The 72,089-nt window shown below is 33.9% G+C and overlaps 1 long non-coding RNA gene across 1 annotated transcript; it reads left to right on the top strand.

The window, feature by feature from the left end:
* Window positions 1-16,701: 16,701 nt before the first annotated feature.
* LOC143054700 (uncharacterized) lies at window positions 16,702-33,768 on the top strand. The gene is made up of 3 exons (XR_012971791.1): window positions 16,702-17,151; window positions 22,454-22,585; window positions 33,123-33,768. It is a non-coding gene; the product is annotated as an uncharacterized LOC143054700 (long non-coding RNA).
* Window positions 33,769-72,089: the final 38,321 nt, after the last annotated feature.

The following is a 72,089-nucleotide window of genomic DNA, read 5'->3' as shown; positions in this document are numbered from 1 at the left end:
TTGACTAATGTCCGTATTCAATACGTGTATTTTTACGAAACTGCATGCTAGCATGAGTCATTTTTGTACCCTTTGTTTTCCAATGAATCGAGATGAAATTGGGAGGAGTGAAAGTTACACTCTGTACATGATGTGGAAAATACAGTGCATATTACTGCGAAACACCCGTGACCTGCTTCCGTGAAAAGGAGGAAGTTCTTAAAGTGTGACGTTTGACACTATTAAAGTTCAAAATATTTTGGACATCCTGTAATTACCTTTATTAAATCGTGAACCTAATAAAGATTAGTAGGACACAAATTGGCATAATTGTACCTTGCAGTGATGCTCACTGTGAATTGCATTAATTTCAGTCCTTCTGTTTTTCCTTTAATGAGTTATTTGTTGTATTGAAAAATCTTTAAAAGTGTGTCTTTAAACACCTATACGAACCACGAGTAAACCGTATTATTGACCGTAGCCGAAGAGCGTACTATGATATCTTCATTACCGTGATACGATGTAAATGCCAGATCGTGCATTTTAACTGATAGTGAAGATTGAAAATATTGTTGTACTAAATACGAAAATAACTCATACAGTAACACATGTTTGACAAAATAAAAGTTGCAGATAGAATTTGAGTATTCTTACATTCCATTATTAGTTGTGCTATAGGTTCATATCTCTCTGCTTTACGTGAAGTTAAAAGAGAGGGGCGAAAGATACCAGAGGGGCGAAAGATACCAGAGGGACAGTCAAACTCAAAGATCGAAAATGAACTGACAACGTAATGGCTAAAAAATAATAAAAAGACAAACAGACAAATGATAGTACAAAATACACAAAATAAAAAAAGTCTAATGCAAGTATGGGACGAAAACAAATACGATTAGTGAACAGCTAGAGTGTAATCACCTGTGATTCGAAACAAAATTAGCCTGAAGTATTATAGCATGTTGTACGTCACTGAATCGATACCTCTGGTAGTAGACTGTTAGTTCCCGAGCGTATCATCACCACGGAGGTCAGTCCTTTTTTACTGACATTATTTATAACAAACCTTTCTAGAATTGTCTGTTTATGAATTAACTGTTTAGATTCTAATACATCCTTGGCTTTTAAATATTCGGCTTTGAGCGCTCCCGATTAAAAAAAATCAAGAAAAGTGCTTCAGACGCATAACATTTATAACCTGTTGTTTTCATTTTTTATACATCAAAGTGGTGTAGCAAATAAAAGTTTTTCAATAAGCGGAGGTATGGTATTAGTCCGGCTTATCGGTGAAAAAATTGCTCAAATAATGAGGAAAGCACCAATTTTCGCATGATGGTACATTTTTGTGTACTGTGCAATATAAGCTATAGACCCACCCTCAAAATTCAATATGGCGGCTTATTTCAAGATGCCCGCATGAAGTTCTAAAATATTTTCCAGTATTGCACAAACCACAGTGGATTTGATGCTGGAAGCACAAAAATCAACATATTTGAATGACTTGGTGTACAAGATTTTGTTTTGATCTATCTTTGAAATACAAAATGGCGGCTATTTTCCAAATAGCCGCCTTGAAAAATAAGCAAATATTCATTGTTGAGAATTGACCTGAATATAAGCATTTTATTGATGTAAAATGTCATTTAGTATCTGTCCTAGTTCTGTCCTTTATGATTTTGCCTTGCTTGTCATTTCATACACAAAGTAGTAGCTTTCATAAAAAGCTGTAGTAGTTGCTTTCATTAAAAACTGCACTATTTGTTGTCTTGGGTCACACATAAAAGCTGTGATTTGGGATTTATCTGCCTTAAGATATTATTCAGTGCATATCTTATTTCTTAGGTCGCAATACTTTGCAATTTGAGATATTAAACTGTGAATTGAGAATCATTTAAACACATATCAGTGAAATGGCAGGAATTGAGGACAACAAGGACAAGAACATTGAAATGCAGAAACTAAATCACTTAGGGATATGGAGAAAACCACAGATGAAGACGCTTTAACAGAGGAGAGCTCAGAAATCACTATAAAACAATTGTACCAAGAATTTTTAGCAAATAGAAAATCTAATGCTCAAAGAACAGCTGAGATTTACCGCAATATAAAATAGAGCGAAGCACGAATTGATAAAATATGTGTTGGTCTCATTACGTTTGAAGCTGAACAGAAAGAGGCAATGAATATCAATCACGAACAGATGAGAACAATTTATCAGCAACTTCAGAAGTGGGAATACAGGATAGACCACAAGACTAGTAAATCTTTGTGTTATAGAAATAACCAAACTATTTTTTTTATATTTTAAAATTAATTGATATTAAATTCAAAAACATGAAGTCCATTTCTAAAGAATCATCACTTTAATTTCCGAAATAATATAGAATACCTTTAGGACAATCTTGATATTTATACCTTTTTTCCGCCATCTTGAAAATGGTAGCCATATTGGATTTTTCAGAGTGGGTCCAAAGCTGAAATCAAAGGGTAGATAACCAAGAACTACTATGCAAAGTTTTATGCTTTCCTCATCAAGTGAGCAATTCTCCTCTATATCTGCACCAATCGGCCGGACTATATACGTTGGAAAAAATGTCCTTATTTCAAAAGAATGTAGTTACGCATTTTACAACCTTTTAAGCATAACAGAGACCCTTACCAACACATCGTAGGTGCTCGAATCAAAACAGTTGGTAATCTAAATCAAATACTTGGGATTTATCATTATTCGTAAATGAAACAAAAACAAATGAACGACAATTTAGCCAAGAGTGAAAGGTGTAATAGACTCAGTAACAATGGTTGTTTCTTTCGATTTAAAATACTTTAAGACCTTTTCTGAATAGTGACTATTTTACTCACATTGCATTTGACTTCGAAATCCTCATATGAATGTTGATTTTTTTTATTTTTGTTTTGTTAAGATAGTTGGTTTTATGTGTTTTTAAAGTCCTGATCAGTCAATTATATAAATGTTTTGAATATTAATTTTTGATTCAATTATTTGAAAATTTACTGCATAGTTATCAACCTTGAGAACAAATTACGATGCGTGTTTAATACCAATACCTTATGTCGAATTTGTACATATCAGATTCCTTTTAGCCGAATTTTGTACTGTTACAATGTGTTACACTTAAAAAGGAAATGAGCTTGATCAATCAAAAACTAATGTACAACAAATTGTATTATAGAGCTTTGAATTATTTTTTTTCAATCGAGATCTTCAATCTTTATTTTTTTTTGTCTAAATTAACAATTATGCCTGTTAAGATCATGACAACACCTACCTCATTATTAATTTCCGTTTGAAATACTTAACCCATATAACTAATAGTTTTTGGAATTTTGGATCCTCAATGCTCTTCAACTTTGTACTTGTTTGGCTTTATAAATATTTTGATATGAGTCACTGATGAGTCTTATGTAGACGAAACGCGCGCCTGGCGTACTAAATTATAATCCTTGTACCTTTGATAACTAATTATACAACGGTCAAAGTATATTCATGTATACTGCTGTATTTTTATTTTTGACATTTCTGCCTATTATATCTATTTGTTTTGTACACACCTTATTTTCAATAAAAGGGAATTTTTATGCGAGTGTAATGATATTTGAATATCATAACATAAGATAAAAATATATTAACAAATATACCGAACTATAAGGTAACTTTAAAAAAAAGCCTATAAAACATGCCAAAATCAAATGCTTGACCATATAAACCAACGGAACGCATGTAAAACAATTGTAATTGTGTAATACCACCAAATCATGGTACGTCACATCCGGTTGTAGGTCGAAAAAAAATATTCCCTTGAATTTGACAGTTGTAGGTAATTAAGCTTACATTTTATTTCAGTAAAAACAAATCTGTGGCATAAACATATGTCTAAGGTATTTCAAAACACACTTATTTTTATTTGGGATTTCTATAGACATTTTTGTAATTTTGAGGTTACATGGTGACTAAACCTTGTACACAGATAAAATACGGGGAGAATATTTTGATTGGTTAACTTCCAATGATGGTTATTTTCTTATATGCAATGAAATGTTATGTGAAATATTTTCTATAGTACAGGACAGGATAAAACTTTACTCATGCCAAGTATTTCTTTATTTGAAACAAAGATAAATTCTGCACATTTTTTTTTGAAAAGTGCCATTTAACAAAGATTAATAGTGAAAAATCAATGGTGGTATTACACCTAAAGTAATTTTTCAAAGAAAATTATCTTTTGAAACCTTTATTTCTGTTGTTCGTTATTGATCAAACAATAATATAGGTCTGAATTGCTAAACAATAGTTTTATTCGTAAAGGAAAGATTATAGTATCGTCAAATTATCAGAATTGTTAATAGTTAGATACAAGAATATGTGGTAGGAGGACAATGAGACAACTCTCCATCCAGGTCATAATTTGTAAAAGTAAACCATTATAAGTCAAATTACAGCCTTTAACACTGAGCGTTGGTGCACACCGAACATCAAGCTATAAAGGACTCCAAACAATTAATAGTGTAAAACCATTCGATCAGGATATACAACGGTCTTATTTATATAACACCTCAATTTAAATTAAATCAAAAGACATATTAACCAAAAACAATTGAACATACAATGAACAAATGAATTTAAATTTATGACAGAGTGGAAATGTAACATTAATAAAACTTTGGTATTAAATGTAAAACAAAAACCAGAAAGACAACCATTTACTTGGACAAACTTCCACCAGATAAAATAACGTAAATAAAAATAATTTGATAGTAGGATCTCTTGTTGAACAATTTCCATAGTTGTTAGATATGCGAGATATACTTATTCAAAATGACATACTATGAATAAAGCTTATAATTGAGCCAAGATCGAAAGGTGTGATAGACTCAGTAACAATGGTTGTTTCTTTCGATTTAAAATACTTTGAGGCTTTCCTGAATAGTGACTATTTTTATTACGTTTCAGTTGAGTTCTAAATCCTAACATAAATGTTGCTTTTGATTTATTTTAATTTTTGTTGTTTATTTTAAGGAAAATATCAAACCAACATCTCTAGCAAACGAATATATAGTTACAGATAGCTTAATTTACTTGTTAGTGGCCATTTTATTGGCGAATGTGAATTGCCTTTTTTTATTATTTGAATACTTTAACGACCAATGGTCTAAATAAGCAAATTGGGAGGATGCTCATACCTTGAAGATACTTTGTTCATTGTTTGTATGTCTCTTTGTTTTGTGTTGGTGATTGATGATGTTTGTTGTACTCTGTGTTTATGTGCTTCATGTTATAAATTTTTTATATGATATACTAATGTATGTATGCATTGTTTTAATTGATCCTTCTTGTATCGTTCCTAAAAAAAAGCTAGGCGAAAATGGTAAGTTTCAAGTTTTGAAAAAGAAGTCCTACTCAGTCTATTATTCTCAAATATCTACTTTTGTATCAATTATTTGAAAATTTACAACAAAGTTGTCAACTACTTACGATGTGTATGATATACTTGATCTCAAATTCATACAGATCAGCTTCCGCTTGTCCAAATTGTGCACTGCTACAATGATTTACACGGAAAAAGGAAATGAGCTTAATCAATCAAAAACTGATGTAGAATTTTTTTTTTCAATCGAGACCTTCAATCTATATTTCTATCTAAATGAATAAAAATAGCATTTATCAGTGTTTTCTGGTTCAGAATGCTTAACCCATATACCTAAGTGCTTTACTACGGTCGAAGTTTAACAAGACTTAAACATGTATTTTCGTTTATACTGCTGTACCCCTATTTTTGACATTTTTACCTATTGTGTCTGTTTGTATTGTCCAAACAAAGAGGCAACAGTTAACAACAGAGAATTCAGGCTAATAATTCCCTACGCTCGAAGAGCGTGTTTTTTTTTCAAAATAAGACACATCTTAGATGCCCAATCAAAAGAGTTGGAAATCCAAATCAAATACTAGGGATTTCCCATTTTAGAGTTTTTACCATATTTGTGACCAAGCCAGGAGTTTGGTATTTGAAGTTGTTTTTCACAAATCGTGCCGGTCTTTTCTGTACCTGTTCAATTGCCTTTATTTTTTTTTGGGGGGGGGGTGTTGAGTCTTATACTGTGCATGCATATTCCACTGCAGGGCTGACCATCGATACATATGCAGCTGTCTTTAAAGGTTTTGTACAGCCTTTTAGATTTCTACTTATAAATGCTGACGTTCTATTGCCTTGCCTACTGTATTGTCAATGTGTTTATCCCATGTTAGGTTGTTGCTGATGATTACTCCTAGGTATTTGCTTGCTTCTTCTATGTCAAGAGTATGACCGTGTAGTTGGTATTATGTTTCTATCACTGGTCGATTTTTTGGTGATATTGTAATGACAAGGCATTTTTTCGGATTGAAACTCATCTGCCATTTGTTTTCCCAGTCTTCCAATGCTGATAAGTCGTTCTGAAGAAGTTCGAATTCACTGTCTGCTTGATTTGTGCTGGTACAAAAGTGTAGTCTTTCATCCGCGAAATATTTAGTCTCTGATGTAGATGCGGTTTCTAGCATGTCCTTAATGTAGGCCAGGAACAGTTATGGTCCAAGGAATGAGCCTTTGGGTACGCTTGACTATTTCAACCAACTGAACGGATGACAAACAACTGTAATATATTACAGACGAACATTGGTCAAGTCCTTTTCCGAAGAAAATGGTCGGTTTAAACCTGGTTAATATAATTTATGTATTCTATATGTCTGTTGTAAATTTTCTTAGCTTTAAAACTATAAAGTAGGTATCACATTTTTGTTAAGGGACCGGCTGAATCACGTCCCCGGGTACGGATTGCCTCGCTGTTTTGAAGAACCATTGTTGCCCTATTGCTGTGTTATGCTCTATAGTCGGGTTGTTGCCTCTTTGACACATTCCCCATTTCCATTCTCAAGTTTAGTGAGTTGCTTAACAATCATTATATTTGTAAAGGCAACATTATTGTAATTTTGCAGAATTTCCAATAGTACTTATTATAAACCTATAATAAACGAACTGTTTCTTGATCGTAATGAAAATTCTGCGTGGAGAATAAACACCTAAAAAATGAAAATAAAAAATGCTAAAAAATTAATCGACATACTTAACAGTAATTATATATAATAAGATGCGGTATAAGTGCCAATGAGACAGCTTTTAATCCAAGTATTAACTTGTTAAATGTAAACCATTGTAGGTCAAAGTACTGCCTCGGTTCACAACAACAGCCAGTTATTAAGGGTTCCAAAACCATTCAAAAAGGAAAACCAACGGTCGAATGTATATGAAAAACGAGAAACGAGAATCACTTATGAACCATATCAACAAACGTAACCACTGACTATCAGATTCCCGACTTCAAAACATAGTGAGACACACTTGAAATACTAATTGAAATGGGTTAACTCAACCAAAAGACATATTAACAAAATCAAGCGAACATACACTGAACGAATGCAATTGGTCTATGACACAATGTAAATACAAAATCGATAAAAGAAGGATGTTAGATATCAATATCAGAAAGACAACCATAACTTTGGTTATGAATTTCGATTTATTATACTGTCCAACTTAATTACATTTTATTTGAATTCGAAATCTTAATATGCAGTTGCTTTTATCTTTTTTTTATGTATGTTCTAGGGGCAATGTCAAACCAGCATCTCTAGCGACCAAATTTATAGTTAGATTCATAAAGTAGGGAGCGAATGTTCAGCCTGCTTTCCTAATTATGTACATTTTTTTTTATTATTTACTTGTTATTGGTCATTCTGTTCTTGACTGTAAATTTAATGTTTTTATTGTGTGAATACTTTTACGACCACTGATCTAGATAAGCAACTTGGAAGGTATGTAAGTACGCAGAAATAGTTTGTTTATTATTATTTGTACGTTTGTTTTTTTCGGAGGAGTTGTGTGTTGGTGCTTGATGTTATCCGTTGTTCTTGCTGTGTCTCTGTGTGATTCCTGGATAACCCTTTTTATTTATTATAACTATAAGTCCTAAGTCAGGAATCTGATGTTCAGTAGTTGTCGGTTGTTGATTTTGGTCAAAACTGTTTCTTGTTTCTCGTTTTTGATATAGATTATGCCGATGGTTTTCCTCTTTGAATAGTATTACACTACTCATATTAGGAGTCCCATTATATCTTGCTGTTCGGTGTGAGCCAATGCTCCGTGTTGAAGGCCGTACCTTAACCTATAATGGTTTCCGTTCATAAATTGGGACTTGGACGGAGAGTTGTCTCATTGACACTCATATCACATCTTTCTATATCTATGATAGCCTTTTATTATTTACACCTTCCTCTGTCGTTCTTACGAAAAGCTAGGCTAAAATGGTTAGTTTCATAACATTAAAAAAAATTCTGATAAGTCAAAAATTTTCTTTTTTCAATTATTTAAACATTTAATCTATCTTGTTTCAATAACGATAAGCTCCCTTTTAGTTTAATGTAAAATTCATATAAATAAGTTTATCCTTGACCGAGGTTGTTACTATAAAAATGTGTTACACAGAAACAGGAAATGATACTTCATGAATAGAAATGTAATGTAGGACAAATTTTAAAGGTTTCATTGATAATTCAAATCTAGAACTGATATCTGAATGACAAAACCAAAATATTAGGGTGTTTCCTGTTACGATATATACACCAACTTATATAGTAGTTTCCGTCTGAAAAACTTAATCTATATACTTAACAGTTTATACTACGTTCAAGGTCCTATCACACAATGTTGACTGCTATACCTCAATTTTTGACATTTATCATAATGTGCCTGTTTTGTTGGGTTTACACATCGTTATCGATATTGTTTAATTGGATGCGACTGTCATATAAGTGAGAAATCCAGGTTTATCTACAATTTTCTTTTTAGGAAAATGTCTGTACCAAGTAATTTTGAGCAAACTCAAATGATCAAACACATCAAATGATCAAACATATCAAACGAATGGATACTTACTGACATATAACTGACTTGGTACAGACATTTTCATATGTAGAAAATGATGGATTGAACTTGGTTATATAGCTAGCTAAATCTCTCACTTGTATGTCAGTCGCATCAAATTTCATTATATTGACAACGATGCGTGAACAAAACAAATAACTTATCTTGATGCTTGATTTCTTGATTGACAACATATGTGTTACGTTCGGAGGACGTGTTTTCAACTGACTATCGGCATTCCAATGGGAAAGAATTGTGCCCCTCTTCTTGCCGACTTGTTTCTTTATTATTACGGGGCTGACTTTATACAGAAACTTCTTAGGAAGAAAGATAAGAAGTTAACAATATCCTTTAACTCTACTTTCCGCTATATAGATGATGTTATTTCAATAAATAATTCAAAATTTGGTGGCTATGTCGAACACATCTATCCCATTGAACTAGAGATAAAGGATACAACAGATGCAGTTAAGTCGGCCTCATATCTTGACTTACATCTAGACATTGACAATGAGGGTCGATTGAAAACAAAACTTTACGACAAAAAAGTTGATTTCAGCTTTCCAATTGTGAAATTTTCATTTCTAAGTAGCAACATTCCAGCAGCACCTGCATACGGTGTATATATCTCCCAATTGATACGATATTCCCGTGCTTGCGTTTCCTATCATGATTTTCTTGATAGAGGATTGTTGCTTACAAGAAAGCTTTTAAATCAAGAGTTCCAAATGGTGAAGTTGAAATCATCTCCTTGTAAATTTTACGGACGCCATCACGAGTTGGTTGACCGTTATTGAATTACCGTTTCACAAATGAGATCGGATATGTTCCTTACGTCGTAAGTACATATCCTTCCGTTTCATGAATGTGACCTACCGAATAGGACTATTTACCGGATGTGTTATAACAAAAGCAACACGACGGTTGCTACATGTGGAGCTGGGTCTGTTTACCCTTCCGGAGCACCTGAAATTACCCCTAGTTTTTGGTGGGGTTCGTGTTGTTTATTCTTTAGTTTTCTATGTTGTGTCATGTGTACTATTGGTTGTCTGTTTGTTTTTTTCATTTTTAGCCATCGCATTGTCAGTTAATTTTCGATTTATGAGTTTAACTGTCCCTCTGGTATCTTTTGTTCCTCTTTTAGCGCCTAACCACATATTGTAATTATTAGTAGTAAATAGCACACTCTAATTCTTGCTCGATTTATACTTTTCTAAACTGTTGATTAGTTCAGTGTGTCATTGATCGAAGTTCGATTATGACGTCAAGTTGTCTTGCTTTCCTCTGAAATCCTATTGTGACGTCATGAAAAAAGACGACCTTGCCTGATGGGGTCACAAAGAAAGAACACACCTTTTTGCAGATCTTTCAAAAAGGGAGATTAAGATTGTCTGTTAATCGTTCTAAAATCTTTAGAAAAACGGATTCCACCACCAAATATCGTGCAATAAGATATATATATACTCACTACAGTTCAATTTTAACTATTTGAAAGGCTTGGCGAGATTTGCGTTTAAATTCTGAAGTCTCGAGTTGATAAATATCGTATCACATTGGATGCATTGAAAAAAAATATATTTTCGCAATAAATCGTTACGAAGGACAAATGAATCAACTAATTTAAGGATAATAGACACTAAATACCGATATAAGAAGAGTACTTGCACTTCCTGGCAGCAAGATAAAATTCAACAAGTCAGGTTTTGATTGTTTCGTATTTTTAAATATTTTTCCATCAAACTAATGTAGTAGTCCAAATCTTGCCATATTGTTAGGCATAAAAATCTTATTCACATCAACATGATCAATGTTGACCAAAAAATATCAAATTTGTGGCAGTAAGTTTACAATGTTATAATCCAATAAATCAAAGGGGGGATACAAAATCCGAAGGAATCTGAAGGAGTGGCGAGACGGGATTTGTCAACAAGGCGTTTATTTTTGTTAATGTATCACTAGCCATTCAAATCAACGATTAGTCAAAAGTAAAATCACAAAAATACTGAAGGCCTAGAAAAATTCAAACAGAAAGTCCCTAATCAAATGGCAAAATGAAATGATAAAACACATCAAACGAATGAACAACAACTGTCATATTCCTGACTTCGTACAGGCATTTTCTTATGTGAAATTTTGATGTTCACAACCGGGAATAAACATAGTCTGTAACCAACAGATCAGATGGTTGGTGACTGTGAAAAAATTGTAGTGTCGATTTCGTAATTTTATCTTATAACTCTGTTTGGACAGTTTTCATATAACAAGAAAACACACCTTTTAATGAAGTTCATATAGTGTACACTTACTCGACCATAACTCTTTTGATTGAGATATGTATACGCCATAGAATGGGGCAAACGATATATTACTCCTGAGAAATGGGAAGTTGACAATGTCAAAGTAATCACATTATCACGTTTGTTTTTAAACAATGACAATTAGGGCCTTAATTGATAAATTGGAAGATTCGTACTTATTTATAATGTAACTATTGTTAAATTGTTTGATATACCAAAATATAAAACACCCTTGGTTCTGCGCATTTCTTCTCTTTTCCAACCTGAAGTTAGAGTAATGTGAATTATTTTCTTTAGAAACGAGATGGCGCTGAAAATGAAGCATATGAAAGCGCAGAAAATGAAGCATATAAAGGCTCAGAAAAGAATATTGTAACTGGAAACCAATACAAACCAAAGAAAAGCGAACAGGAAAATGATGAAGATGGATACAAAGCCTATGAAGAAAACTCCGGCTTTGTATCAGCCCCAGCTGACGACGATATCGATCTACATGCAAACCAGACATTTAAGACGGACTATCATTTACACGACGAAACTGCTAATCGAACAACATACAATAAAAAACAAACTTCTCATCGAACATCAACAGATCACATAGTAGAAAAAGATAACAGCACACATCAATTATCGCCAGAAAAATTTACAAGTGGTGAAAGTGTCAAATTAAAAGACAGTAATTATGCAAATTTAACAAACCGCAACAATGTAAAACTCAGTGTAAATACCACTGAAAAAGTATTGGCTATTCTTTCAAGTAGTTTAAATTCAAAAACCGTCAATGAACTAATAGCTGTTAACACGAATACAATAAACATAGATCATGCTGAAAACGTTAGTATACACAATACAACAAATGTACAGTTTACTCATATCAAACACGAAAAGCAAATGGTAGAAAGCGACAAAAGATCAAACACGTGGTAATTATATAAAACAACAATGTACATAGTATTCTAATGCAATCTTTTTGTATCAAGGGTTTTGATTGGATGATTCGAAGCGTAAAATTCTCTATCTACGTTTCTGTAAACTAAGGGTAGGCGATATAATTTTGCAACATGTTTTTGTATGTTATAGATATAGGAAGATGTGGTATGAGTGCCAACGAAACAACTCTCCGTCCAAATAACAATTTATAAAAGTAAACCATTATATGTCAATGTGCATGTTTATTGACCATAGACATATGTATAGATACTCAGCATTGGGTACCAAATGTGGGGTAGGAGCTGCTTACCACTCCTGAGCATATGAGATCACCTGGTTTTTGTCATGGTTTGTGTTGTTTAGTATTTTTTATGTTGTGTTTTGTATACTGTTTTTTTGTTGTCTTTTAATAGTTTGTTTTCAACTTGTCATTTCGTCTTTATTCGTGAATGGGAGCAAAGTACATATGAACGATACTGATTTTATCTGTGGTCGGAAATGTGGAATAGTTTTTTTTTAGTTGTAATAGTATTTTAAAGGAAACAAAATGTAAACAGAGTTCAAAACAAAAGTATATAGATATAGGTAGATGTGGTATGAGTGTTAAACAGACAACTCTCCATCTATAAAAAATGTATATGTGTGGATATCTTTTAGCTGTTTAGATACACGTCAAATAAACACAATCAAAGTTAAAACATGTACAGTTAATTTTGTATAATATTGTTTTGCCATTATATATGTTATAGTTGTTCACGTTTTAAAAACATATACCAACATCAAATGTTGTGCTATTAATATGAAAGCACGACAAGTAAGTGTTTTTAAATTACGTCAAACGCTATCATTTACTACATTGTAGTATTGGACATGATATATTTGTAATTACAATAATTCAAGTTTGTAAATATATATTGAGACGATGAACATATTAATATTGTGTATTATCCCATTTTTATCAGTTTGAGTAGTAAACAATGAGGTTTTATTCGAAGTAAGGGGCTTAACTCAAACTGTATATTTTACTATAGTTTTAACACTATATTTAACATAAATGAATGTGATTATATGGATGTCAAAACGATACGTAAAACCTAATTAATAATGATATATAGAAGAGAATAATTGAATACATGTAGTTATTAGTGCTTGAACGCAGGTTATAGCTATTTATCCACAATATTATACTATGTTATTTTTCAACTTAAATAAAAACAAATACAATAGCCTACATGTACCTATATGGCTTTCGTTTTTAATCCATACATTTGACCTGTAGTATCTAAATTATTTACCATTTGCTTTTCTGTAAGTATATTATATTTAATTAAAATATCTATTAATGCATCGTGATATAAATGATATAATTAGTGCTTGAATTTTGTTGTTGTACATGTAGTTGTTTCTGGTTTTAAAAGCTTGTCATAACTTCTTATAAACCTAACTTTAGAATTCCGTTTTTTATATTTGAAAAAAGTTATTGAAATGACCATGTCTGTAATACATTCATGACACTACTTGAATATCTCTTTTTTTTTTTAATTTCACTATGTTACAGTTGATGAGGACAAAGACTAAATTCATTTGGAACTAAATGGTATACTATTTTACCTGATTTTAGTATTAGCTTGAATACCGAATCTTGCCAATTCTTCTGTATTATATATACATCGTAGATTACTTATTTATAGGAAATGTTCGCTATTGATCTAGGCAAGGACAACATCATCAAAATATGTGGCACCAAACGTGCGTAAATTACTTTGATAAATATAAATGTATAAATATTTATATGAATAATCTGAACATGTGTACGTATGTACAAGACAAAAAAAGCGTACCCCATTACCAATACAAAATACAGAGATCGACAAAATCAAATCATATCATTATTTTTAGAATACAATACACAAAAATGAAAAGAGCAATACTTTATAAGGTTTAGAATTCCCTTATAAAGTACAGTTTAATATACATAAAAGAAAAGAAAAAAATGTTCATTGATGATCAGATGAAATAAATTGCGATTGTTCAAGTCCTGTCTGTGAGAGGGACAATTGTCCAACAAGCTATGACAGGTTCAAAAATGAGGCCTCAATTCTGGAGATTGTCACTGTAACTAAATAATGTATTGGTGTTCTATTCCATAACAAGGTTTGTCCCTACCCAATATACCCTCTTTCCATATCACAGTACAAATACCATACACCTTACATCCAAACAACTGTCTTTCAATAACCGTCAAATCGTCATTTTTGTCCAAACAGTTCTATTCTATTCTATTGAAAGTACGCACCGATAAATACAGGCTACAGTAGTATACCGCTGTTCGAGATTCATAAATCGATTGAGAAAAAAACAAATCCGGGTTACAAACTAATACTGAGGGAATTACATCAAATATAAGAGGAGAACTACGACACAACAGAAACACAACACTAAAAAAGGGACGAAAGAAACCAGAGGGACAGTCAAACTCATAAATCGAAAATAAACTGCTAACGCCATGGCTAAAATTGAAAAAGACAAACAGACTAAAATGTAACACACAAAAACAAACTATAATATAACAATGGTCATTTTCTGACTTGGTACAGGACATTTTAAGAAAAAAAATGGTGGGTTGAACCTGGTTTTGTGGCTAGCCAATGTTAAATATAACACTAAAACATATATTTGTCACTGAACGATAGGAAAACAACAATCAATTAATTAATAAAAAAAATTGTATAATTAAGCAATAAATGAGGTTGTTAAATTTGGTATATGCCTTTTTGAGCTTCCTCATTACACATTTGTTTGTTTTTTATAGGGATTAAGATGACTAACGTACCCCTATTTTTGACATTTTTACCTGTTATGTCTGTTTGTTTTGTTCACGCATCGTTGTCATTATAATGAAATTAGACTGTCAAACAAGTGAGAGGTTAAGCTAGCTATAAAACCATGTAATTGTGTTAATCCAATGGCCGTGTCTGTCGTATTTTTGGGGGGAGCGATCGGGTTGCTAATCTTTATTCTTTTGATTACAATTTATGCATATGCCATTTTTGTCTGTGTTCGGAAAAATTAATTGCTAAACATGTAGTATTGTATTATTACTTGTCTATTTTTTAGATAGCACATTTGTGTTGATATCAAGATTTCTTTTATTATTTTCATAGTCTTTCTTGTTTGTTTTGTAATGCATTTGTATCAAAGATGATTTTTTTTATGTTTGAATAGTTGTAGGCTTTTTCAAAATGTATTAAGATATCCATTAGCTGTAGATTTTGAAGCATATTGGAATAATGTATTCAGTTTCAATCACATTTACACTTAATGTAGATTTTTCAAGACATCCAAGGCATAACACGATACTAATTGTGTGTTTTTGTTTAAATACCGTATGAAGCATTGTTTACTTGAGAGGTTAATATTGAAAACGTGTGTATTCACTTATAATTTCTTTTGATTAAGATGCGAAGGGGAAACGATCTATTTATGAAAACTGCGACGAAGTTAAGATTTCAAATACACACTTATGTCATAACAAACTACTGAAATACTTTTCTGAATAGAAGTAGCTAAGTGTTCATAAGTAGTTATCCTTAGCCGCTATCTATAGAAGTCTAGACATGATCTTTATTAAAATTAAAATTAGAAAAGAAACAGGCAATAAAGTAAAATGATGTGCCAAATTTAAACGAGTAAAGAATAAAAGACAAAAACAAAACACCAAATCCCCTCAACCCCATTTATGATCCTCGTTCTCCATTACATAAGATCAGCCATAGCTACCTTATTATCTACTGTTTGTAGTAACTCTAAATGAATTATTCCATATAAATTGATTTAGTTTAGGTTATTGTATTATTGAAAAGGACTGGTATTTATTTTGCAAATTGTGTCCTTTTTTCAGTCACTGTTGTACTTATACAGATTGTTTACAACAATTTCAAATAATATTTATAAAAAAACAACTATATAAGTTGTTATGGTTTGTGATTGACCCTTTCGGTAGTATAAATAGCAAAACAAGTGTGGTAAACACATGGTAAATGAAATGAAAATGAGATCAAATAAAAAGATTTTTTTTGTTGTCAGGTTCTTGTGAACTTGTATATTTGAGCAACGCCTATCAATGGAAAAAATGAGCACAGGATCTAACTGGGAATTATCATCGAAGAAAATAATTATTTTTAGAGACATGTGGATGGGTTTTATTAAGTTCTATATTTAGATAGTCAAAAGCTTCCTCATTGTTACGATTGTCAACTTAAAGGTGATGTCGCTTTCGGCAATTTTAATTTCTTGCACAGCTTTGATGACAAATACGGTAAGTTTATAACACTTTTTAAGTGTTTTTTTTTTTTATTTTTCACTTAAGACATAAATGTGTTTTAAAAATGCGTGTTCGGTTTTTTTTTTTATAAGATTTTATTTTAAAAGTCATAGACACACCCACATTGATTAACAAATGTAATACATCAATTATCCACACATATCATTGACCATACTATACAATATTTTTTATATTCCAGATCATGACTCAACTTCTGTGTGAAAGCGAACTAAGGAATGATGACAATCTATGTTGTTTTCCAAAATTTAGTTATGGTGTTCCGTTATGCCCACCGACATATTTCTTCACACAAAACAACTCAAAAGTGATTTGCTCCAGAGAGGGTAAAACAGAGGCCATGATCAATACGTTTTTTTCTGAAAAATCATTTTGCACCAGAACTTGTCCTGTAGGCTTTCAAGCTTCAGTACTTGAATCCGTTTTAACATGCATCCCGTGTGATCTATCTTGCAATGACAACACAACTGAAACAAAAAAAGATCCAAAAGAACTCAACGCATCAACAATTCCAATTGTACTTTCATCTGTATCTCTAACCGTCTGTTGTCTAGTTTTAGCTGTTATATGTTTTCTGTATAATAAGCGACTCTGTACAGCGTGTGGACAGGGACAGACAAGACATATAAGCGTAAGTTGTAGATTTTGATGTCACGTGTTGTTTGTCATTTCCCCCGTTTTCTTATAAATGTATTACGTCTATTTATTTGACGAAAGTTATCCGATCATTCAAATAAAGTAATTAATTTTTAATTAAAAACACAAATTATGATATACAATTATTCTAATTTCCAGTCCAATTTGAATATTTAAAAAACTTTTGAAAGTTAAAGATAAAAAATAAATGGAACCTTCGTGGATGTTTGATCATTTTGGTATCTCTGAAATAAAATAAAAAAAGGCACTTCAAAACTTATTCCAAAGTAAATGTGAACTTATGTGTTATTTGGTTTAGTTTTGTTAATGACATCATTTGAGCAAACAAAAGTGAACAATTTTTTTTTAAAGTAAAATATGTAGACTGGTTTCTGCTTCAGGATACATGTGTAGACGTGGCACTGATGTGGCCTTTATCATCGTGTATTTTAAATTCCGTTAGACATGCACAACATGTCGATATTGATACAGACAATGACTCAATGACAGACCGATTAGTCAAATCTTTATCGTGTTTGGGTGGAGGGGGATTAAGACCTCAAATCAATTTTTAAAACATTAGTTCTATTTATTAATAATAATGTAATAATTCATCAAAAGAGCAAGTAAATTACCTTTCAAATTCACATATTATGAAATGTGTGATAAAAATCAATGTAATCAATTTCAAAATAAACTTTCATTTATAATTCCTTCGATTGTTATCAACGGATACATTTTGCAAATGGTCGAACTCTAGCTGATAAAGGCTGCAGATGAGAAACATTTTTTAGTCAAAAGATAGTAACACAAAAGGAGTTTTTAGGCAAGGCATCAATTAGACATCTTCTACATAACAAAAGTAATCAAAAAGACTTATATAGGTAAATCACGTACACAGTGCTCAACAACAAGCACATTTAATTTTCAAGTTTTTAATCAGCACGAGCTATTTAAATTTTACAGGTACATCTCTGTCATCGAAGGATTACTTGCATCTATTTCTTTGTTATTTATATAATATTGTGCATAGGTATTAAAATTTAAATGATAAGTATATTCGATAACCAATCTGGCATATGGCCAACTAATACATGCACCTTCATCCACGATGAAGTACAGATGTTTAAGTGAAATCCGATATTTGTCAAAATAGAAGGAAGTTTTTTAGGTTTTAATTTGCAATGATTAAAAGGGAAATAGACCACATTTCACAGCTGACCTTCACAATATATAAATATATGGATAATAATCGCGGTACATGTTTCATTTAGTGAACACATTAAACATTCGTGATGAATTCAAATAATGAGAAGTGAAACTACAAGTTCAAGTAGCTTTAAAAGACAATTGTATTACAAGCAATGAATAAAAGGAAATGTGGGGTTTACCTCAACGACAAAAATACATAAAAAGACAAAAGGTGAAATACAATCCCTCGTTATCTTTTAGATTGATTCATATCCACTTTATTTTGACGTAAGTTGTAACAATTGATGTGTTACGTTGACACAACCTACGCCAATATATGTTTAAAATCTTTAAATAGAATTGAAACTATTAATAACTAAAAAAAAATGACAGTTTGAAAGATAATAATTTGATTTTTTTGGTAAGATTTAAAACTTTCCTTTATTAAAAAAAAAAAATAAAAAATATCCGATGTTTTTTTTCTATCCACATGGTCCGAGATCACAATTGTCGTCCCTTGATTTTCGTTGTTCTTTTCGTTGTTCACAAATATAGTCCCTAGTGTTGACAGTGGGTTACTTGCCATTCATTTTTATACCCCTTCCAAATTTATTTCTCCATGTTTAATGCCTCAAATTGCAAGTAGGGGGGTAAAATTACACTGTAAAAAAATTTGGGTCCAGAATTTTAAAGAAAAGTAGTGATTTGGTCCAGCTGAAAAAGGTTGAAAATTAGCACTTCGGAAGCTGTCAAAAGATTTCAAGACGCCCTAAACATAAAATTGTCCATATTTTGAGTTAGAGCCGATGAAGTTTTCTATAATTTTGATATAATTTGTCCCAAAAGTAGTACAACACACTGTAAAAGTTTCTTTGAGAAAGCGCAGGTGGGATTTTTTTTATTTTCATTTCTGTTCTAAAAGAAATGCACTACGAAATAATTGTGTTCTCGGACCTAAGAGGTGAAATCTGTAAATATAGAATCTGTACTTTGGCAACTTCCCTAAATGTTTTGATGGTGTCAATTTGTCAAATAGCATGAAACTAAAGGATTTAAACTTTAATTTTATAGAATTTCTGCAAAAATAACCAATTTTGACATTTTATGGTCAAAATAGACATTTATAGCTTTTTCAATATTGATGCATAAATGGCATCCTGACTTTCTATCTGACAGGTTTTCATGTGTCAATATTTGTGTTTCTATGCCTTTATCTAGTTCTTTTACTTATTTATGAACTCTGAATCTACAGAAAAGAAGATTATCTCAGACAATATGTGCAAAATGTGTTGTATAAATGACCCTTGTCTAACGCCCTGTTTGGATGAAGTAAAAAGTGGGGAGCTTGGTACATAAAATTTGAAGTCCATAATAAAGACCTCACTAAATTTGTATCAAAAGCACTTTACAATGTCTATTGTACCTGTTCCATTTCACATAATATCTTTCTGTTCTTCTGTAGGATAGCAAGTGATTTAAATATAAGCCTGTTGAGAATAAATTGCATGCAAGTTTTTCCCTAAAAAGGCAAAAATCTTTGTATCAGACCATACTGTTTGTAAGAAAAGTTAATTGCAAGAGTCTTTTTGTGCTCAGATTTGTTGTATCATGTCACATGAGTATAGAAATGATAAAAAAGACACAAATTTTTATTTCTTATAGCCTCAGTATGCATTTTTTTATGTAAATATATGGCACCGCCTAAATTGAACCTAAATTTTTTCCAGTCTTACTTGGCCTAAGACCCTTTTAAACTAATATGATATGTTATTTGTAACTTTTCTTTCCATTTAAAGTACTTTCAATACATATGTAAGGATCATTTATAACCAAAAAGCTTCACAAATTTAAAATTGCTGGAAAATATTACATCTTCATGAAAGGCTCCCCTTCATTGAAAAACCTCAATTTTTAGGCGCAGGCTCATATAAATTTTACTTTTGAATAATTATGCCAAGTCTGATAAATCAAATGAGTACTCTATTGCTTTTAGTACAGGATAAGTTATATATTAAGGCATTTAAAAAGTTTTTTTTGCAATATTTTAATTTTTAAAGCCCCAAATGTTGATAATTGAAATTTTTCAATTTTAACGTCAAAATTTTACGCGCAAAGATGAGTATAGAACTTAACTTATTGTCTATAATATACATCCTATTGTCATGAAACTTTGTAAGCAGTTTTATAATTTATAAAGCTTTGGTCATACCAAGTTTTTTTACGATTTGTCAACTCTTTCTATCCTATTAGGTCCGAGACCACAATTGTCGTCCCTTGATTTTCGTTGTTCACAAATATAGTCCCTAGTGTTGACAGTGGGTTACTTGCCATTCATTTGTATACCCCTTCCAAATTTATTTCTCCATGTTTAATGCCTCAAATTGCAAGTAGGGGGGTGAAATTACACTGTAAAAAAATTTGGATCCAGAATTTTAAAGAAAAGTAGTCATTTGGTCCAGCTGAAAAAGGTTGAAAATTAGCACTTCGGAAGCTGTCAAAAGATTTCAAGACGCCCTAAACATAAAATTGTCCATATTTTGAGTTAGAGCCGACGAAGTTTTCTATAATTTTGATATAATTTGTCCCAAAAGTAGTACAACACACTGTAAAAGTTTCTTTGAGAAAGCGCAGGTGGTTTTTTTTTTATTTTCATTTCTGTTCTAAAAGAAATGCACTACGAAATAATTTTGTTCTCGGACCACATTGGTGGTGACTAATAGTCATCTTGAGAGCTGAGCACTTACAACTCTTCATGTATTTTAGTTTTAAATATACATTTATGCTCAAATATGTGTGTGTGTTTTTGTATCTATTTTTATATCAGACCTGCTGATGTAATAATTATTATAAAAGATAGTAACTTAGAAAAAGGTTGGTAGGGTAGTCTGTTAATCAAAATATATAAATAACCACATGTATTTCAAAGTACATTTCATATTCTATAAGATTTTGCAATCACGTGTGCTGTTCTATAATGGATGCTTGTATTTGTAATATTAATTTTAAAATCATTATTAAAATTGAGAAAGGAAATTGGGAATGTGTCAAAGCAACAACAACCCGACCATAGAGGTATAGTTTCAAAATATACTAATTTCTTTTCAAATAATAACGATTCGTTATTAATTGGTTGGAGCAAAAGACCGTATAGTGATATTGTTAAATACACATGGTGTGTACGAATACTTTCAAAAATGAGAGGTTTCTTTGAAACGGTCTCAGAGGTGTTGTGTTCCTTAGGCCTTGCGGTCATAATTCTTTCGAGCATGATTATCGTAGTCACAGTCAGTACATGTAGTCACCCAATCTAAGTACTGGATTTGTTGTTTCGAGCACAAATTTTGTACTCCGAGAACTACGTAAATTTTAAGACGGAATGTTACAATACCCAAAATAAAGGTCACAGTCAATTTAATAAAAACATATCGACTGAAAATAATGGTATGATACTACAAAGTCAAACTGCACATTTGTGCTAACACAGTGCCTAGTATAAAAGCTTTCGGGCAGATGGACTTTATAAATTGCATTCAAAAGGTGTGGTTGAGACTTCAAGTTTGTAATGGTGACTGTAAAAACTTATGTCATGTCGACTTTATGGGATATAATGAGCAATTCAAATATTTATTCCAATATGTTCCAAAACAAATTTTTTAAGCATGAAGGTGGATCATTGGTTTATATTTCCTAAGATAGGATTTATTTATATTTTCAGAAGAGAAAAACATGAATAGTTAGTTTTGTTGAAAATATTTTGAATTATGCAACGAATCACCTATTTTCTTCATGAAAATAAGCAGTATTGTACATGAAGTACCAACCTCGGTAAATTCACTGTTACCTCCTCTGCAAAATATGTAGAATGTAGAGACATCGTCCAGTCTATGGAAAAGTGCGTCCTCCTATCTGTATATACATGTATCTTCGATATTTAAGATGGTTTTTTTTTGTAAGTTCGTTTCCCCTGATCACGTATTCACGGCATCTATATTTTTTTTGCATAAGGTAAAGATAAGTAGTAATGCTTATATCTTAAAATTCTTTTGAAAAACGTCTATTAAAAATATTCCTACATATGATTAAAATCGAATTGTTTTTAATTGCAGATAGACGCATTGGAAATGGAATTGGGAAATAAAATTGGGGTAAAGCCGGAAGATTTAGACAACGTTGATGACGCAGATGGGCGTAGCAGAATGGTAAATGGTTATGTAGGAGATCCAACTAGCAATAGCAATGTGAGTTTAATGTTAGTTTAATACTATGATTCAGTTTCTGAAATCGTAAGCCAAATTCCTAGAACACTCATACTTTTATAATAAAGTTTAATTACGTTGGTAATACATGTAATAATCCCGACTAAAATTAATTTTAAATAACTGTTTAAAACAGGGTTTACTGAATATCTGTGTTATTTGATATATACATGCATACAAAAATTTTGATATCACAAACTAGTCAAAACGTTTTCTCAATTCTATCATCGGTACAAGGATATCATTTGTTAATATAAATCAAAATGCAGACATCTTATACGTTCACGTATTTCCCATCCAATCTTTTATGGTAATATTCTTGAAATTTTCACTCAACTAGTACAGTATTTTAATTTAGGAGCAAGCTAAGACCACCTCCGGGTTCGGGATTTTCTCGCTTCATTAAAGACCCAATGGTGGCCTTCTGCTGTAATCTGCTCTTTTTTTCGGGTTGTGGTCTCTTTCAGGTATTCACCATTTCCATTCTAAATTTTATGCAAATGCGTATTTCTTGATTTCAGTATTTACTGAAAGATTACATTTGAAGATTGTGACAAGGATATCTTAAAATTGTGAATATTTGTTCCATATCGATAAGTAAAATCATGATTTACAAAATATAAAGTTGTTGTAAAAAACATTATTTGCAATGTCTCACTACAGAGCTTGGAATTGATAAAACTACTGGTAATCCTACATATTCTTTAACATCATTTACCAAGGACGAAATTTTACAAAATCATAAATCTGTCCTTCTTTCTTTTGGTATCAACATCAAAGAAAACGAAGAAAACTTGCCTTCATTATACTGGATACCCAAATTACACAAAACGCCATATAAAGAACGATACATAACTGGGTCTTCAAAATGTTCAACCAAACATCTTTCTAAAGTACTGACTACTATTCTTTCGACAGTTAAAGATGGGCTTCAAAAATATTGTGAGGAGATATATTCTACCAGTGGTGTTAACCAGATGTGGATTCTCAAAAATTCGAAAGATCTACTGCTTAACCTTCAATCACAATCTTTGCAATTTTGCAGCAACATAAAAACTTTTGATTTTTCTACGCTATATACTACTATTCCCCATGCTCAGTTGAAAGATCGACTACACCATCTCATAAAACAGAGCTTTTTCTATAAAAATGGAAATCGTAGATACAAATTTCTTGTTTTGGGTTACAATAATTCATATTTTGTGAAAAATCACACTGAATCTCCCAGAAAATATACAGAAGATGATATTATCAAAATGCTACTTTTTGATCGACAATATATGTGTTGAGTTTGGAGGATTTATATTTCAACAGACAGTCGGTATTCCAATGGGTACTAATTGTGCACCCCTGCTGGCTGATTTGTTTTTGTACTCGTATGAAGCAGAATTCATTCAGAACCTTCTAAAAGACAAAAAGAAAAAGCACCTTGCGAAATTCTTTAATTTTACTTTCCGATATATTGATGATGTTCTATCATTGAATAACCCATATTTCAGCCAATACTTACATCTCATATATCCAAGTGAACTTGAAATTAAGGATACCACTGATACTAGAAGGACTGCTTCATACCTTGATCTTTTCCTCAATATTGACGTAGATGGACGACTTCACACGAAAATCTATGATAAACGGGACGATTTCAACTTCCCAATTATCAATTTCCCATTTCTCAGCAGTAACATACCCTCTGCCCCTTCGTATGGTGTTTACATATCACAATTGATACGTTATTCACGTGCTTGTTCACACTATACGGACTTCATATACAGGAGTGTGCTCCTTACGCAGAAACTGCTCCAACAAAGTTATGAGGAGGACAGATTAAAATTGACACTCCGTAAATTTTATGGACACCATCACGATTTGGTGGATCCATACGATGTTTCGTTGACCAAACTAGCTAAGGACATTTTTACCACATGGTAGATTGTGTTTTGTCATAATGTCGTCTAATCTTTTAATTACCAAACGTGACTTATTCCCGATTGTGACTGTTTTGCCGAGTGTGAACTCGCATTACTATAAGACGTGGTACGGTACTTATACATCCCAAATTCATGTATTTAGTTTAAATGTTTAATGTTATATTTGTAATTCTCATCGGATTTTGTCAAATGTGTTGACGTCTTTTCTATTATATTTATGTGTTATGGTAAAGAAAATTAATCACCGCCTTCATTTATCAGATTTGATTTCGTTCAAAGTAATCAGTATGATATTTTACGTTTGAAGTTAGATTCATAACATACCTGACATAGTTTTATAATATAGTTAATTGCTACCTCAGTTTTATATTAATAAGAATTAAAATGTGCTTTGTTATTAAATGCAATATCAGTATTTAGTTCAAATACATAATCTTAAATTAATCCTAATTCTATCTTATTCATTCTTATGTGACGTCATTTTTCATTTTTTGATGCTCTGTTTTACTAATTCAAATGACGTCATTTTTTCGTCATTTTTCAGTTTCAAATAGGACGTCACTTGGCGTAGAGGTTTAAACGTATTCGGATGTGTCTACTTTTGTGTTTCAAATGTCTGGTTATGTAAATGTATTTCAGTTGTTTCCTGTAATTAGTTAATACTTCAGCTTTATCATGTACATCTTTTGAATATTCATTTTATTAAATTTACTGTTTGCAAAAGTATAAATTACTCTAAATTATAGGGATTTTCTGGTAACTTAACAGAAAACCCTTGCCGTTTTTGGCACAACCTTTTTGATCTTTTGGTGCTCGATGCTGTTCAACTTTGTACTCGTTTCGGCTTTCAAACTTTTGTATCTGTGCGTCACACATAGGTCTTGTGTGGACAAAATACACTTCTGGCGTATTAAAATTTTGAACTTGTTGCCTTTTGTTGGCTGTTGTTCGTGTGATTCTTTGTCAATTGTGTTCTCCAATTTATTTATATTGTAGTCCTGTGTTGTCATTTTGATGTTATATTTCACATGGCCATAAAAGTGCGAGGTTTGGCATGCCACAAAACCAGGTTCAACCCACCATTTTTTCCTTTAAAAATGCCCTGTACCAAGTCAGGAATATGGTCATTGTTATATTATAGTTCGTTTCTGTGTGTATTACATTATAACGTTGTGTCGTTTGTTTTCTCTTATTTTTGAGTGTAAATTCACATTGCGATAAGACGTGTCACGGTACTTGTCTATCCCAAATTCATGTATTTGGTTTTGATGTTATATATATATGTTATATTTGTTATTCTCGTGGGATTTTGTCTATATGTGTTACATTTTAGTGTTATGTCGTTGTTCTCCTCTTATATTTAATGCGTTTCCCTCGGTTTTAGTTTGTTATCCCGATTTTGTTTTTTGTCCATGGATTTATGAGTTTTGAACAGCGGTATACTACTGTTGCCTTTATTTGTTTACATGCATCATTTTTCATTATGTTCCATATTCCCTTGAAATCTCCTTAAACCCAACAATCGATATTTAACAGCATGTCACAGTCTGCTGATCGTTCTATCACGTGAACTTTCAATTTTAATGATTTTATTTTCTGTTGAGAAAATAAAAGAAAAGACAAATAGTGAAGCAACAATAATGAAACCTTAAACAGAAAACAAGAGATAGAACAGGAACTCACCAAAATTAGGGGTTGCACTTTTGAGATTATCAAATTTTGCGAGCGTCACGAGACCAGTAGTTAATCTCATCTGTATTTATACATATTGTGCTAAATCCTTCATGGAGGGGATTGCAGAACAGCAGTTGTGACGCAAGAAATTTAAAAAGTATATTTTTATTTTCTAGCAAAACAAAAATTTTAGAAAAATGACACTTTCATAGCCGAAAAAATAAAGGCAACAGTAGTATACCGCTGTTCGAAACTTAGAATGGCAATTTGAAATTACAGTGTCTAAAATTAATCTATAAATGTTAACACATTGCGATATCATATAGTCGCAAGACAGTCAAACATTTGGATTGATTTGGGTAACAAAATGTCTGCAATGGAGTTATTTTTAATCAACTACATTGTCCTATTTTAGTTATAAATAAAGTTGAATTCTTTGATTCGCCGTTTTTTCAAACAAATTGGAAACTGTATCTATAGACCTTATTTTAAGTCTAGATTTGTATTATTCGTATTGTCGTCTTGTAAAGTCATGCTGATTGAAATACTACAATAGGACACAATGTGACAATGATTGAATTTAGTAGTGTCAACACTGTGATTATGACCCGTGTATATAGCAAATCCTATATACAATGCTTTGTGGTGCACCTGTCAGATGCAGAACGTACAGATAAGGTTATAGGTAACAGGTGAATTTACTATTGGTATAGGTATCGGATTCGACCCGGAACTTGTTAATTATTGGCAATCTTAATTATGTGGGAAAAAAGGGTCTGGAATGGTGTCCCGTTATTGTGCTATTGTGAAACTTGTTTATTGCTTGTCTTTAATTTTTGCTTTGTGCTTTGTCTATATGCCTTTTTATGTTTCTTTGTTACATATATATATATATATATATATATATATATATACAACTCGTCTAAACATCAACCCAACAATGTTAGATCTGTAAATTTGCTTTCGCAAATTTTTGGTTCTTCCCTCGCCGGGATTCGAACCCATGCTACTGTGATATCGTGACACCAAATCGCCTGCACTGCAGCCGTCCCGCTAGACCACACGACCACCTGGGCTCTCAAAAAAAGAGCTTTCGCTGGCCATGTGTTACCTTTCCACGTCAGTTTTAATCTAGCGGCGTACTACAGTACATGATATATAAGGCATGAAGATGTTATTGTTACAGATCAGCTAAATTATCTATAGTAAAGGATCCTACAAATTAATGTAATATACAGTCAATATATATATATATATATATATATATAAGTGCCTATAAATAGCAGCACATGACGTAATATTGGCCAATGGACGTTGCTAACTTCAACTACCAATTATGTATTTTTAAGGTAGCTAAATCCAATACAACATATACATTGAGCTGCAAAATTTTCTTATTTTCAAAGCAGCTAAATTCAATTGCTCATAGACATTGAGCTGCAAAAATTTTCTTATTTTAAAGGCAGTTAAGTGCAACACAGACGTTGAGCTGCAAAAGTTTCTTATCATCTACATTTCACCTGGATAGATGCACGCTTGATAAAGCTAGTTGGTCTAGCGAAATATTGCGTTTATTTTCATCGTTTTGTAAATATTTTAAACATTCTTATATTTACATACTAAATAGTGTGTTAAAATTACATTGTTAGGCAATCTATATATGTATATATATATATATATATAAACGCCTAAAAAGTGTACATAACAACACCAATGATATAAAAAGGAACTATAAATGTAATTATTTATAAATATTTCGGATAACAGATATCCTTCGTCAGTCAGATTCTGATGTTAAATGAATCATCTTTAAGTCTTCTTACATTAAACTTTTACTAAATCTTGAAATTTATTCGATAAAAAAGGCAAACCGAACATCAGTTAAGACGCTTGCACCATTTTAAAAATTTGTTGAATATGACATAGGTTATATGACTAATTACATCAAAGAGTTCAAATATATGCTTAAAATAATGCAAATTTTTGGTTTTTCCCTCGCCGGGATTCGAACTCATGCTACTGTGATATCGTGACACCAAATCGCCTGCACTGCAGCCGTCCCGCTAGACCACACGACCACCTGGGCTCTCAATAAAAGGGCTTTCGCTGGCCGTGTGTTACCTTTCCTCGTCAGTTTTAATCTAGCGGCGTACTACAGTACATGATATATTAGGCATGAAGATGTTATTGTTACAGATCAGCTAAATTATCTATAGTAAAGGATCTTACAAAATTAATGTAATATACAGTCACAGAAAATAATTATATTTATAAGTACGTCTGAGTCAGTGACAACTCTACAACAGATGTATCAATCGGATCGCCATCAATGATGGTGATACATGGCCGTGTACATAATGTATATACAACTCGTCTAAACATCAACCCAACAATGTTAGATCTGTAAATTTGCTTTCGCAAATTTTTGGTTCTTCCCTCGCCGGGATTCGAACCCATGCTACTGTGATATCGTGACACCAAATCGCCTGCACTGCAGCCGTCCCGCTAGACCACACGACCACCTGGGCTCTTAATAAAAGAGCTTTCGCTGGCCGTGTGTTACCTTTCCTCGTCAGTTTTAATCTAGCGGCGTACTACAGTACATGATATATAAGGCATGAAGATGTTATTGTTACAGATCAGCTAAATTATCTATAGTAAAGGATCCTACAAAATTAATGTAATATTGTCACAGAAAATAATTATATTTATAAGTACGTCTGAGTCAGTGACAACTCTACAACAGATGTATCCCTCGGATCGCCATCAATGATGGTGATACATGGCTGTGTACATAATGTATATACAACTCGTCTAAACATCAACCCAACAATGTTAGATCTGTAAATTTGCTTTTGCAAATTTTTGGTTCTTCCCTCGCCGGGATTCGAACCCATGCTACTGTGATATCGTGACACCAAATCGCCTGCACTGCAGCCGTCACGCTAGACCACACGACCACCTGGGCTCTCAATAAAAGAGCTTTCGCTGGCCGTGTGTTACCTTTCCTCGTCAGTTTTAATCTAGCGGCGTACTACAGTACATGATATATAAGGCATGAAGATGTTATTGTTACAGATCAGCTAAATTATCTATAGTAAAGGATCCTACAAAATTAATGTAATATACAGTCACAGAAAATAATTATATTTATAAGTACGTCTGAGTCAGTGACAACTCTACAACAGATGTATCCATCGGATCGCCATCAATGATGGTGATACATGGCTGTGTACATAATGTATATACAACTCGTCTAAACATCAACCCAACAATGTTAGATCTGTAAATTTGCTTTCGCAAATTTTTGGTTCTTCCCTCGCCGGGATTCGAACCCATGCTACTATGATATCGTGACACCAAATCGCCTGCACTGCAGCCGTCACGCTAGACCACACGACCACCTGGGCTCTCAATAAAAGAGCTTTCGCTGGCCGTGTGTTACCTTTCCTCGTCAGTTTTAATCTAGCGGCGTACTACAGTACATGATATATAAGGCATGAAGATGTTATTGTTACAGATCAGCTAAATTATCTATAGTAAAGGATCCTACAAAATTAATGTAATATACAGTCACAGAAAATAATTATATTTATAAGTACGTCTGAGTCAGTGACAACTCTACAACAGATGTATCCATCGGATCGCCATCAATGATGGTGATACATGGCTGTGTACATAATGTATATACAACTCGTCTAAACACACGCATGGATTCGAATCCCGGCGAGGGAAGAACCAAAAATTTGCGAAAGCAAATTTACAGATCTAACATTGTTGGGTTTATGTTTAGACGAGTATATATACAACTCGTCTAAACATAAACCCAACAATGTTAGATCTGTAAATTATATATATATACAACTCGTCTAAACATCAACCCAACAATGTTAGATCTGTAAATTTGCTTTCGCAAATTTTTGGTTCTTCCCTCGCCGGGATTCGAACCCATGCTACTGTGATATCGTGACACCAAATCGCCTGCACTGCAGCCGTCCTGCTAGACCACACGACCACCTGGGCTCTCAATAAAAGAGCTTTCGCTGGCCGTGTGTTACCTTTCCTCGTCAGTTTTAATCTAGCGGCGTACTACAGTACATGATATATAAGGCATGAAAATGTTATTGTTACAGATCAACTAAATTATCTATAGTAAAGGATCCTACAAAATTAATGTAATATACAGTCACAGAAAATAATTATATTTATAAGTACGTCTGAGTCAGTGACCACTCTACAACAGATGTATCCATTGGATCGCCATCAATGATGGTGATACATGACTGTGTACATAATATATATACAACTCGTCTAAACACACGCATGGATTCGAATCCCGGCGAGGGAAGAACCAAAAATTTGCGAAAGCAAATTTACAGATCTAACATTGTTGGGTTTATGTTTAGACGAGTTGTATATATATATATATATATATATATATATATATAACTCGTCTAAACATCAACCCAACAATGTTAGATCTGTAAATATATATATATATATACATATATATATATATATATATATATATATATATATATATATATATATATATATATATAACTCGTCTAAACATCAACCCAACAATGTTAGATCTGTAAATTTGCTTTCGCAAATTTTTGGTTCTTCCCTCCCCGGGATTCGAACCCATGCTACTGTGATATCGTGACACCAAATCGCCTGCACTGCAGCCGTCCCGCTAGACCACACCACCACCTGGGCTCTCAAAAAAAGAGCTTTCGCTGGCCATGTGTTACCTTTCCACGTCAGTTTTAATCTAGCGGCGTACTACAGTACATGATATATAAGGCATGAAGATGTTATTGTTACAGATATATATATATATATATATAACTCGTCTAAACATCAACCCAACAATGTTAGATCTGTAAATTATATAAATATACAACTCGTCTAAACATCAACCCAACAATGTTAGATCTGTAAATTTGCTTTCGCAAATTTTTGGTTCTTCCCTCGCCGGGATTCGAACCCATGCTACTGTGATATCGTGACACCAAATCGCCTGCACTGCAGCCGTCCCGCTAGACGGCAGTGCAGGCGATTTGGTGTCACGATATCACAGTAGCATGGGTTCGAATCCCGGCGAGGGAAGAACCAAAACTTTGCGAAAGCAAATTTACAGATCTAACATTGTTGGGTTGATGTTTAGACGAGTTGTATATACATTATGTACACAGCCATGTATCACCATCATTGATGGCGATCCGATGGATACATCTGTTGTAGAGATGTCACTGACTCAGACGTACTTATAAATATAATTATTTTCTGTGACTGTATATTACATTAATTTGTAGGATCCTTTACTGACGTGGAAAGGTAACACATGCCCACCGAAAGCTCTTTTTTGAGAGCCCAGGTGGTCGTGTGGTCTAGCGGGACGGCTGCAGTGCAGGCGATTTGGTGTCACGATATCACAGTAGCATGGGTTCGAATCCCGGCGAGGGAAGAACCAAAAATTTGCGAAAGCAAATTTACAGATCTAACATTGTTTGGTTGATGTTTAGACGAGTTGTATATACATTATGTACACAGCCATGTATCACCATCATTGATGGCGATCCGATGGATACATCTGTTGTAGAGTTGTCACTGACTCATACGTACTTATGAATATAATTATTTTCTGTGACTGTATATTACATTAATTTGTAGGATCCTTTACTATAGATAATTTAGCTGATCTGTAACAATAACATCTTCATGCCTTATATATCATGTACTGTAGTACGCCGCTAGATTAAAACTGACGTGGAAAGGTAACACATGCCCACCGAAAGCTCTTTTTTGAGAGCCCAGGTGGTCGTGTGGTCTAGCGGGACGGCTGCAGTGCAGGCGATTTGGTGTCACGATATCACAGTAGCATGGGTTCGAATCCCGGCGAGGGAAGAACCAAAAATTTGCGAAAGCAAATTTACAGATCTAACATTGTTGGGTTGATGTTTAGACGAGTTGCTGTTTTTTTTACATGTTTATCTATTATGTCTATTTGTTTTGTTCATGCATCGTTGTCAAAATACTACGTGATGGAATTCGATGCGACTGTCATACAAGTGAGAGGTTTAGCTTGCTATAAAACCAGGTTTCTACAACAGATCAGAGAATGCCTGTACAAAGTCAGGAATATGACAGTTGTTATCGATTCGTTTGATGTGTTTGAGCTTTTAATTTTGCCATTTGATTAGGGACTTTCTATTTTGAATTTTCCTCGGAGTTCATTTTTTTTTTTTTTGCGATTTTACTTTTTTCAATGAAAACAGGTCAATTTTCATTATTTAGTATGGCTTGAAATAGTTATCAAAGGTACCATTCTTATAATTTAATATGCCAGACGCGCGTTTCGTTTACATAAGACTCATCAGTGACGCTCAGATCAATAGTTATGAAACCAAACAAGTACAAATTTGAGGACCATTGGAACCCAAAATTCCAAAAAGATGTGCTAAATACGGGTAAGGTAATCTAAGCATGATATAAAAAAAATCCTTAGTAATTGATATTTTTGTAGACAGGAAATTTATAAATAAAAAAAATGACCATTTAATTGATATTCATGTCAACACCGAAGTGCTGACTCCTGGGCTGGTGATACCCTTGGGAACGAAACGGTCACAGGACTGGCATCGACCCAGTGGTGTAAATAGTTATCAAAGGCACAATGCTTATAATTTAATACGCCAGACATAGAGCGGATAACCATGCATAAAAAAACAAGGCTAGGATATTATGAGTTTGAATAAAAATGAACATGTCTTACTTCAATATTCAGTATTTTCAAAATTGAAAATTATATATTTTCTAGGCATGTCTTTTATTAAAATCGCGACATTGTGTCAATTTTGTTGATATTTGATGTTTTGTCACTGTTTGATGATACAATTTATTTTTAGAGAGGAGATGGCATATATAATGACTCGTACGACTACGCAGAAGAAAGAATTGTACCTAGAGAGGCGTATATACAAAAAGAGAGCAACGAAGTCGATGATGATAACGACGGTTATCAAGAATACACTGGTCCAGCTGCAGCATCAATTAAACAGGAGATAGAAGATATATATGTAAATCAGACAGTAACAACAGAGTACCAGACACACGATAAAACGTATCAACAAAAATCATCGGACAACCAAAAGACGGAAAATACACATCAAAATCAGACATTGTCAGAGTCATGTAATAACAATGACAATTCAGAAAATGAAGACAGTAACTATGTAAATCAGTCAATATGGAAGCAATGTACAGATTACGAAAATGTAAATATGAAAGAAACTAATATTGAACAAATGGTGACTGTTCGTTCAAACAATGTGAAGGTGAAAACCGTTACGGACATTACAGCTGTTAACACAAGTACAATTACTGTAGGTCATGCTGAAAACATAAACATTCACAATATAACATTTGTACAATTTATAAATGTAAAAGAAGAAAAGCCTCCGAAAGAAAGCGATAAAAAAACAAAAACCTGGCCATTGTAATGATTGCAAAATGTGTTTGTTTTATAATGTTCTTGTGCGTGTTTCTAGAAAATATCTGTTTTTTTCTTTCTTTCAAAAACGTAAAAAAAATAGCAAACATACCGAACTCAAGGGATAATTGAAATCCTAAAGTCCTTTATCAAAAACAAAATCAATAGCTCAAATATATCAAACGAATGGAAAACAACTGTCATGTTTCAGACTTGGTACAGGCAGTTTCTTATGTAGATAGTGGATACTCAGTTATTATTTTAATAGAAAGGAATAAGTCTTGATCTTCTATTTAGGTTTAAAGTTCAATCACAAAATTACTAAGCTTTGAGGAAAATCTACCATATAACAGAATATGCACGCACGAGAAAGAAAAAATATTTCCTAACTGAAAAACTCTGAAATACAAAATTGAAAACTCATTATACATGTTATACTCATTTTTTATTTATCAGACACACGCATAATGATTAAAGGTGTCAGACCACCAATTAAAAATCCCTATCTGTTCAACCAAATTTTGCAATTTTCACAGCTTTCTAAATATTTTACCTTAAGTTTAACTTCAAGGAAACCAGGTATATCCTGAATTGTACATGTATCACCTTCCTACATGCCAATTTTCAACCAATGTTTAAAGTCTTGTAACAAATTTTTGATTTTGAAAAGACAGGTACTACCAAAATAACTCCTGGTTTTCTGGAAATCTTAAATTAGTGTACTATGTAGCGCATTAATCCTGAATTTTTAATGCAAACTCAAAGACAAGTGAATTTTGGCTCAAAATGGTCTAAATATATTTCCCTTTCACCAAAAGTTTCATTTCTGCAAATTTGTTGGTTAGTTTAAGTAAACAATGACATCAAAAGCACTATTTTGTGTCAAAGTAGGACTACTTTTACATACGTTCTAAATTGGAGGGAGTAATTGGTGGTCTGACACCTAAAGCATAAAAATATTCATTTGATATCTTTATTTTATCAGAATGAAAAAGTGTCCATAGAAGGTTTGTTAGATAGGGTACAATTTACTATTACTAGTCAAAACATACCTTAAGTTTTCCTAGCAGCTGATCAAAACGGGCAATTTTTTTTATTTTTTTTTATATCTCACGTTCCTTCAATTATGTTAGTTGTTTATATTTGTAATAACATTGCCATATGTATAATTTCAAAGAGTAGAAATGTAGGCACATATAAGCCAATTATATCAAAGCTTGTGTGTAATTCATGTCCTTTTATATCTTCGCGTAATTCTACATAATTTTTCACATTTTGATCATTTTTGCTACGAATAATGTTAGCTAGGTAACAGTAAAAAAAAACTGAAAATGACGTTATCAATGACATATAAAGTCGACATACGACCGTTGACTACTGTGATAGTAACTTCGGAAAAAAGGATCCGATAGCAGTGGAATCGACCCAATAAATGAAAAGACTTTTTGCAACAATAAATATTCGGAACTGTTTGCAGACAATATACACTACAACAAGGAAGAGAATTAAAAAACCTCAATAATAAATAAAAAAAAAGATTAAAGGCTGGATGGATATTGTTAATAATCCTTAATTTGTTCAATGTTATTAATCTCAACCGCAAAAAAAAAGGACTGAAACCACGGAATCTAAAGGGAGATCCTGATTTCGATTTGTACGGTTTTCGTTTCTTTTCAGTTGTCTTCATACTCGCAAAAAATAGGTTGATAATTCCATTAGAGAATTATATCAAACTCTCTATTTCTCTTGTAAAAGAAGCATGATTTCTGGGAAATTGTGTATTGCGTTATATTTGATATTTCTGCTTTGAAAATGTATGTTGTATCGGTTTAAGGACATGAAAATTTAAAAATGATGTTTTTTTTTCCACTATTTGGCAGTCTCAGTAGAAATTAAGTATTTCCGTCGAATAAAGCGATAATTCATACATGAAAAGAAAACATTCCGCGTTTTGGTAACTATAGAAAGTGACTGTATTTGTGGTTCTTAAAATATACATGTACGTTACTGAATAGAATAATTCAACAACATAATAATTATAACTTTCTGAAGGATATCACTGCAATTTATTCATTCTAAAAGTTTAAAAATATTGTTGAAAGGACCTGGCGTATGCACTGGTGTATATTCCATAGATTTCATGTTGATCTGCTCCCATGGTCTTATAGTAAAATGTTCGCAACAAGTGTGGAAGGTTGAATGTTGTATCTATTAATGACATGAACAAAACAAGGATTTGAAATTTGGCATTTGCTGCAATACAATCAAACAAAGCAAATAAACAAAAATGTTTGTCTTTTTAGGGAGAAAATACGATCATTATTCAAATTAAGAAGTTTAAGAAAGGTTTAATGGAATCATGCTTAGGAGTCATAATCTCTATTTCAAACAATAAACTTGTTAAATTACTTGAGGAAAGTTATCTTACTTCATAAGATGCAATTTTTCAGTACTCGTCGTTGCTTTGTGGAGATGTGGATGGCTTTTCTTTTGATAAAAGTCAACGTGTTATTCGTTAGTTTTGTTTTCTGCATTCTGGTCAAAATGGGAGGTTTCTTTTTTAAGAAACTATGTTGACTTTGTTTTTGACTTTATTGTTTTGTAGGTTATTGTCACAATGCCGTGTATCTTAGATGACTTATCTGCATTTTTAAAGGAAAAGTATGTTATTTAACAGTTTTCGAAAAGATGATCAAATTTCATCTCCAGTTTTAAATCACATTTATAGCAGATTTTTCGGGACATACAATTAAGACATCAACATGATCAGGTAATGATAAAATGCGTTCCAGTTCTGTCAACCTGGTGTGCTTATGTAAAAACCATTATCATATCCTTAACCATTTATCCTACATTGTATACCAATGATAAAAAGAAGAGAAAAACAATAAGGAACAAAACACAAACAGATAAAATTTCACAAATGTACACGTTAGTCCATATGTTTCAGAAATACTTTGAATAGGTATGAGACTAATAAACTTTTACATTCCCCTTTGTCTATTCAAGTCCAGTCATATATTTTTTAAATCAAAATAATCATTTAATTATTGTTTCAATGATACTTTTGTCTTGAATGAGTTTCTCGTCCTGGGTATTTTCCGTTGTTATTTAACGTACAATGTTTTCCATTAAATCATTGTTTCCATTTGTTTTTGTAAGTAATTAAAGGGGACATCAAACGAGTTTAGACATATAAGTCTGATAGACAGAGTATTACTTCATAAAAATAGTTTTTTTATGCACAATACAAATAAAGTAACCATATTGATATTTAGAACTTGACATATGTTCTTCTTTTCTAACTGCTGATGGTGTGATTTTATTTGCACATGATGAAATATTAATCTTTTTCAATATCAACAAGTTGTGTTTATATGTGGCAGTGCTGAATTAGCCTTTGTTTGTTCGTTCGTTTATTTATTTGTTTGTTTTTTTGCTGCTCTAATCATATTTGATCAAGGTGGTACCTTACACTACAGAGAGATAACTCTGTAAAATCAGCTGCTCGTTTTAGTCACGTTGTATTGTTAAGGAAATATTAAGCTTCCAAATGATCACAATTAGTGTTTGTCAAACTGCTATATAACCAATTACATTTTTCTGATAAAATGATTGGTTCAAATTTTACAAAATATTTATATTTTTGGATTAGGGTAAAAGAAAATAATTTGTAAAAAAAATATGAAAATTAAACGAGCCAAATTAATTTCAGTCACGGTGTTGGGTACCACATCGATGTTTAATTACAATCCTTTACATTTTAATATCTGTAAGTTGGTTAAGATTAGTGAAAGAAGGAAAATGACATTAGTTTAAAAATATCTCACAGGTATATATATATATATTCAAATTCATACTTAGAAAATTTTAATGAATCAAGATTTGCGAGACAAAAAATCACGACTTAAATATAGTCCACACCTAAGCAACAACGGCAAGCAAACAAAACACGGTATTCTTTTGCTTTTATATATATTATTCATCTAGATGGACTGACTGAAGTTTTTGATACTATTACCTATACGTAGTTTATCACATATCCGAAAGTGTATTTGATTACAAAATGGGTAATCGGGTTTTTGTATCGTATGGAAGTTAGGTTTCCTATATTTATAATTTTCTCTTATCATTTTAGTAAAATGTTAACGACATAATAATTGGTGGCCGCATTTCAGTTTTTGAGAATCATATCATGCATATTAAGATATAACTTCAAAAGTGGTTTTGATTACTATTATAACTCTAACGGCAAACACGGTCAGTTCAGAACAATTTTTGCTGCATGCTTGAATTTTTCAATTAACTGATCTCAGTCTATGGAAGAAGCGATTCGATAAAAAAATTTCATATATAAACGAGCGATATTGTCTTATATCAACGAATTGCATTGTGGGAAATTTCAGATGATTGTTAGCATTTGTACGAAGAAAGGCAGATTTCTCGGTATAAAGTAATGACTCTTTTTTTAATACAGGGTGATATTTAACACGACATACGCCTGCTGTATAATTTCCATGAATTATTTAATGTAATAACAAGCAAAGTGTATTTAAACGAGAAAATTGAATTGTTGAATAATTGCAACATAAATGCACGATTTATCATTTGTCTATGTACACATTCAATAAATATCACGTAGCAAATTCTGTGGAATGCAATTGAGATGAATTCAATTATTTGCTAAGCCAAAATCACCTATAAGTCAAAGATACTGCTATATTTTATTATATCAATGCGATGTTTGTCTTATATCATAGCGATGTTTTTTTTAATATCAAAAAATTATGAATGCGATACTTTTCTAATATAACTTCTATAGTGTTCTAATATAAAATGAATACGATGACACGTCACAATGCATGTCAAGAAAACCGCAAACATAAATCACAAACTTAGTTCATGACCGGCTAAATGTTTGAGGATCAATAACACTAAAATTTCGTATCTGTAACAAAATTAACGCTTACATGAACATATCATTTCGAAAATGATGCTTGATCCTATTGATCGTTAGAAGTGTTAACAACCTGTTCAGTCTATTGTTTTCAATCACATGGTTTAACCGACTAATTCTATTTGAAGTGATGATGCAATGGCGGTATTTAAATGCGGTTGTAAATAGTCTGTCGACCTTTTAGATTCTAATATAGGTCCAGTGGTGGATCCAGGGGTGGATCCGAGAGTTGGAAACTCCCTTTTGTGGGCCGATCAATGCATATAACAGTGACTTTGAGATGAAAACAGCAATTAATGTATACGGTTTTGTTTCTACTGTGCAAGTTATGATTTTGTTGTCTTGGATAGAGACTTCGTACCTTTTTTTTAATTTTAGTTATATTGTACAGAAAACCGAAAATGTGGTATAATTGTCAATAAGCAACTCTCCAACAGAGACCAAATGACATAAAAATTAACAACTATACGTATGGCCTTCAACAATGAACTCATAGTTATCAAAGGTACAAGGATTATAATTTAGTATGTCAGACGCGAGTTTCGTCTACATAAGACTTATCAGTGACGCTCATATCAAAATATTTATAAAGCCAAACAAGTACAAAGTTGAAGAGCATTAAAGATTTAAAATTACAAAAAGTTGTGCCAAATACGGCTAAGGTAATATATGCCTAGGATAAGAAAATCTTTAGTTTTTTCGAAAAATTCAAAGGTTTGTAAACAGGAAATTCATAAAAATGACAACATCATTGATATTCATGTCAACACCGAAGTGTTGACTACTGAGCTGGTGATACCCTCGGGGACGAAACGTCCACCAGCAGTGTCTTATCGGGGCCTTATATAGCTGACTATGCGGTATGGGCTTTGCTGATTGTTGAAGGCCGTACGGTGACCTATAGTTGTTAATATGTCTGTGTCATTTTGGTCTTTTGTGGATAGTTATCTCATTGGCAATCATACCACATCTTCTTTTTTATATATTGAAGAGCATTGAGGATTCAAAATTCCAAAAAGATGTGGCAAATACGGCTAAGGTAATCTATGCCTGGGATGAGAAATCCTCAGTTTTTCGAAATATTCAAAGGTTTGTAAACAGGAAATTCATAAAAATGACAACATCATTGATATTCATGTCAACACGGAAGTGTTGACTACTGGGCTGGTGATACCCGTCAAGACGAAACGTCTACCAGCAGTGTCATCGACCCAGTGTTGTAAATGGTTATCAAAGGTACCAGGGTTGTAATTAAGTACGCCAGACGCGCGTTCCGTCTACATTAGACTCATCAGTGACGCTCATATCAACATATTTATAAAGCCAAACAAGTACAAAGTTAAAGACCATACCACATTATCATAAAACTGTGTATAGAAATTGTCTATTATTGTAGATGTCTCTGTTAACATGATTAAAATGATCTCAACTTGTCCAACCTCTAGGGCAAGTAAGATCATAAAACTTTGTATAGAAATTGTCTATTGTTATAGATGTCTCTGTTTACATGGTTAAGCTCATCACTACTTGTCCAGACTCGGGGCATGCTAGATCATAAAACTTTAAATACGAATTGTTATTGTTGTAAATGTCTCTATTAACATGGTAAAAATGATCTCAACTTGTCGAGACTCTGGGGCAAGTTAGATCATAAAACTTTGTATAGAAATTGTCTATTGTTGTAGATACATTGTATCTCTGTTAACATGATTAAGAGTATTTCAACTTGTCCAGAATCTGGGGCAAGTTAGATCAAACAATTTGTATAGGAATTGTCTATTGTTATAGATGTCTCTGTTAACATGGTAAAAATGATCTCAACCTCTCCAGACTCTGGGGCAAGTTGGATCATAAAACTTTGTATAGAAATTGTCTGTTGTTGTAGATGTCTCTGTTAACATGAGTAAGATTATCTCAACTTCTCCAGACTCGGGGCAAGTTAGATCATAAAACTGTGTATAGAAATTGTCTATTATTGTAGATGTCTCTGTTAACATGATTAAAAGGATCTCAACTTGTCCAACCTCTGGGGCAAGTGAGATCATCAAACTTTGTATAGAAATTGTCTATTGTTATAGATGTCTCTGTTAACATGGTTAAGCTCATCACTACTTGTCCAGACTCGGGGCAAGTTAGATCATAAAACTTTAGATACGAATTGTTTATTGTTGTAAATGTCTCTATTAACATGGTAAAAAATGATCTCAACTTGTCGAGTTGTTGTAGATGTCTCTGTTAACATGAGTAAGATTATCTCAACTTCTCCAGACTCGGGGCAAGTTAGATCATAAAACTGTGTATAGAAATTGTCTATTATTGTAGATGTCTCTGTTAACATGATTAAAAGGATCTCAACTTGTCCAACCTCTGGGGCAAGTGAGATCATCAAACTTTGTATAGAAATTGTCTATTGTTATAGATGTCTCTGTTAACATGAGTAAGATGATCTCAACTTCTCCAAACTCGGGGCAAGTTAGATCATAAAACTTTGTATAGAAATTGTCTGTTGTTGTAAATGTCTCTGTTAACATTGTTAAGAGTATCTCAAATTTTCCAGACTCGGGGCAAGTTAAATCATAAAACTTTCTATAGAAATTGTCTATGGTTGCAAATGTCTCTGTTAATATGGTTAAGAGTATCTCAACTTGTCCAGACTCGGGGCAAGTTAGATCATAAAACTTTGTATAGAAATCGTCTATTGTTATAGATGTCTCTGTTAACATTGTTAAAATGATCTCAACTTGTCCAGACTCGGGGTAAGTTAGATCATAAAACTGTGTATACGAATTGTCTATTGTTAATATAGATGTCTCTGTTAACATGGTTAACATGATCTCAACTCCTCCAGACTCTGGGGCAAGTTAGATCATAAAACTTTGTATAGAAATTGTCTATTGTTGTAGATGTCTCTGTTAACATGAGTAAGATTATCTCAACTTGTCCAGACTCGGGACAAGTTAGAACATAAAACTTTGGATACGAATTGTCTATTGTTATAGATGTCTCTATTAACATGGTAAACATGATCTCAACTTGTCCAGACTCGGGCAAGTTAGATCATAAAACGATCGACCTTCTTAGCATAAGTTTGTTATAAACACTGGAGTAAAAAAAAAACAAATAACAATTGAGTATTTTGTCAAAGGGGGGGGGGGCGGAGGACGATCGTTCCATTTAGCATAAGTCTGTCATTAATACAGATAAGGATGACAAAATTCAGTTGAGTATCTGGTTAGCGGGAGGGGGAGGGGCGGAGAACGATCGACCTTCTTAGCATAATTAAGACTGTTATAAATACAGATAGGATTGAAGAAAAACAGTTGAGTTTCTGGCCAGCGGGGCAGACGATCGTTCTTGAAATTTTCAGGTACCAATCGCACAATTTGGAGTATAACACATAATCTTTTCTTTGTTTGGTACTCGTTGGCATTACATGAAGAATATCGCTTTGATATCTAGACATTTTCATATGAATATACAAGCAAAGAGGTTTACAATAATTTCCAGAATCGGTAAATTAAACAGTCAATGTGTTTTACCTCTGAATAATTACATTAGATGTATGTTTCATTATAATATTTTATTCTGATTGGCTAACTGCACATCACGTGTTATTCCGTAAGCAGTTGCATTGCTCAATACAACTTTTCATTCATGATAACACGTGCTCCAACAATAAAGTGCACAGGTGAATTAAATAATAAAATATATAAAATTCGTGTTTTCATGATCATAGCTAAAAAATGTAATTATAAGTATTGAATGCTTCTTTTTGTAACTTTATAGGGTTGTAAAAGCGTTGACCGTGCGTACATTTTTAGAATGAAGCGCTTCTGCGCTTCATACACAATGTACTTCGGTTAACGTTTTTACACCCCAATAAATTTACAAAAAGAAGCATTCAATTCTTAAATAAAACCGAAAGGCAACAAGAAACCCCTTCATCACTGGCTTATAGAAAATTTACAAATAATAAAAATTAAAGGTGCGAATTACAGAGTGACGACGGATATGTTTCATTTGTCATATTAACCGAAAACCCGACCGATTTCCCTCGAAATTGAATAAGACTTATCACCTGATTTATACTTACATGAGCAAAACGACGGGTGCCATATGTGGAGCAAGATCTGCATACCCTTCCGGAGTACCTGAGACCATCTCAGGTTTGTTGGGGTTGGTGTTTTTCAGCCAATATTTTTGCATGTTTTGTTTTGTTTGTCTTTTCTTTAGTGAATAATATGGTAATACGTTCTTGAACTGTATGAGACTCCTGAACTGGAAAAAAAACTGTTGTCCGTCCTAAAATTGTCTAGAGGACTAATCTACAATGTAGAAGCAGCAAATTAAAAACTTTTCTTACCGTAAGTAGTACATGCAGGTTTTACATTTGGAATGTCAAATACATTGTTACATCTGAAAGAATATTTCGATTTTTGTTTCCATTGAATAAATCTAGTAAACAAACCACGATCGCAAGTCATTAATAATTCGAAAAGTTTCAATTGCCATTGTTCTCATTCTTCTGACTTGCATCTCTTTTTATAGTAAATTATCATAGAAGCTAGACAAGACATCATACACAAAACATAGTGCTCTTTCTTGCACTGTTTTCAATTGCTTTTGGAATTTTTCTGTGTGCAGAAATGCCATGCCAAAGTTGAAATTACTAAAGACCAATTATTAAAAAATGGTTCATTTGCACAGTTTGTTAAATAAAGTGCCTAAACGTTAGAGCATATTCATTTGATCGGATGCCTTCCTGCAAGTCTTTCTTATATATAGAAAAATTCAGGACCCTAACTACTCAGATCAATGGACCCATGCTATACAATTCAGGACCCTAACTACTCAGATCATTGGACCCATGTTACACACTCATGACCCTAACTACTCAGATCATTGGACCCATGCTACACAATTCAGGACCCTAACTACTCAAATCATTTGACCCATGCTATACAATTCAGGACCCTAACTACTCAGATCATTTGACACATGCTACACAATTCAGGACCCTAACTACTCAGGTCATTCGATCCATGCTACACCATTCAGGACCCTAACTACTCAAATCATTGGACACATGCTACACAATTCAGGACCCTAACTACTCAGATCATTGGGCCCATGCTACACATTTCAGGACCCTAACTACTCAGATCAACGGACCCATACTACACAATTCAGGACCCTAACTACTCAGATCATTGGGCCCATGCTACACAATTCAGCACCCTAACTACTCAGATCATTGGGCCCATGCTACACAATTCAAGACCCTAACTACTCAGATCATTTGGCCCATGCTACACAATTCAGGACCCTAACTACTCAGATCAATGGACACATGCTACACATTTCAGGACCCTAACTACTCAGATCAATGGACAAATGCTACACAATTCAGTACCCTAACTACTCAGATCATTGGGCCCATGCTACACAATTCAGGACCCTAACTACTCAGATCATTGGGCCCATGCTACATAATTCAAGACCCTAACTACTCAGATCATTTGGCCCATTCTACACAATTCAGGACCCTAACTACTCAGATCAATGGACACATGCTACACAGTTCAGGACCCTAACTACTCAGATCAATGGACACATGCTATACAATTCAGGACTCTAACTACTCAGATCAATGGACCCATGCTACACAATTCAGGACCCTAACTACTCAAATCATTGGACACATGCTACACAATTCAGGACCCTAACTACTCAGATCAACGGACCCATGCTACACAATTCAGGACCCTAACTACTCAGGTCATTGGACACATGCTACACAATTCAGGACCCTAACTACTCAGATCAATGGACCCATGCTACATAATTCAGGACCCTAACTACTTAAATCATTGGACACATGCTACACAAATCAGGACCCTAACTACTCAGATTATTCGACCCACTTCAAATCACTTACAACTATGAATATACAATAAAAGTCAAAAGTGTTGCATGATTCGACGATTTCTAGCTATCTCTTTCTAAAAATTTGATATCTGCCACTGAGAGCACCAATAATAAAAAAGGTCGGGTAATTTTAACAGTGTTTTTAAGATAAATTAATTAACAAATAACAATTAATTGATTTTAGAAAAAGAGTGGTGTACGAGCCTACGAAAAATAAATGAGTTTTACAGTAAAAATCATAAATTGTACAAAAAACCTGAAATTTTCGGCCAAGTCGCTTTTTGACGATTTGTAATACCCTGTCTGACTGATGACGCGGTCAGAAAAATGTCCGGTCGTTAACAGTTCAGTGGACCCATGCTACACAATACAGGACCCTAACTACTCAGATCATTGGAGACATACTACACAATTCAGGACCCTAACTACTCAGATCAATGGACACATGCTATACAATTCAGGACCCTAACTACTCAGATCATTGGACCCATGCTACACAATTCAGGACCCTAACTACTCAGATCATTCGACCCATGCTATACAATTTAGGATCTTAACTGCTCAGAGCAACGGATACATGCTACACAATTCAGGACCCTAACTACTCAAATCATTGGACACATGCTACACAATTCAGGACCCTAACTACTCAGATGAACGGACCCATGCTACACAATTCAGGACCCTAACTACTCAGATCAATAGAACCATGCTACACAATTCAGCACCCTAACTACTTAGATCATTGGACCCATGCTACACAATTCAGCACCCTAACTACTCAGATCAATGGACCCATGCTACACAATTCAGGACCCTAACTACTCAGATCAATAGAACCATGCTACACAATTCAGCACCCTAACTACTCAGATCATTAGACACATGCTACACAATTCAGGACCCTAACTACTCAGATCAATGGACCCATTCTACACAATTCAGGACCCTAACTACTCAGATCAATAGAACCATGCTACACTGTTCAGCACCCTAACTACTCAGATCATTGGACACATGCTACACAATTTAAAGATGCAGATAAAAATATATTGCACTTTTCAAAAATTGGCGCAAATGCAATGCACCCGATGACAGAGACCTATAGGACGATATCTTTAAAATAAGGCGACACAAAAACGTTTGTATTAATAATCAAATAATAGCACAACTTAGTTACACATTTTTTTTCTTAAAATCAACATAAATAAGAAGATGTGGTATGAGTGCCAATGAGACAACTCTTCATCCAAATCACAATGTATAAAAAGTAAAACAATTATAGGTCAAAGTACTGCCTTCAACACGGAGCATTGGCTCACATCGGGCAGCAAGCTATAAAAGGCCCCAAAATGACTAGTGTAAAACAATTCAAACAGGAAACACCCGTATTCAACGGACATGCAATTGCAAAAAAACAGGACATGAGCTGAGCTGTACTGAATTGTCACTGTCATTCCTGCTCATCCTGTCACACAATCGTAGAAATCAACAAATCAACACGTCATTATATTTTGGCTAATTAACAAAAGGATAAGTTATGGAATGAAAAAATGAGATTTGTTTAAAAAAAATTGATTTAAGTTTAGGTTTCAAACTGTTTCTACTCTTAAACATGTTAAAGCCTGATAGGAGTTTGTTGCCTTGGGAATAAATAAATTGAGATCAAACATTTTTTGGATATGTAAGTCAATGACCAAACCATGTAAACCAGTGTAATTGGTTTTCCAAAACGGTTTTAGTTCAGGATTATATAAACAAAAAAGAATATAGCTTAGGGTTTTGAACTATAATTGTTTTTGAACTGGCTACAAAAACAAATAATCATGATTCATTTCATTATCTCCTTCAAAACAAAGACTGTTTTCAGTACGTGGTTGCCTCCTATTTAGCATGCAGTAATGTTATTTATCGGAAGAGAAATGAATTCTTTAACAAGACAATTATGCCCAACAATGAGTTTCATTAAGAATCCGTCAGTGTTTATACATCTTATATAAACAAAATCAGGTGAAATCATGGATCCTTAAATAACAATTATCTGACTCTTTAAATTTCATAAAAAAAAACAGGCATTATTAATATTCACGATTTCATTTCTTTTTTTTTTAAAGAAAGCAACTTGTGTTTATTGTGAATACACAACACGGAAGCTAACAACGCGGACCTCGACGGAAGCACCCATCAATATTTACATGTGGAATACACATCTCCACCAAAGGCGCTTGGGTACATAAATTACAGATTTCATATTAGTAATTTCTTAAAATATTCAATGTTCTATGTTATATATAGGCTGGGTATTGATCTTCGTTTCAAATCTTTTATGTATTGAACTAGAATATTTACTTTTAAGATCAATAGGAAACTAATATATAAATAACTATCTTATCAATAACCCAGTACGTCCGTCCCACATAGAGTATATTATGGCACGCCGTTTTTATATTTATTCAAATTTGAAGATATCTTATTTATTTAACAAGATATCTTATTAATTATTAAGATATCTTTAATTTTTATAAGATATCTTATTTAATTTGAAAGTTAATAAAATATCTCTATTAATTAATAAGATATCTTATAAAGTATATAAGATATCTTACTTCTTTATAAAGATATATTTCAAATACATACTTTATAAGATATCTTATTCATTAATAGAGATATCTTATAAACTAATAGAGATATCTTATATATTAAATAAGATATCTTTATAACCAATTAAATAAGATATCTCTATAAGTTAATAAGATATCTCTAAAAGTTTATAAGATATCTCTATTAGTTTATAAGATATCTCTATAAGTTCATAAGATATCTCTATAAGTTAATAAGACATCTCTAAAAGTTTATAAGATATCTCTATTAGTTTATAAGATATCTCTATAAGTTAATAAGATATCTCTATTAATTAATAAGATATCTTATAAAGTATATAAGATATCTTACTTCTTTATAAAGATATCTTTTAAATACATACTTTATGAGATATCTTATTAGTTAATAGAGATATCTTATAAACTGATAGAGATATCTTATTAATTAATAGAGATATCTTATAAACTAATAGAGATATCTTATTAACTTATGGAGATATCTTATTGAGTAAATAAGATATCTCTATTATTAACTATATAGAAGATATCTTATGTAGTTAATAAGATATCGTATAAATTAATAGAGATATCTTATATTTTAAATAAGATATCTTATATACTTAATAAGATATCTTTATAAACATTTTAATAAGATATCTTATTTAATATATAAGATATCTTATTTAATAAATCAGATATCTCAATTAATATATAAGATATCTCATTTTGTACGGAAGCCTGGAGCTGCCTTGTGTAATTGTTTATAACTATCCCATATTTGATAATCATTGCGATAATGTTTTGTATATTGCAATACGACGCCTTATTTATCGCAATATTTCGCTATATTTATCAACAAGGCACTTTATTTAGCGCAATGATTTTTTATATTTAACAGTAAGAAGACTTAATTATCGCAAGAATTTGCTTTATTTAATAAGACGACTTATTTATCGCAATAGTTCGCTATATCTAACAACAAGGCACCATATTTAGAGCAATGCAGTGCTATATTTAAAAAGAAGAAGCCTTAATTATCGTTATTATTTGCTATATCTAACAACAAGACGTCTTAGTTATCGCAATGATTTGCTCTAGACGCCTTATATATCGCCATACTAACAAGATGCCTTAGTTATCGCAAGATTTTGATTTTAATATATATTCCCACACTTCAGACTGTCTATCAACTCCAGCAAAATTTCCTTAAAATTACTAAATCGGGGACAGCATTCCAACAACAGGTTGTCCGATTTGTCTGAAAATTTCAGGGCAGAAAGATCTTCACCTAATAAACAATTTAATTCCTTGTCAGATTTACTCTAAATGCTTTGGTTTCAGAGATATAAGCCAAAATATACATTTTATCCCTATGTTATATTTTCAGCCATGGCGGCTATCTTGGTTGGTTGGCCGGGTCATGCGACACATTTTTAAACTAGATATCCCAATGATGATTGTGACCAAGTTTGGTCAAATTTGGCCAAGTAGTTTCAGAGGAGAAGATTGTTGTAAAAGTTTACGGACGACGGACGACGGACGCGAAGTGATGAGAAAAGCTCAGTTGACCTTTCAGGTCAGATGAGCTAAAACTATTCAAGATAATAACCAAAATCTGAATTTTTTTCTTAAAATTACAAATTCAGGGGCAGCAATCCAGCAATGGATTGCCTGAATGGTCTGAAAGTTGCAGGGCAGATAGATCTTGACCAAAGAACAATTTTGTTTTTGAAAGATTTGCTTGAAATGCTTTGGGTTTAGATATATGAGCCAAAATCTAAATTTTACCCCTATGTTCTATTTTTAGCCATGGCGGCCATCTTGGTTGGTTGGCCGGGTCACCGGACACATTTTTTTAACAAGATACCCTAATGATGATTGTGACTTAGTTTGGTCAAATTTGGCCCAGTAGTTTCAGAGGAGAAGATTTTTGTAAAAGTTTACGGACGACGGACACCGCCAAGTGATAAGAAAAGCTCTCTTGGCCTTTTGGGCCAGGTGAGCTAAAAAGGAAGAGGCGGAAGACATTTGTCTCCCCAGAACTTTTTCGAGCGAAAAGAACAAAAGAACGAAAAAAAAATATCAAGAATTCAAGAATAAAATAACTGTTCCGCATGAATGCACACGGGTTTTAAGGGGATTATGAGAGGTGACCTTTGGTGACACCCGTCGCTCATAATCAAGATAAAAGTCTATTGGGATTGTATAGAAGTACATGTTTGCCTATACCACCCGGCTATTCTACTGACACATTTATGCAGTATGTATATATGGTGTCTCTAACTGATAAATACAGTCTGTATATATGGTGTCTGTGGTTATAAGATGTTGTCTGTGGTTGTTAGATGTAGTCTTTACATTGTATCTGTTGTTGTTAGATGTAGTCTATATATGGCGTCTGTGGTAGTTAGCTTTAGTCTTTACATGGTGTCTGTGGTAGTTAGATACAGTCTGTATATATGGTGTATGTGGTAGTTAGATAAAGTCTTTATATGGTGTCTGTGGTAGTTAGAAGTCTGTATATATATGGTGTCTGTGGTTGTTAGATGTAGTCTTTACATGGTATCTGTTGTTGTTAGATGTAGTCTATATATGGCGTCTGTGGTAGTTAGCTTTAGTCTTTACATTGTGTCTGTGGTAGTTAGATACAGTCTGTATATATGGTGTATGTGGTAGTTAGATAAAGTCTTTATATGGTGTCTGTGTTAGTTAGAAGTCTGTATATATATGGTGTCTGTGGCTGTTAAATGTAGTCTTTATATGGTATCTGTGGTAGGTAGATGTAGTCTTTATATGGTGTCTGTGGTAATAAGATAAAGTCTGTATATATTAGGTGTCTGTGGTTGTTAGATGTAGTCTTTATTTGGTGTCTGTGGTTATTAGATGTAGTCTATATATGTTGACTGTGGTTGTTAGATACTGTCTACGTATAAAAAAATAGAAGTTATCTTTATATGGTGTCTGTTTTTGTTAGATACAGTCTGTATATGGTGTCTCTGTTTGTTAGATACAGTCTGTATATGGTGTCTCTGTTTGTTAGATACAGTCTGTATATGGTGTCTCTGATTGTTAGATACAGTCTGTATATGGTGTCTTCGGTTATTATATTAAGTCTGTATATGGTGTCTTTGATTATTAGATTAAGTCTGTATATTCTGTCTGTGGTTGTTAGATGCAGTCTACATATGGTGTCTCTGGTTGTTAAATGTAGTATGTATATGATGTCTGTGGTTATTAGATTAAGTCTGTATATTCTGTCTGTGGTTGTTAGATGCAGTCTACATATGGTGTCTCTGGTTGTTAAATGTAGTATGTATATGATGTCTGTGGTTATTAGATAGTCTGTATATGGTGTCTGTGGTGTTAGATACGGGCTGTATGTGGATGTTAGGCACAGTCTGTATTTGGTTTCTTGGGTTGCAAGATGCATTCCGTATATGATGTAGGTGGTTGTTAGATAATGTTTACGTATAACAAAAAAAAGTAGAACATGTGGTGTGATTGCAAATGATACAAACTCTCAAGGGGGCCCAAAACAATGAAGTGTTACAACTTCAAAATCGTATAAGGGGAAAAGAGGGAGGTACATGTAATAGTAAATATATGTTTTTAATTATTTAGTGACAAGGATTGAGTTTTAAAGGTATGCAAATGAAAATTATTGCTTTTCGTGTGTTTATTATTTACAATCAATTCTATACGATATGGCAGCGAACACAATCATGATCATTTAAACCTGCTTTGAAAATTAAGCAACACTGATCTTTATTTTTAACTTGATACTCCGAAAGGTTGTCGTGCAGAAGGACACAGGTTACCATACCAAGTCCCATTAACTAGTACGATTGGGCTGACCAGTATTTTTCCTATTGAACAATTACTTGCTAGGAATCGAATGTTTATCCGTAGTACGAACATATAATATGACAATTGCATGTCTTTTGCTGGACTTCTGATGTACGTAGTTTTACATTTATGTCAAGGTAGCACTGCACAGTTAGAAAAATATTAATTAAAATTGAACCACAAAATGTTTCATCATTTTCTATTCCTGGCTTTCTAATACATTAACCTAACTGTTTGTGTTATACATTTTCAAATGTATGTAATCAGTAACTTCCATAGATTTGATTTTCAAAAGTTAAAAGGGTGAAATATGATTCCTTTTTTGTGTATCCATGGGAACATTTTGCATTTATTTACATAACATATTGCAAAAAGAAGGGTGAAAATGTCACATATTCCCCCAAAATTTGAATCAAACTAGAAATTCAATGCCTTTGAGTGATACCTTTTCAGAAACTGTTCACATTAATCTATTTAATGATCAAATAAAAAATGGGTGTCTTTCGCCCCGTTTTTGTCGCAAAATTAATCATTAAGTTCGTGCGACAAAAAGTTGTAAAAAAATATTACAATAATTGACAAACCAATGCCGGGTCTGGATATGCAAAGACAGACTATCATACAGAAAACAGGCCATATTTCATACATTACATACTCTTGATATTCATATGAACTTACTATGAAGGCTATTTTAATCATCTTAATCATCAGCTATCCAAAAAAGAATTTTATATTTGAAAAAGTGACCAAAATGCGAAACTACACACCGAACTGTGGAGTGCTACCTAAATCATAGTTGTGGTGTAAATAGGAAGAACTAATGTACATGAATGTCGTGTATTTCCAGTACTTATTATATCACTGTATTGATCATGAGTTCTTTCTGTAAGTGTATTAGTAAAGTGCGTTGCTTTAAGCTTAGTCCATTATTATGCGAATGTATTTTTTGTGAAACAAAAATTTGACAAACTCAGTGGTAGATCCAGAAATTTTCATGAATGGGGGCCAATTGAATGCCTAAGTGGGTGCCCGCTCCGGTCATGATTCATTCATTTCCTGTATAAGCAAATAAAGTTTCTCCCAAAAATAGTTCATGCATGTAGGTTCTCAGCTACTATCAGATACCATCTCGTAAATTTAAACCAAGTCATTCTGAAAAGCACTTAATGTGTTACTCTCTTTTTTTTGTTTTCACTGGCATTTAATTTCAGTTATTTTATAAAAATCATTTGGTAATGCATGCAATTAGCGTCTCCTACGTGACAGTCTTTAACAATATAACTTACTATTAGAAACAAAAACACACTAATAAATTTTAGTATTTGGTACAGGTAAAAATGAGAAAGGAAATGGGGAATGTGTCAAAGCGTTAACAACCCGACATAGAGCAGACAACAGCCGAAGGCCACTAATTGGTCTTCAATGTAGCGAGAAACTCCCACACCCGTAGGCGTCCTTCAGCTGGCCCCTTAAAAAATATGTAAACTAGTACAGTGATAATGGACGTCATACTAAACTCCGAATTATAAACAAGAAACTAAAATTAAAAATCATACAAGACTAACAAAGGCCAGAGGTAGAGTGTCGCTTTGCTACAGTTGAACACAGAACAGTTAAATGCTGAATAAAGGAGAGAACTCTTTTTCTCAGAAAACACAGGCAAACATTCAAACAATCTATTCACTCTGAACTGTGTCCACACTTGTTTCCCTAGTAAAACTTGACATGTTTTCTTTTATAAGTCTATAGATGGCTGCTTGCAGACGTAATGTGCAGGTTGAAAAAAAACATAAATAGTTAAAACGGCTTAAACCGACAAATCTATGTAACAATAAAGCAACATTAGTAATATGACTCTAGGCATTTCATTTGCCAGGCTATTTCTATACCAACTTTTATCTACTGTGTAACTACAATAACATGCCCTAGATACCTTGGAATCGAAAGTGGATAATGACAAAATCTAATGATTTGTTAGACTACATACAACCAAAGTATGTTTTATTGTGCAGTAATATAAAAGAATTGACACGAATATTCACCATTCCAATGTTAAGGAAACATTTGAATAATTGGTCTTGCACTGATCTACCAACAGACATAAAACAACATAGATTCAAAGACGTTGACTTAACGAGAGATAAATGGTACTTTAGAAGAATGAAAACCCACTCAAATCAGAAATGAACATTATATCTTAAATTGATGCTATAAAGGTTTCTTAATTTTTGTTACGTTCGAAAGATGTGTTTTTCAATACTGCAGTAACCAATCGGCATTGTAATGAGAAACAAACGTGTTTCTCTTCTTCTCGACTTGTTCATTTACCTGTTTACATTAGCGTCTAAAGACGAATGAAAAGCAGCTATACAGATATTTGCATCTCACTGAATAAGTCAAAGTTTGCTGACTATGTCATGTATGTTACGTTGAACGCATTGATTCCATCGATCATGAAATAAATGGATAAAACATATATACAATTAAGTCTGTCTTATATCATAACTTACATCTTTAATTGACAATGAGGGTCGGTTAAAAACAAATCTGTTGATTTTTACTGGTTTTGTATATTTAAATATGTTCAGCAATGTTGAATGACGTGTATTGTATCAAATCATACAAATACCCCGAAAAATACCAAGGGTTTAGACTCAAAGAAAACAAGTAAGATTTCCCAAGTATTTTTGTTGAATACTAGTAGGTGCAATTTTGGTACTCGGTGCAATTTGGGTACTGTGACTTTATATACCTTCCAAATATCGTGGTTTATGTGAAACCATGCCCCCTTTTATACTCAGTGACGTGAGCGACAGACATGCTATATCATACATTTCGTTTAGTTTAGCTACACTCTGTCCAGTTCATTAAGAATGAAACGGATTGGTTGAGTTGACACCAAATAAGATTTGATTGTACTTAATATTTTGTTAATGTATTACACGTTAAACTCGATGGTCATTTTTATGGAAAAGTGTTTGGTTATTGTAACAGATATGAAAAATGACTGAATGATACTCAGCTACATCATGAAGGAATAGACCAATATGGCATATTTAAATGTGTCGAACGGTTATCAATTTAATGATGACTCGGGCATAGGAAAGACTTGTTAAAAGAAACAGTAGACATTTATTCTTTACTATTTATATAATACTAAAATACAACAGAACTTTTTCATTCAATATTTACATGAATTCTGACAAAAAAGAAGCATAATCAACGAAAAACAAGAAAATTAGTATGTACACATTATGCACTTCAATGTTGTTCTTTGCATCAACAGATCAAATAGCTTATGCGCGTATTCATTCGACAACATGGTGACATAACAGATAATTATCATGAATAATAAATGTTAAATCTGTAAATGTTTATCGATTTAATAAATGTTGTGATACTACGCCTGATAATAAGTTGAACAATTCTTTGGCCTGTGTTGGAGTTTCAATGACATCGAATTCTTCGATATCTAAAAACGTGAGAGTATTTATTAATTGTCTAAATTCTTCTTTAGTGCCTCTAGGTAGAACAGCATCCGTGTAGATATCAGTTAAGTAATCCAATACAACTATGTCGCACGGCAATTCATAAGAGCAGTCATATTTATCGTAAATAAAAGGTTGGTAGTACATAACGTCAGGTATACCATGTGGACCTTCAACATTTCTTTGAGATCTTATTCTGTGTGAATTCCATGATTGTAGAAACATGTCTAAATGTCTCTGAATAAGTGGTAGGAAACAAAACCGTATGCATTCAAGATGCACAGGGTCGGCATTGTTAAGTATACCTTCATCTACCATATCTTTAAACAAATTCCTCCAAAATGTTGTGAAATTTTGCATCAGAAAACTCCATAGCATTTCGATCTTTTGGTTGGCCGTTGATCTTCCTATTGAAACACTTCTATGTCCAGCCATGCTATCAGCATGAAATGATCTCAAAGCTATTTGAATACGTTCAACTATAACATTTTCAGTTCCTGCATCCATGCGTACTACCCTTGGAACCCTCTTGCTTGTCTTCAAATACTCAAGAAAATGTCCTGCAACTATACGGGGATTTTTATTTGAACTTGTAGCCTTCAGCCAAAGTATCTTTCTTGAAAAACCGTCGATTCCACCATGGACAGATATTCCAAACGGCTTTAACTTATCATATCCATCGACGTGGATGCAAAAGCTCGGTCCGTTACTTGTGTATCGTCTTCTTGTAAGCCTATGTCTTTGTCTCCTTAAAACGCCGTCTCCGTCAATAGCTTTCAAAACTAGCCTAACCGTGTGTTGTGAAGCTCTTACGCCTATGCAGCGAAGTACATTCCATAAAGATCGATAACCTATATTGGTATATCCTGCATTTCTTAACTGTAAAATTTGTGTAACAATATCAGCAATAGCACTTTCAACTCCTCTTTTTTGCAATCTCAAACGTTTTTTAATTCTATAAAATGATCTTTCGCTCAGCATTATATGATGTATGTTTAGTAAAAACCCGAGTACTTCTTTTGTTGTAAATGAAAAACTTGTATAGTATACAACTAGTTCATCTAATGATGCATCTATGTCTGGATATGGAATAGCACTGGCCTTGCAGAACAGGAGAAGAGCAAGTACCATCTGAAACATAAAAGTGTACAACTTAGAACTTTAGACTGTTATGATATTGCATTTGTTCCACTGAAATGGTCTTATCCGATGTATAGTAAACTTGGGGAAGATGTTCATATAGCCTTAAAGATTGGATCAAAATGAATGTATGCAAAGATATTAATCAGTAGATAACTGTATTGTATTTTAAGCTGCGACGGCAGCAATTGGTGATTGGGTGGTCGCAAATTAACTTTACTGGCAACGCGCTGGCAGAGCTAGTAAACGGGTATTTGCGATCTTCAAATCACCAATTGATGCCGTGGAGCTTAAAATAAATATTGTTATCTTCATTCTTATGAAACTGAGAGAAAACAACCTCAAATCATAAATTTAAAATCTGCCATACATCGTCTGCGCTTGTGTGTACATTATCATAACATCAATTGTCAATTGATGCCATGAAAATTAATGACGTTATCCTATCAAATGGAACTAAAATACTGAACTCCGAGGAAAATTCAAGACGGAAAGTCCCTTATCAAATGGCAAAATCAAATGACAAAACACATCAAACGGATGGACAACGACTGTCATATTCCTGACTTGGTACAGGCATTTTCAAATGAAGAAAATGTAGGATTGAACCTGGTCTTATAGCGCTAAACCTCTCACTTGTATGACAGTCGTATCAAATTCCATTATATATAAAACGATGTATGAACAAAACAGACATAAAAGGTCAAATAGTCACAATATGGGTATAGCAGTCATACTTGTGTCACAATCTCAAAACAAACAAATATTTAACAAAAAGGCACCTATCAAATTTAAAACCCGCAAAGGGTTGCTAGCGAACTAGTACGAGCTTTCTAAAAACTGCTTTTTTCTTCAATGCCAATTTGATAGGTCTTATTTTGAGTTTAATGTTGGAGTATGTAAATGGATGTTGAAATATGCAAATGACTTAAGGTTAATTTTGTTCTACCAAACAGATCATATTGAAATTCTATCACGATGTTAATGTTGAATAAAGAAAGGTTTGTGTGGAAAATTTGGATTGTACTTTCAACCGTTTCTAAATCACAGTTACCTTGTTGACAAGACTAACATCCACCCCTTTTTATTTTTGCTTATTTCTAACTTCCTCTGTGGTATGTTTTTTGACATAAAAGTAATAATTAAAAATATTTTAAATAAAACAACGGAAAGTCATGATCAATACAAATCTATTTCAAATAATTCATGCTCTTAGTAGTTCAAATGTAAAGAAACTGTATTTTTGCTCATTTTGATATGCATGCAAGGTGTAAAAACTAAAGTTGATTATTTTCCTTTCTTCTTTTCACATGTTTCAGGCTGAATCGGAACCAAACAATTTATTTAATCTATTTCCCTTAGGATCAGAAAGCACTACTCAAAATGATTATTTGATGACACAAGTAAAATTGTATATGATTTTATATGGTTAACCGTTTATGCCTGTTATAAACAGGTCGAGAACTCCAGATTTTCTGACGTGAGAATATTTTGCATAGTAAAAATGTAGTAACTTCCAAAAACAGAAGGCTGGTATGGCCTTAAAATACTGACCAATCGACTCAATGAACTACGGCTACTTCGAGTTTACTATGACCCGGAAACACGTGGAATTAGTATGAAAACTGTCAACTATTATAGTTTCTGGGACTCTCATAATAGATGGTGTTGTTCTGTGAATATGTCTAATGTAAAATACATAACATAATATTTAATTTGCATGTTCAGATTAAAATAAGTATTGTTTACTGGCTTCACGATTCTATTTTCCTTTTCGCCTTGTAAAAGTAGTTGAACTGTTTTTTATACGCCTGTCAAATTTTTGACGGGACCTATTATGGTATACAATTGTCGTCTGTCCGTCAGTTTTGTTCAGTGGTTTAGGTTGATCTTGCAGTTGCGAATAAGAAATGAGTACCCTTTGAAAAAAGATGGCAAAGTCCATGTTTTGCTATGGCAAACCCAAAAAATATAAATTTCAATCAATATCTGAAATAAGAGGTGCATATAGAGGCATTATATTATAAAGAATTTGTGAAAGTTTAATTAAGTTTTGTTCAATGGACAAGGATGATCTCGGAGTTGCAGATAAAAGATTGGTACATCCTGCATGGCTACAATAACGGACGGAAAGACGGACGGGGCAACGATTACTATATACCCCCCACGTTTCAAGTGGGTGTTATAAAAAGAACAAACAGTAGCTATATTATGTTGATACCATGAAATATTTACTTACCAAAAGCATTGTTTAGAATGAGGGATAGCTTCCTTTGTATGTAGGTCCACTTAGTCTTCTCTAGTCAATTGAAGAAATTATTAAACAAATGATTCATACGGGAGAAAATGGTCTGGTTGATCGGGTGTTGATCATAACGAAAATGGCCGTTGAATGGCTGCTCACGCTACATATGTAAATTGAAATATATTATCGCCATAATTATGATGACTTAGCTTTAACTTCTGAAATTTAAAGCGAATAAAAATCGTAAATCGCGTTAATTAAGTGGTACTGTTTTTACACAATAAAATCATCGCAATAACAAAGACGTCTTGTTGTTAGATATAACGAAATATTGCCATAAATAAGGCGACTTGTGGTATATATATAGCAAATATTGCGATAATTAAGTCTTTTTAGTGTTAAATTTAACAAATCATTGTGCTAAATAAAGTTCCTTGGTGTTAGATACAGCAAATTATTGCGATAAATAAGGCGTCATTTTGCAATATACAAAACATTATCGCAATGATTATCAAATATGGTTTAGTTATAAACAATTACACAAGGCAGCTCCAGGCTTCCGTAATTTTGTTATTAAGATATCTCAATTAGTTTATAAGATATCTTATTTAACTAAATAAGATATCTCGAAATTGAATTAATATAATAACGGCGTGCCATAGTATATGGTTTGTCCGGCTAACTCCTCCTACGATTTACAAGTTTTTGTTGGTAAGCTGCCTTTGTCAGACAGATATCTTTGTTGGTAAGATATCTTTGTTGAAGAGATGTCATTGTCGGACAGACTAGATATTTTTGTAAGACAGACGTCTTTGGTAGAAAAAGAATTTTGTTGAAAATATGTCGTCTTTGTTGGACCTTTGTCTTTGTTGGTCATATTAGATATTTGTCTGTTTTGGTAAGAATTTTTTGGTGGACATTTCTTTGGTGGACATGTCTTTGGTGGACAGATGTCTCAGTTTTTGTTAGTCAGATGTATTTGTTGGACAGATGTATTTGTTGGTTAGATGTCAATGGTGAAAAGATATCTTTGTTGGACAGATGTCTTTGTTGGTAAGATGTCTTTGTTGGTCAGATGTCTTTGTTGGACATATCTTAGTTGCATGGACAAACAATAGTACTTGGTTGTACGTGTCTTTGCTTGACATGTGTTTGTTGGACAGACTATATTATTTTGTTGTACGTGTCTTTGTTGTACATGTCTTTATTGGACAGCTATCTTTGTTGAACATATGTCTTTACTAAGCAGAAGTCTTTTTTGGACAGAAGTCATTTTTTGACAGATATTTTTGGTTGACTTATGTTTTTGTTTGACAGATATCTTTCTTGGACAGATTAAATGCCTTTTCATTGAACGTTGTTTGGGTGCTTCTCTTTGGCGTATTCTCTTCGCTTATAAAACTATAGTTATTTTTGCAACGAAGCTCATTAAAAAAACGCCAAGCATCTGATGAGTTTTTAAACTGATTTTTATAGTTCGTTCTTAATATGTTGAACTGCTACACCACTGTCCCAGGTTAGGAGGAGGGTTGGGATCCTGCAATATGTTTAACCCGGCCACATTCTGTATGTTTGTGCCTGTCCCAAGTCAGGAGGCTGGCTGTAATTCAGTGGTCGTCGTTTGTTGCTGTCTTACATATTTGTTTTTCGTTCATTTTTTGTACATTAATTAGGCCGTTAGTTTTCTCGTTTGAATTGTTTTACATTTGTTATTTCGGAGCCTTTTATGGCTGGCTATGCGGTATTAGCTTTGCTCATTGTTGAAGGCCGTACGGTGACTTAAAGCTGTTAATATCTGTGTCATTTGGTCTCTTGTGAAGAGCTGTCTCATTGGCAATCATACCACATCTTCTTTTTTTATAAGCTATTGAGATAATTTTCTAATTTCCGTGATACTAACAAATATCGTCTAAAGAGCTGTTAGTTTTATAATAATTTAATTGAATCCGATGATGAGACTGTACTGCATTGAGCTTAAAAAATTGTTTAAGTTTCCCGTCTTCTGTTGATTGGTTGATTGATTGATTTCTTATAACGTCCAGTGACAAACATTTCATGCAGATTTAGGACGAGAACACTGTGTCTGTGACCAGGGATGAAGGCTTAACACTGCGTCTGTGGCCAGGGATGATTGCTAAACACTGTACTTTGATCGCTAACAAGATAAATGCTTGACACTGTACGTTGCCCACTAACAGGATGAATGCTAAACACTCTATGCTGCCCACTAACAGGATGAATGCTTAACACTGTACTATGCCCTCTCACAGGAGGATTGCTAAACACTGTATGTTGCCCACTAACATGATGATTGTCAACACTGTACTATGCCCACTAGCAGGAGGATTACTAAACACTGTACTATGCCCACTAACAGGAGGATTGCTAAACACTGTACTATGCCCACTAACAGGAGGATTGCTAAACACTGCACGTTGCTCACTAACAGGATGAATGATAAACACTGTACTATGCCCACTAACAGGAGGATTGCTAGACATCATGTTGCCAACTAACAGGAGGAATGCTTAACACTGTACTATGCCAACTTACAGGAGGATTGATTAACACTCTATGCTGCCCACTAACAGGATGAATGCTTGACACTGTACTATGCCCTCTCACAGGAGGATTTCTAAACACTGTATGTTGCCCACTAACATGAGGATTGTAAACACTGTACTATGCCCACTAACAGGAGGATTGCTAAACACTGTACTATGCCCACTAACAGGAGGATTGCTAAACACTGCACGTTGCTCACTAACAGGATGAATGATAAACACTGTACTATGCCCACTAACAGGAGTATTGCTAAACACTGTACTATGCCCACTAACAGGAGGATTGCTACACATCATGTTGCCAACTAACAGGAGGAATGCTTAACACTGTACATTGCCAACTAACAGGATGAATGCATAACACTGTACTATGCCAACTAACAGGAGGATTGATTAACACTGTACTATGCCCACTAACAGGAGGATTGCTAGACAATGTATGTTGCCCACTAATAGGAGGATTGCTAGACACTGTATGTTGCCCCCTTACAGGATGATTGCTAGACGCAATATGTTGCCCACTAACATGAGAATTGCTAGACACCGTATGTTGCCCACTAACAGGAGGATAGCTAGGTACTGTATGTAGCCAACTTAAAGGAGTATTGCTAGACACTGAATGTTGCCCACAAACAGGATGATTGCTAGACACCGTATGTTGCCCACAAACAGGATGATTGCTAGACACCGTATGTTGCCCACTAACGGGAGGATTGCTAAACACTGTACTTGCTCACTAACAAGAGGATGGATTGCTAAACACTGTACTTTGCCCACTAGATGTCTTTTGGTTATTTGTGTTGTTGGATTGTTGTGTCATTGCCGTATGTCCCACATCTCCTTTTACTCGTACGTTGTGTGTTGTCCACTATATGTCTTTTGGTTATTTGTGTTGTTGGATCGTTGTTTCATTGACGTTTATCCCACACACCCTTTTACTCGTACGTTTTGTGTTGTCCATTAGACGTCTATTGGTTATTTGTGTTGTTGGATTGTTGTCTCATTGACGTTTATCCCATACCCCCTTTTACTCGTACGTTGTGTGTTGTCCACTAGATGTCTATTGGTTATTTGTGTTGTTTGATCGTTGTCTCATTGACGTTTATCCAACACCTCCTTTTACTCGTACGTTGTGTGTTGTCCACTAGATGTCTATTGGTTATTTGTGTTGTTGGATCGTTGTCTCATTGACGTATATCCCACATCTCCTTTTACTCGTACGTTTTGTTTTGTCCATTAGACGTCTATTGGTTATTTGTGTTGTTGGATTGTTGTCTCATTGACGTATATCCCACATCTCCTTTTACTCGTACGTTTTGTGTTGTCCATTAGACGTCTATTGGTTATTTGTGTTGTTGAATTGTTGTCTCATTGACGTATATCCCACACCTCCTTTTAATCGTACGTTGTATGTTGTCCACTAGATGTATATCCCACATCTCCTTTTACTCGTACGTTTTGTGTTGTCCATTAGACGTCTATTGGTTATTTGTGTTGTTGAATCGTTGTCTCATTGACGTATATCCCACATCTCCTTTTACTCGTACGTTTTATGTTGTCCATTAGACGTCTATTGGTTATTTGTGTTGTTGGATTGTTGTCTCATTGACGTATATCCCACATCTCCTTTTACTCGTACGTTTTGTTTTGTCCATTAGACGTCTATTGGTTATTTGTGTTGTTAAATCGTTGTCTCATTGTCGTATATCCCACATCTCCTTTTACTCGTACGTTTTGTGTTGTCCATTAGACGTCTATTGGTTATTTGTGTTGTTAGATTGTTGTCTCATTGACGTTTATTCCACATCTCCTTTTACTAGACTAAGTACGTTGTTAGTTGTCCACTAGATGTCTATTGGTTATTTGTGTTGTTGGATCGTTGTCTCATTGATGTATATCCCACACCTCCTTTTATTCGTACGTTTTGTGTTGTCCACTAGATGTCTATTGGTTATTTATGTTGTTGGATCGTTGTCTCATTGACGTATATCCCACATCTCCTTTTACTCGTATGTTTTGTGTTGTCCATTAGACGTCTATTGGTTATTTGTGTTGTTGGATTGTTGTCTCATTGACGTATATCCCACATCTCCTTTTACTCGTACGTTTTGTGTTGTCCATTAGATGTCTATTGGTTATTTATGTTGTTGGATCGTTGTCTCATTGACGTATATCCCACATCTCCTTTTCTCGTATGTTTTATGTTGTCCATTAGACGTCTATTGGTTATTTGTGATGTTGGATTGTTGTTTCATTGACGTTGATCCGACACCTCCTTTTACTCGTACGTTGTGTGTTGTCCATTAGACGTCTATTGGTTATTTGTGTTGTTGGATCGTTGTCTCATTGACGTATATCCCACACCTCCTTTTATTCGTACGTTTTGTTTTGTCCATTAGACATCTATTGGTTATTTGTGTTGTTGGATTGTTGTCTCATTGACGTATATCCCACATCTCCTTTTACTCGTACGTTGTGTGTTGTCCATTAGACGTCTATTGGTTATTTGTGATGTTGGATTGCTGTCTCATTGACGTTGATCCGACATCTCCTTTTACTCGTACGTTGTGTGTTGTCCACTATATGTCTATTGGTTATTTGTGTTGTTGGATTGTTGTCTCATTGACGTATATCCCACATCTCCTTTTACTCGTACGTTGTGTGTTGTCCATTAGACGTCTATTGGTTATTTGTGATGTTGGATTGCTGTCTCATTGACGTTGATCCGACATCTCCTTTTACTCGTACGTTGTGTGTTGTCCACTATATGTCTATTGGTTATTTGTGTTGTTGGATTGTTGTCTCATTGACGTATATCCCACACCTCCTTTTACTCGTACGTTTTGTGTTGTCCATTGGACGTCTATTGGTTATTTGTGTTGTTGGATCGTTGTCTTATTGACGTTTATCCCACACCTCCTTTTAATCGTACGTTGTGTGTTGTCCACTAGACGTCTATTGGTTTTTTGTGTTGTTGGATTGTTGTCTCATTGACGTTGATCCGACACCTCCATTTATTCGTACATAACATTGCAATACTGAATGAAATTAACATATATAGTTAATATTTATCAGTGATCCCAGCAACAATTATCGTTTTTATTTTTGTATTATATATCATTTGTAAATTTTGGACTATAGATAAATTATCAGAAAGTTTTCTCCCTTTTTAATTGTACCAAATAAAATATTCTCAAACATATCATTTCCGTAACTAATGGTTTAAAATATTCTACAAAAAAAATATTTGCTTCATTTCGACCATCTTAGGTAAACAAAACATTACAAAAGTAAAAATCTGGTGTTATTTAAAATCTAAGTAATTTCTAAAGTAAAATTCGACCTAATAGGTATAAGTAATTAATTCAGAGTAGGATAGCCGACCATATACATACTGGTAGATTTCTATGTCTAAGGTAACAGAACTTAACACCAAACATATTTCGGAAATTCTTTCGGAAATATGAAACAAAAAGAAAAAAAAGTAATTTTTAAGAGGACATTTGAACTTTAGTCTGATGATATCTGAAATATAGTCATAAGAATGTCCTGACAGTATTATTTAATAACAAATAGAAATATATCTTACATTTTAACAGGAAAAATTAAAAGTTAAAAATTGATATCAAACTGTATGTCATATTTCCATTGTCCTTGGCCTCTTTTTCGTGGTTCAGCGACTGCTTAAACATGAGTACTCACACCGAATTGTTTTTTTCTGATCGTGATTGAATTTATGTTAAAAGTCTGTAACATGAAAGATTTACTGCAAGCACACGTATCACATGAACTTAACATTATCAGTGATCGATACGAATGAGGTCAAGGTCTACCAGACAGACATGTTTTACAATCATACCGTACACCATACACGTATATAAATAGCTTACAGTATCGGAGAAACCGTACACCATACACGTATATAAATAGCTTACAGTATCGGAGAAACCGTACACCATACAAGTATATAAATAGCTTACAGTATCTGAGATACCGTACACCATACAAGTATATAAATAGCTTACAGTATCGGAGAAACCGTACACCATACAAGTCTATAAATAGCTTACTGTATCGATGACACCGTACACCATACAAGTCTATAAATAACTTACAGTATCGGAGAAACCGTACACCATACACGTCTATACATAGCTTACAGTATCGGAGAAACCGTACACCATACAAGTATATAAATAGCTTACAGTATCGGAGAAACCGTACACCATACAAGTATATAAATAGCTTACAGTATCGGAGAAATCGTACACCATACAAGTTTATAAATAGCTTACAGTATCGGAGAAACCGTACACCATACAAGTCTATAAATAGCTTACAGTATCGGAGAAACCGTACACCATACATGCATACACCATACACGTATATAAATAGCTTACAGTATCGGAGAAAAACATCTAATTACAAAACTTCACATTTAGCCATGAACAATAAAAATGGTGAATGAAATGATTCCAATGTATATGTCAGTCTGGCAGGGTTAACCTGACCTAAATATAAAAATAAAGCGATGTGGCATGCTGAGGGGTATGATTGCCTATGAGACATCTCTCCATAAGAGACAAAATGACGTAGAATTAAAACAACTATAGGTCACTATACGGCCTTCAACAATGAGAAAAACCCACGATATTGTGTTTCAAATGGTAACGTCAAATTTTTACGTTTTACGGCGATAATTGATAATTTGGGATATTTTTTTTTATTTCTCTGGCAATTTTTGTTTTGCACATCAATATGGATACTTCTTAATGTTTGGTTGTGCATGGAATATTTCCCGCTGAAAGTAAAACCCCATTTATTTATTTACTTTTTTTTTCTCACATGATTTTATAATATTTTGCTGAAAATGTATAAAAATAAAATATAAAATATAAAATAAATGATTGTTTAGCTGCAACAGACACCAAGGGACGATGCTCTAGGATTGTGATCTTAAAAGCTCTAACAATCCTCCTCGTATCTGATGCAGAAAAACAAACACAAATGGAAAAAGTTTATGTATATTCACAGCAAATAACATATACTGCAGTAAACAGGTATTGAGAAGAGTGTAAGTTTCCCTACTGCAACAGACACCAAGGGGCGGTACGCAAGGAGCTGTGGTATTTACACAGTCCTCCTCGTGTCTGAAGCAGACAAGAAAGCCACATAATTAACAATTTTTTGAAATAAATTTACATGCAGCAGTGAGAATAGACTTATCTTCTGTGTTCATAAGCCATATCAGTTTATCTCTTGCGTTAAGAGTTAAAAAGTTTGGGCAACTTTTAGTTATCTCTTGAAATAGATGATTGCGATCATCATTAAATTTAACACATTGGAATAAAAAATGATATTCATCCTCCACATCTCCGGAGTTACAACGAGTACAAGTTCTGTCATTTAGAAGAGTACCCTGATACCTTCCGGACTCAATTCTTAAGTGGTGTGAGGAAATTCTGAGCTTTGTTAAACTTCGTCTCTGTTCAAAATTCCCAATAATGGAAAGACATTTTTCTCTTCCAAAAACTGATTTAAATATAACATAAGTTCTAAGTTTACCATCTGAATGCTTTGCCAATTCCACAAGTCTATAAAATATGATTTTAATTTTTTTTTCATATTAGTTTTTGAAGCTATTAATTTTTGGTAATGGTGAAGATAGATGATTGATGTCTGGGATCATTTCAAGAATTGACTTCATAGAGCCATACCAAGATGTTTTGTTTTGAATGAGAAAGATTCTTTGATGTTACATAAGCATCTTTAAGAAGAGAAAATTGGGAATCAAGATTTTCCAAGCGATACCAGTAATTTAACATGGATTTAATCATATCATAGTATAGTGGGAATCGTCCTAGCTCGGATAAAATTCCAAAATTCATGGATTTTTTATGAACACCTAAAACCAGTTTACAAAATTTTATATGTAGTCGCTCACATTTTGAACTGGAATAGATTTTTTTTCAAATGGTAAAGTTCCATTTCTGATTCTTGCTGAGAATGGATTAAAAGTTCCCCATATTTCAGACCCATATAGGAGTATTGGTTTTATGGTATGATCAAATACATGTAAGCTGGTGCTTATGCTTGGATTAAGTGATAATAAATTCTTGTACAATTTATAATAAGCCTTCAAGGACTTTTTATACAGTTCATTTTGAGCGTATGAAAATGACCCTGATGCACTAAAGTGCAAACCAAGATATTAATCATTATTAACACTATCAATCAACATATTTTCATAAGTAAATTTTTCACAAATGTGTCTGCCTGCTTTGTTGAATATTAGAACCATACAAAATGTGGAGGGATTAAACATGTTAGCGGGTGTCTCCCCCCTCTTTAACCTCGGACAGTGGTGGATCAGTACAACACAAGAACAAACTGTACAAAACAATAATTGGAACAGGCAAATATAGATTGTGGCGGGATTACATGTAAACACGTTAGCGGGTGTCTTCCCCCCTTTAACCTCGGACAGTGGTGGATCAGTACAACACAAGAACAAACTGTACAAAACAATAATTGGAACAGGCAAATATAGATTGTGGCGGGAGTAAAAATGTTTGCGCGTGTCTCCCCCCCCCCCTCTTTAACCTCGGACAGTGGTGGATCAGTACAACACAAGAACACGTAAAACAGTGGTGGATCAGTACAACACATGGTTTTGTAATGGAAATCCAAAATATAGATTAAATGAAGAAATACAGTAAAACAGGAGGTTCAAAAGTATATATTGTGAAAATTTCAAAAGATTCTGATACGAAATGCAAAGTTGTGACTGAAGGAAAACGAACAAACAAACAAACAGATGCCTGTGTCATAATCAGTAGAAAAAAATACAAATAGCTGAGAGGTTCACAGCAGACTGCTTATGATCCTCAAATAAAAAGATATTGTAAGAAGTAAGAATCAGCTTTGCCTCGGTTGGCAATATGTTGTTCTAGGGGTAATAGTCTGCTCTACATCCTTATCATCTGTAATTGACCTGGGTTGACAATGTTTTTCTAGGGTTAATAATCTGCACTATTACCCTTTTATCTGTTATTGATCTGCTTTACCTCGATTAACAACGTTTTTCTAGGGTTAATAATCTGCAGTATTACCCTTTTAATATCAGTTTCTGATCGGCTTTACCTCGGTTGACCACGTTTTTTCTCGTGGTAACAATCTGCTCTTTTACCTTCTCATCTGTTATTGATCGGCTTTACCTCGGTTGGCCACGTTTTTTCTCGTGGTAACAATATGCCCTATAACCTTATCATATATAATTGATTAGCTTTGCCTCGGTTGAAAATGTTGTTCTAGGGGTAACACTCTGCTCTATAACCTTATCATCTGTTATTGGTCGGATTTGACTCGGTTGACAATGTTTTTTCTCGTGATAACAATCTGCTCTATTACACTAGCTATAATCTGTAATTGATCGACTTTGCTTCGGTTAACAATGTTTTTCTATAGGTAACAACCTGCTCTATTCCCCTATCATACATTATATAATTATAAAAGTGTCTCAGTATTAAGACGGTCACTTTTGTTTGTTTGTTCTTTTAAGTGTTACATGAAATGTGATCTAGATCTCATACCTAAGAGAGGTACTTATCAAGTATGAATCAAGATATCAAATGTTAAAGAAAAGATAGTTGTTTTTTTATTCTTACAGTTTCTATAGATTTTCTCTTCAGCTTTGCTAATAACTGGAGTGCATGGGTAACACGATTCGCTTCTTTAATTATTAGTCCTTTAGAGTGCTATCATTGGTATAAATAAAACGTGAACGAGGCTAGACGTCCATAAGACAGCCACCCAACGAAAACGAGGCTAGACGTCAATAAGACAGCCACCCAACGAGAACGAGGCTAGACGTCAATAAGACAGCCACCCAACGAGAACGAGGCTAGACGTCAATAAGACAGCCACACAACGAGAACGAGGCAAGACGTAAATAAGACAACCACCCAACGAGAACGAGGCTAGACGTCAATAAGACAGCCACCCATCGAAAACGAGGGTATACGTCAATAAGACAGCCACCCAACGATAACGAGGGTATACGTCAATAAGACAGCCACCCAACGAGAACAAGGATATACGCCAATAAGACAGCCACCCAACAAGAACGAGGCTAGACGTCAATAAGACAACCACCCAACGAGAACAAGGTATACGTCAATAAGATAGCCACCCAACGAGAACGAGGCAAGACGTCAATAAGACAGTCACCTAACGAGAACGAGGCTAGACGTCAAAAAGCTAGCCACCAAACGAGAACGAGGATAGACGTCAATAAGAAAGCCACCCAACGAGAACGAGGGTATACGTCAATAAGACAGCCACCCAAAGAAAACGAGGCTAGACGTCATTAGAAAATTGTCAATACAATACTGGAAGTTTTGTTTCCCGTTCTGGGAAGAGATAAACATTCGTTGGACAGGTGTTCATTGTTCCGGTTGTCTTCATAAATAGTTATGCATGGACCTGTTAATATTTAAGACAGCCACCCAACGAGAACGAGGGTATACGTCAACAAGACAGCCACCCAACGAGAACGAGGCTAGACGTCAATAAGACAGCCACCCAACGAGAATAAGGTATACGTCAATAAGACAGCCACCCAACGAGAACGAGGCAAGACATCAATAAGACAGACACCCAACGAGAACGAGGCTAGACGTCGATAAGACAGCCACCCAACGAGAATAAGGTATACGTCAATAAGACAGCCACCCAACGAGAACGAGGCAAGACGTCAATAAGACAGCCACCCAACGAGAACGAGGCTAGACGTCAATAAGCCAGCAACCCAACAAGAACGAGGGTATACGTCAATAAGACAAATTAAACAAATAAAGAAAAGATAGTTGTTTTTTTATTCTTACAGTTTCTATAGATTTTCTCTTCAGCTTTGCTAATAACTGGAGTGCATGGGTAACACGATTCGCTTCTTTAATTATTAGTCCTTTAGAGTGCTATCATTGGTATAAATAAAACGTGAACGAGGCTAGACGTCCATAAGACAGCCACCCAACGAAAACGAGGCTAGACGTCAATAAGACAGCCACCCAACGAGAACGAGGCTAGACGTCAATAAGACAGCCACCCAACGAGAACGAGGCTAGACGTCAATAAGACAGCCACACAACGAGAACGAGGCAAGACGTAAATAAGACAACCACCCAACGAGAACGAGGCTAGACGTCAATAAGACAGCCACCCATCGAAAACGAGGGTATACGTCAATAAGACAGCCACCCAACGATAACGAGGGTATACGTCAATAAGACAGCCACCCAACGAGAACACGGATATACGCCAATAAGACAGCCACCCAACAAGAACGAGGCTAGACGTCAATAAGACAACCACCCAACGAGAACAAGGTATACGTCAATAAGATAGCCACCCAACGAGAACGAGGCAAGACGTCAATAAGACAGTCACCTAACGAGAACGAGGCTAGACGTCAAAAAGCTAGCCACCAAACGAGAACGAGGATAGACGTCAATAAGACAGCCACCCAACGAGAACGAGGGTATACGTCAATAAGACAGCCACCCAAAGAAAACGAGGCTAGACGTCATTAGAAAATTGTCAATACAATACTGGAAGTTTTGTTTCCCGTTCTGGGAAGAGATAAACATTCGTTGGACAGGTGTTCATTGTTCCGGTTGTCTTCATAAATAGTTATGCATGGACCTGTTAATATTTAAGACAGCCACCCAACGAGAACGAGGGTATACGTCAACAAGACAGCCACCCAACGAGAACGAGGCTAGACGTCAATAAGACAGCCACCCAACGAGAATAAGGTATACGTCAATAAGACAGCCACCCAACGAGAACGAGGCAAGACATCAATAAGACAGACACCCAACGAGAACGAGGCTAGACGTCGATAAGACAGCCACCCAACGAGAATAAGGTATACGTCAATAAGACAGCCACCCAACGAGAACGAGGCAAGACGTCAATAAGACAGCCACCCAACGAGAACGAGGCTAGACGTCAATAAGCCAGCAACCCAACAAGAACGAGGGTATACGTCAATAAGACAGCCACCCAACGAGAACGAGGCTAGACGTCAATAAGTCAGCAACACAACGACAACGAGGCTAGACGTCATTAAGAAAACCACCCATCGAGAACGAGAGTATACGTCAATAAGACAGCCACCAAACGAGAACGAGGGTATATGTCAGTAAGACAAAACATTGTTCCGGTTGTCTTCATAACTAGTTATGCATGGACCTGTTTCCTATCTATTATATTTATATTTATATATCTATATATTATCTGTTTTAATATCTGTTGAAAGCACAAAGTCAGTAAAATACTTACGATTACATGAATGTTCTGGTGTAAAAATCAATGCAACAGCAACCCAACGACACATATATCTAAAAACACCAGCAACCCAACGACACATATATCTAAAGACACCAGCAACGCAACGACACAAATATCTAAAGATACCAGCAACCCAACGACACATATATCTAAAGGCTCCAGCAACCCAATGACACATATATCTAAAGACACCAGCAACCCAACGACACATGTATCTAAAGACACCAGCAACCCAACGACACATGTATCTAAAGACACCAGCAACCCAATGACACATATATCTAAAGACATCAGCAACCCAACGACACATATATCTAAAGACACCAGCAACCCAACGACACATATATCTAAAGACACCAGCAACCCAACGACAGAAATATCTAAAGACACCAGCAACCCAACGACACATATATCTAAAGGCTCCAGCAACCCAACGACACATATATCTAAAGACACCAGCAACCCAACGACACATGTATCTAAAGACACCAGCAACCCAACGACACATGTATCTAAAGACAGCAGCAACCCAATGACACATGTATCTAAAGACACCAGCAACCCAACGACACATATATCTAAAGACACCAGCAACCCAACGACACATATATCTAAAGGCACCAGCAACCCAACGACACATATATCTAAAGACACCAGCAACCCAACGACACATATATCTAAAGACACCAGCAACCCAACGACACATATATCTAAAGACACCAGCAACCCAACGACACATATATCTGAAGACACCAGCAACCCAACGACACATATATCCAAAGACACCAGCAACCCAACGACACATATCTAAAGACACCAGTAACCTAACGACACATATATCTAAAGAAACCAGCAACCCAACGACACAAATATCTAAAGACACCAGCAACCCAACGACACATATATCTAAAGACACTAGCAACCCAACGACACATATATCTAAAGACACCAGCAACCCAACGACACATATATCTAAAGACACCAGCAACCCAACGACACATATATCTAAAGACACCAGCAGAGCCAAAAAGATGTCATAATCTCTAAATCGTTCCGGGTCTGAGTAAAGAGGTCAACCTACAGTTTTGAACAATCGACAAACGTTTATACAAAATATATAGCTCTTAATCGTCTGAATAAAGATATCAACATACAGACTTAAACAATAGACAAACGTCTCTACAAAATGTCCAGCTTTAAATCGTCCAGAGTCTAAATAAAGAGGTCGACATACAGTCTTAAACAATAGACAGACGTCTATA

Source organism: Mytilus galloprovincialis, chromosome 12, assembly GCF_965363235.1.
Source record: "Mytilus galloprovincialis chromosome 12, xbMytGall1.hap1.1, whole genome shotgun sequence".
NCBI classification, from domain to species: Eukaryota; Metazoa; Mollusca; class Bivalvia; order Mytilida; family Mytilidae; genus Mytilus; species Mytilus galloprovincialis.
Note: the sequence above shows the minus strand (reverse complement) of the source record. Positions and strands in the feature narration are given on the sequence as shown.